General features: G+C 36.5%; 1 protein-coding gene across 1 annotated transcript; it reads left to right on the forward strand.

Moving 5' to 3' along the window:
• Positions 1-28,725: 28,725 nt before the first annotated feature.
• LOC143582231 (plastidial pyruvate kinase 2-like) lies at positions 28,726-35,777 on the forward strand. The gene is made up of 12 exons (XM_077064845.1): positions 28,726-28,951; positions 29,166-29,459; positions 29,525-29,690; positions 29,784-29,918; positions 30,009-30,119; positions 30,208-30,296; positions 33,016-33,078; positions 33,190-33,365; positions 34,379-34,481; positions 34,578-34,726; positions 34,816-34,924; positions 35,623-35,777. The coding sequence occupies exons 1-12, from the start codon at positions 28,754-28,756 to the stop codon at positions 35,728-35,730; spliced, it is 1,701 nt and encodes a 566-aa protein (XP_076920960.1). The 5' UTR covers positions 28,726-28,753; the 3' UTR covers positions 35,731-35,777.
• The last annotated feature ends 36,312 nt before the right edge of the window (positions 35,778-72,089 follow it).

The following is a 72,089-nucleotide window of genomic DNA, read 5'->3' on the forward strand; positions in this document are numbered from 1 at the left end:
TTGAGTTAAGAACCTAACCCAATTGGTCTTGCATTAGTTGGATTTTTCATTTAACGTGAATAACAAATAACATTCTGTTGCGCATGATTTTGACTGCTGTGAGTTTGTTGTAATGTTTTGATCATTGTGAGAAATCTTTGTGGAATAAAAATACAATAAAATATGTTCTGGAAACCTAACTCATGTATGCTTTTGTGACGATTTTTGGTGAATTAATTGAGATGCTATGATCTGTTGAATAGAGTAATCTTTCAAGTAGAATTCTGTCTTGATGAAACTAGCTGCTGAACTTTGTGAAAATACATGAAACGTGCTAATTGCTAGATAATTGTTATGTTTTGACCAAATTGCCCTTGCGGGGAATAATTGCTAGAAATGTACACTATTAATAATTGACACGTAAATAGTTGTTCACACATGTAACGTATCACAAATGTGTTCGTTGAGACACACACAATTCACAAACGAAACACGAAACGTATCTTGTGTATAGGTATTATGTGCCGAGTCTAGAGACTCGATAATAGTTCCAACACTTAGAAAATCTCCTTGTTGTTTTAGAAAGCTAGTGAGGGTTTTCTGTGACGCGCATCACTTGGGTGACTTGTTTTTGGAATTCTTCGCAAACAGTGAGTTTAACTTGTTCACTTTCCCCTTTAAACTTTTTAAACGCTTTTCACTTGGGGGAGATAACATACTCCGAAACGTTTTTAGATTCTGTTATTAAATTATATATTACTTGTAAAGGCTAAGTGGCAAACGATATAATTGAAGTCCTTCACACATCGAACCGTTTAGTATTGGAAAATAGCGAGTCATTGTTGAGTAGTACTACTGGGTTTGACAAACCCCACCCAACGCTAAGCTCGACTGGAGGTCGAGTGGGTGTAATCTTGGCTAAACACATTACCATGGTCGGGATAGACCTGGTGGCAAGGCACATGATAAACAGTCAGCTTCGGTGTCGAACACTTAGTAATACTTGTTTTATAGGCTAGCTACCTATAGATATATAATCGATTTAACACTATCTTGTAACGCAAACCGCTAAACGCAAAACGCTAAACGCTTTATTTTATATAAACTTGTGAACTCACCAACCTCGTGTTGACACTTTTAATATGTTATTCTCAGGTAGCCGAGGCGGGCGCGCGGTATAGGATCATGCATTAATTTGAACGTTACTGTTTATGCAAACTTGTTTTAAACTATTGTTATTGGGTTTTTAAGTCGTCCTGCGTGATGCAACGCTTGGCTTATGGTTTTTACGCTTCCGCACTTATTTACACTTAAATGTTTTTGTGGTTTGAAAACTTTACTTATGGTTTGATTATAACTAATGATTCCGATCCTGTTAGTTCACACCCTCTGGCGGTAAAACTCCGTTAGTGGATTTTGAGGATGTGAAAAGAGGTATTGATTTTTGGAACTTCCTGAGGAACCAAGTTGAAAAGGCTTTCTGAACATGACAACTGCAGAATCATTTGTAAAGAAAGCAAAGGGGGTCAAGGATCCAAGGACAGGAAAAACCATGGTCAACGTGATGTGGCCTGCAACAAACAAGACCACCCATATTCCTGTGCCTAGTGCAATACCATATGGGACCTTGGAAAATATGAGGTTCTGGATGTTCGACAGTGAGACTGCTACCGTTATCATACGTTTACAGAAGGGTGATGGGCAGTACAGGTTTGTTGATCCAAGGGACTTTCTCAAATTTGGAGAATGGGATATCAAGACCCTCAGCACATTCCAAATCATTGTTGATCCAATTTTTGAAGCGGATGCGAAGTAATACACCTGAATGGCAGCTTCTATTATCAGAACAGGTTTTTGGGCAGGTGTTTTAAAGGATGCCGATGTTGATATCATGGAACAAGACTAAAGGATGAAGCTACAAACCAAGGGGGAGATTGTTGGATCTATATTTATGGTTTGTACTTAGTTTATTATTGTAGGTCGTGTTTATGTGTTTGTGTATGTAAGCCGAGATCACATTGTGATCTCGGTGGGTTTGGGCTAAGTTTTGGGCTTGATTGGTGTCCCTATATATATAGAATATGTGTATAGGGTTAGAGTTGGCCGTTCACTTTGATATTGTTGAACGAGTATTGTAAGTACTTAAGCATCGGGCGTTTAATATACGTATGTTTTGAAGCATTTCCTTGTGTGATTTACGTGTTCTTGTCTATCATCTTGAATCATCTCGTGTTAGGATTCCGCACTAACATAGAGATAGTTGATATCATATTGAAAGATCCATCTACGGGACTTACATCATGGGCCTTAGGTCCAAGGGCTTGAGAGAGTATAAATACTCCTTAAACCTCCCTAAAACCCTAAAATCTCTCATTCTTATCCATAAGTTTCCTTACACACTCAAAAACACACACAACCCTCTCAAAACATTCATCTAAGATCCAAGATCCAAGAACCAAGCTTAGATATTAATAGATCTTTAGCTTAGCAAGCAAGAACAAGTCCATAGTTGTACGTTGAACCTAATCGTAGCCTAAAAGACGTCAAAGGTATGTGCTTTATGCACAAATGTTGTGTTTATAAAAATATTTTCTTTAAGACTTGGGACTAGGGCAAATCGGGTATTTTTATACCATAAAAATGTAAACTTGGTGTTAAAGAGGAATTAATGAACTTGTGAGTATGTACGGTTCCCTTAGAAACCCTAGATCTAGTTAAACGATCTTGAGATCAATAAAGGTTTATACTGTATTGCTAAACGAGCTAGATCTTGGTCAAGGATAGAAATGAAATGTTTAAAAGGTGATAGAATATTAAAATATGAGAGTGGATGCTAATATGAGTGGTGATAGTGATAATAAAGGTGTTAATACCCCTACAACGGGTGTATCCGAATAGAAAACAAACGTTCGAATGAAAAGCATTCGAATGAATAAACGTTTGATTGGAAAGGAAAGAAAGAAAGAAAGAAGGAAAAACGTGCAAACATCTTTTGAATCAAATAAGGGGCCATTCGAATAGGGGTTGAATCGAACAAGGGTCTATTCGAATAAAATACTAAAGCGAATAGAAGTTGATTCGAATATAGAGTTCACTAGAATATAGGTTCCATTGGAATGGATAACCCATTCGAATAGAGATTCCATTCAAATGGATAATCCATTCGAATAGAGGTTCGATTGGAATGGATAATCCATTCGAATAGAGTGGAGAGCCCATTTGAATAAATGTTTAAACCAATCTGAAGGCTCATTTGAATCACAACTGGCCGTTCGAATAGAGGTTCGATTCGAATGGATAGTCCATTCGAATAGAGTGGAGATCCCATTCGAATGAAATGTTTAAACCAATCTGAAGGCTCATTCGAATCAAAACTGGCCATTCGAATAAACAGACCATTCGAATAGAATTTGACATTTGATTAATCCAGACTTAGAAATTTCTGATGAACTTTTTAGTAAAGAACAGTTAATAGAATTTGACAGCTCGACCCCAGCCAGGGGCTCTACCCCTTGGACCCTACTAGGGGCTGCTGCCCTTAGACCCCGCTGCCAGGGGAGCTGCCCCCGGACCCCCGTAGCTAGGGGTTACAATAACTTAAAAGTAGGATATAGTTTGAATTAGTAATTGATACTCGTAATTATTATACAAATTATTATACAGCTAGCCATTCATAGCTAAAGAGGGGCATTACTATAAACTCATAAAGAAACAGGATCCAGATGAGTTTCTAGCCCCATTCCTTGTTATGTTTTCGGGGTTGTGTGCATACTCAAGGTGAATGTTAATACACTTACCTTAAGTGGTAAGTGTGTGTTATAATGATAGATGTGATAGTTATATGTATTGATGTTATGAAAGAATTGTTTGTCGGTACGTGAACGATCTTCGGATATTGCACGTATTGTCAAGGAAGGTAATGTGTAGTATGTATGGAATGAGTATGTAAAGAAAGGTATGTATGGAATGCGTATGTATAAAAAAGTATGTAAGATTGTATAGACAGAAGGGACCAGACTCTAACAATATCTGAGACAGAAGGACCAGACCCTAATAATATCTGAGACAGAAGGGACCAGACCCTAACAATGTCTGAGATAGAAGGGACCAGACCCTAATAATATCTGAGACAGAATAGATAGTATGAAAATATGAAAGTGTGAATGTAAGAAAGAAAGGTAACAGGTAAAGTATTTTATATGTATCTTCGGATGCGTATATGAAAGTGTGTGTATGAATGTATGTTGCCTGATTAACTAAAACTCACTAAGCGTAGCTGACTTTTAGTATGCACGCAGGTGAGTAGGATAAAGCAGCTAGCTTGAGGAGGACACATGGCAGCAAAATAAGAAATTGGCATATGAAGACTTATGATGTTATTATGACTTATGTTTATTTTGAAAGACAAAGATGTTTATTTAAGACAAGTTTTTATTATGATATGATATGTATGTTGAAGTTTTATATTTCGCGAAAAATTATAATTAACTCTGATATTTAGAACTGTCTTAATGAGTAAATCCAACGTCCATGTAGGTTAACGGGATCGGGGCCTACATAAACAATAATATTTAAATAATAATAATAATAACTCGATAAATGCGGTTTTTATTGATAAGATTACCCGAACATAGAAACGGATCAGGTAACAGTTAACAAAATAATAAACTAAAAATCCGAATTATTTATTAAGATCAAAGTTCTTAATTAAATATCTGGTTCTATTAAAGTATTTTTTAGGAATTGAAGTTTTAAAAACTGATGATGGATATTGTCTATCTAAGAGAAAATATTGTTTAGAATTGTCAAAAGAATTTGGTCTAACTGCTTGTAGACCATTTTCTGTTCCAATTGAACAAAATTATGTGGTATCTACTTTAAATAAAAAGGATGATAGTTCTTTGAAAAATATTACTAAGTATCAAAAGTTGGTTGGAAAATTGATTATTTATCCCACACTCGCCCGGACATATCCTATTTAGTTCAATATCTTAGTCAGTTTATGTATAGCCCAATAAATGTTCATTTAGGGCTTACTTTAAGACTACTAAGGTATTTGAAGAAATCTTTCGGGATAGGTGTGCTGATAAAGAAATATGACATTTAATTTAACTGCTTATTCTGATTTTAACTGGGTAAAGTGTTTGACTAGTCAAAGATCAGTAACTTATTATTGTGTGATGTTGGGTGAATCTTTGGTGACTTGGAAAAAGTAAAAAACAACATGTGGTGTCAAGGTCTTCAGCTGAAGCTGAATATCGGGCCATGTGTGACGCCGCTTGTGAAATGATGTGGTTGACAAAGTTGTTAAGGGAGTTAAAAGTGTATGTTTCATTACCTTTTAAGTTATACTGTGATAACACTGCAGCAATATCCATTGATGCAAATCCAGTGTTTCATGATAGGACTAAACACTTCGAAGTAGACTTGTTTTATTTGAAAGAAATGGTTGCAGCTGGTATAGTTAAGACTGAACAAACCAAGTCAGTCAATCAGCTTGCTGATATCTTTACCAAAAGGTTTGTTCCCAAATCATTTTTCTGCTATTTGTGAAAGGTTAGGTTTAATAGATTGTTTCAAATATTGAATTGACAGGGGGGGGGGGGTGTTAAAATCTAATAATATAGTATGTTAATGCAATTCAATATTTCTTATTGTTTGGTTAAATAACTCTGATATGTTTTTTTATTGTTTGACAACATGAGAATGCTATTGGGCTTGGATATATTAAAGAGATGGGCTTGTAGATAGCTTGGATATATTTTGGAGTTTTTGGTCTCGCTCAGTTTGGTGATATAAACGATCTGAGAAAGAGTAGTCAGGGAGTGAAGATATTTTTATTCTTGCCTTCGTTGTTCAAGTCTTCTTTCTAGGGTTTCATCTCATTCACCTGTGTTACGCTTTATCGTTGTTTAGAGATTGGATTCTGAATTGTATTAGTATTAGATCATCACAATGATGATCAAGTTAAGTTCATTCTAGTTTTGATCATATATAGATTTTGTTTTTGTTGAAGATTATTGTTGTGTTCTTGGTTAGATCTTATTCAATAAAGAGTACTTAGATTTATAACATGCGTATTCTGTATTTCAAGGAAAAAAATTAGAAAGCATCTAAGACCATCTGTATCGGAGAATTTTTGCAGCGTTTTGAGCCAAAATGCAGAGGGCAACCCCCCCCCCCCCCTCTCCGGCGTTTTTGGCCTAATATTTTGAAATGACATATTCTACCTAACTTTAAGTTGGCACGAATTTTGAAAACTTACTTTTGAACCAACGGTATAATTAAAAAAAACTTATATAATTATATAAACCACCAATTATCATTTTTTTAAACATCTTCACCATCATTTTTTTAAACATCTTAAACCGAAAAAGCTGTCTCATCCTCTTAAAACTTTTTTCAATTTACCCAAAAAATATTAATCCATTCAACACTTCTATGCTCGGATTTGGTCAATACTTCTCCCGACAACCCGACTCAAACAATCTCGACCCGAATTATCCATAACCGAACACCACCCATCCGACCCCTCAATATCCATACCCGGCCGGTGTTATATACGACCCAAACATGAGGGCATACACGCAACTGCTTGGTCTGGTTTTCCATACCCGAACACGATGGTCGATTCCAAAATCCGAGCATGATAGTCGGTTTCCAAAATTCGAGCATGGTGTCTTGTTTTGAAAATCCTAGCATGATGGCTGGTTTCGAACACGAAGAAGAAGAGATAGTGTTGGAGACACAACCTGATCCGACGACTTGTACCGAGCCTAGCCAACGTGAAAAATACGAAGGGGCGCATGAGATAAAACACACAAAGAAAACCGACGACGAACCTTGGGTTAAAAAGGAAACTATAACATGGACAACGGACGAGTGTGAATACCTTGCATGGGTGTGGCTAGCAGTATCAGAAGATCCCGAATGTTGTAAGTGTTTAGAAATTATTCTTATTGTTTTATTTTTTTTTATTTTTTTTGTTGAAAAAAAATATTAAATTTCTAGTAATATTTTTTTAAACTATTTTTTGTAGCCAACTATCAAGCGGCCAACATTTTTTGGGAAATTTTTTTTTGGAAGCCTTTAAAGAAATTGGGGAAGGGGGGGACTCTTGCCGGAGAAAAGATCATAAAGTTAAAATTGACCGACATAAACTCCAGATGTCAACTTTTTCATTTGGTTTACGGTTGGAATAAATAGGCATGGAGTAGTGGTTTCGGTGATGAAAAGATCATTGAAAAGGTGTTGATAGAGTATCAAAGCAGATTAAAGAGCTTCAACTATATGAGTTGTTGGAATCGTATGAAGTTTCACCCTAAGTGGTGGCCCGTAACCGCTGCCGCCTCCGGAAGTCATATGCCATCAATAGGGTCTAAAACCTAGTCTTTGGAGGATCCAGAGACACCGAGGTCCGATGCTCGTACCTTCAACTTAAAAGATAATGATATCGAGCATGTCATTGAGGATGTCTTAGAGATTCCTCGACCGGGGGGTAGAAGAAGCAAGGGAAAGGGGTTAGGTCATCTTCGGCGAGTGCCGGTTTGCCGATATGGCAAGACCGTTCAAAGAAATGAACTGTCGACTCCAAGATATATGCAACATTAATTATGAACGTCTTCAAGTCAATAAAAAGGTCGCCTATGTTTATTTTAGTGATGCAAATTGACACCGACCTCGAGGTTTTAATAAGAGATCTCATCGAATCGGACCCGAGAATCCAGTGTCTAGCCGAAAAAAGAAGAAATGAAATTAAAAAAAAACGAAGAAATGAAATTTAAAAAAACCATAATGAATAGTTTTTATTTGTTTTAAGTATTCTTATGTTGGCTTTTTTTAGTTCCTATTTTTATTTTTAATGTGGTTTTTTTAATTTATCTTTTATTTATTTAATGAATATTATTGTTTAGTTTTAATTAAAAAATGATTCGCTAATGACTGCTGCAGAGTATTGAGGAGACTTATGACTATATCTTTTTTTGTAAAATATTGAAATGCTGACTGGACGTCACATAGCTTGAAATGCCTGAAGGTAGGACATTTTGACTATGCATAGTCTAAGTGTTGTTGCAATAAAGGGAGGATTTTAATAAAATAGGAGTCTATAATTGTTAGTGCACGATTTTAGTGTCCGTAGCTATCGAATAAGTTATAGGCGGTTTAGTCTTTGTATTTAATATATATTTATTGTGAATTGGGCTTTGGCCTATAAATAGGTAGATTATGTCATAATTTAGAGTGAGAGCTAATGTACATAGTCTAAGTTAAATGCTCTCCATAAGTTATTCCACACCATAATGTATTCATATCCATATTTATCAATAAAGTATCATATTTATAGTTTAACGATTTCATGTTTATCGATGTATCGACGCGGCTAGATCCATGGCGGGTTTTCTCAATTGGTATCAGAGAAGACGGCTGCTCTCGGTGCATCGATTAAGGTACAAATCTGAGTTAATTCGTGTTTTCGTGTTCTTCGGGTTTTGGACTGATTTGGTCAGATCTGGAGTAAATTAATGTGTTATTGGTGGATTTGTTGGTGAATTTGTGTTTATTGATGGAAGATGAAGCTTCCTGTGTAATTTGGTGTTAAGTTATGGTGTATTGAGTGATTCACCATGGAAGAGTATGTTACTTTTTGATTCGGTTTATGATGATTTAGTGATTGTTAAGTTAATTGGATGATGGATTTGTGTTTATAATTGAAATCCGCATGTTCCTGTGGATTTTGATGGTTAATAATGGTGAATTGAAGATTTCACCATAGAAGAGCATGGTTACGGGTTGATTTATTTGGTGTTGAATCAATGGTTATTTATTGAAATGGTGGATGGATTCATGTTTAGGATGAAAATCCGAGTATTCGTGTTGATTTTCATCGTTAATTATGGTGATATGACGAATCCGCCATTGATGAAGTTCAAAAAATCCAGATTCCGGCCAGATCTACTTTTTCCGGCCACTGTAACTGAATTTTCTGGCGAAATTCGTTTTTCCGGCGAACAGTTCAGATCCAAAAACCTGATTCGTTAAGTTACTATAGCTGATTCGTTATGCTACTATAGCTGATTCGTTATGAAAGTTTAACGAATCTACTGTAGCAATTCGTTATGGAATTTTAATGAATGGAAAATTTAACGAATTAAGGCAATTCATTAAGTTATTTCGTTAAGTAAAGGCAATGAATTAAGGTAATTCGTTAAGGTAAATGTAACGAATTAAGGTGATTCGTGAAGCTAATTCATTAAGTTAAAGATAACGAATTAAGGCAATTCGTTAAGTTAAAAGATAACGAATTAAGTTAATTCGTTAAGTTAAAGGATAACGAATTAAGTTAATTCGTTAAGTTAAAGGTAACGAGTTAAGGTATTTCGTTAATGTGTATGACAAAGTGAATATCTTAACGAATGGGAGGTCATTCGTGTAACTGTTATAACGAATTGGAGTTGGTAATTATAACGAGCTGATTGGTTGGCGAACTGATTAGTTAACGAATTGGAGTGCACGAACTAAGTTAACGAATTGGAGTTGTTGTTTATAACGAATTGAGAGGTGATTCGTTAAAAAAAAGCTATTTGGCGGGAAAATTTTTCTTGCGCGAATTTTTTCCTGAATACTCCTCGTAAGTGAGATTTCATTCTTGAAAATTTTGGCGAAAATATTTATTTTTCGATAATTTTCGGTGAATGTTTGGCTGGAAAATCGGGAAAATTTTTCTTAGTCGAATTTTTATGGGATGTTTCTAATGTATTGGGTACTCTTCTCTCAAATTTTGGTAATATATTTTTCGGCCGACTTTTTGCGCGTTTCAATTGGCCGAGGGGGAGCCCGTGAGTAATTTAAGGTGGAGTTTGTTTTGTGAACTTTGAAGATTATTCAAGACCTTGCTGAATTTGTCAAGAAAAGGGGGGGATAAAAACTTTCATATGAGTTTATTTGACTTGCATCTTCCTACATTTGCATCTTCCTACATTTGCATGGTTTCTTGAAAAATTACTGCAATTTGGGTGGTAATTCATGCTTCCAAAGCTACGTTTGACTGAGTTCAAGACTGCAGTTGTTTTTTGATTATTGATTGACTTGTTCAAAGATTGAAACCTGACTACGTGGGATACGAGTATCTGTTCGTTTACCTCTTTTTGCGGATTACTTCTGTTGCGGGGGATGATTCTCGAACGGGTTGATCTTATTGAAGAATATACGAGTCTTGTTATTAGATTGATGAATTAGATCATTTGGGGTTTATTAATGGAGGTTGGAACTCTGAATCATATGCCCAAACATTAGTGCATCTTTGTGAATGAGATGTGGAAGAGCTTCAAAGAGTTATTTGGGATAAGCGTTATCAAGAGAGGGAAAACCGAAGTGAAAGATGTTGAATGATCGAGTTGTTCATGAAGATGGGTGACAAGGTTAAACGTAAAGATATGTTTTCTTTACCGGTGCTGACGGATAGCTGATGACTTGTTGCTGATTGTTGAAAGATTGAACCATATCATACGCCAATGGATGATCGGGATGATCTCCAAGAGTTGCTCACTTTGAGGGGGTGATCTGATATGAGAGGCTACAAGTTGTTGGTTTGCTAAAAAGATTTAAAGATTGTCTGTCTGCACAAGCCCGAAAATCATCAGTCAAGGGGGTGTCTGTTAGTGCACGGTTTTATGACTGGTGATTTGCAGTTAAAGTATTCAAGATTAAAGTATTCGATAGCTACGGAAAAGGGGGTGTCTGTTAGTGCACGGTTTTGGTGTCTGTAGCGATCGAATAAGTTATAGGCGGTTTAGTCTTTGTATTTAATATATATTTATTGTGAAATTTGCTTTGGCCTATAAATAGGTAGATTATGTCATAATTTAGAGTAAGAGCTAATGTACATAGTCTAAGTTAAATGCTCTCCATAAGTTATTCCACACCATAATGTATTCATATCCATATTTATCAATAAAGTATCATATTTATAGTTTAACGATTTCGTGTTTATCGATGTATCGACGCGGCTAGATCCATGGCGGGTTTTCTCAATAATTATCCATTTCATTCATTTGTATGTTTCATTCTCTTATTCATTTCATTCACTTGTCTATTCAATTCTCAATTCAAAACACCCAAAATGTTTTCCAACTGGGCTTAAAGCTTATGACTTTATCAATGATCTGCTTCCATGTTAAGTGCTAATTTTTATTTCTATTGTATCAGTTGAACAAGCACTTAACATGGAAGCAGATCATTGATAAAGCATCTCAATATTTTACAAGTGAATGAAATCAATATTTAAAAAAAAAAGAAAAAAAAAGATATAGTCATTTACTTGATACCAAAACACATAAAAAGAGATTTCTAAAGCATCTCAATAATAACTTCAGTAAATGAGCATATATATTTTAGAGATGATTGTAAATTGTTTAAAGTTTAAAATTCTAGTAATTATTGTGTTATTTATTTCATCAAGTTTTTGTTGAGAAAAAAAAAAGACTTTCTGGAGATGGTTGTAAATTGTTTAATGCTTAAAATTCTAAATATTATTGCATTATTAATTTCATCAAATTTTTGTTAATATAAAAAGAATTTTTATTTACACATGTTTGACTTGACTCATCTTATTTATAAAATTTGATTTGTTTTCAATTTCAAAATATCCAATTAACCTAAAATCAAAAATTAATAACTACATAGCTAAATTTCTATAAAAATTTATTTAAAAATAAATTACTAATAAGTCATTTTGACTTCAGGGTCAAGATTAAAATCGTTACAAATCATTTTTAGGTTTCGGGTATCGATGAAATCAAAAGGATTACTATAAGCAAGTGCCAACACCGCCTATATTAAGCGCGGGCATGAGCTCCAAGCTGCGCGGGAGAAGCAGCAGTTGGCGGAGGCCGAAGTTGCCAAGTACGCGCGTAGAGTGCGTGTCTTGGAACAGCAGGCTGAGGCGCGTGACCAAGCTATCGTCCAGAGTATCACTGAAAAATCATCACTGGAGAGCGAGGTTGCGCGCCTGAAGAGGGAGTTGGCGGCCGCGCAGGCCGATAGAGATGAGGCCTTGGCGACGGCGGCGTCCAGCCAGGAAGCACTTGGTGCTGCGCAGGCGGAGAATGAAAAAATCTTGGCGGCAGCAGCGTCTGATAAGGAGGAGCTACAAAAGACTAAGGAAACTGTTGAGTTATTAAACTCCCAGGTTCCTGTCCTCGAGACGTCTGTTGCTGGCCTCGCGCAGGATCGCCAATGGCTGGTGTCACAGGGCATAACTCGCTGCGCTTTGGCGATGAAATATTCCGCCGAGTTTCAGGCCCTTGTGATGGACTGCAATGCCGCCGCGCGCTTGGTGGGCCGAGCTGAAGGGTTTACGGATGGGTATGACTATGGCATGTTGAAGAAGAACCCATCCGAGTACCCTTACAAGAGCGACGCGGCCTGCGCGGACATGGCCGCGGTGGGGGAAAAGTACATGAATACTCCCATCCCCATCCTTATGCAGGTACCTTGACCTTAATGAGTTTTACTTGACTAATTTTTCCAAGTGTTTTGTACTCAATACTTTTCTAATGATTTTGCAGATAGCTGCGCTTGCTGACCAGCCCGACCTCGGCGCGCTAAAGAAGTTGCTCGATGAATGCGAGAGGGCTGGTGGCGATGATGGTGGCGCGGGGGATGTTGCCCCTGCCAGCGGCTCTGGCGCTGCGAATAAATCTGCTCCTGCCACCGTCGTGATAGAAGACTTCAATGAGGAGGAAGAACTTGACTATGGTCAGTTCGGAGATGAGGAGCAGGCCGCGTCAGATGCTGCGGGAGATGATGAAGGTGATGAAGTGGGTGACGTCGACGTGGAGACTTGAGAAGCCCTTCATCAAATTTTACATATTTAATTTTTTGTACTTGTAATTTGTAACTCATCATACTTGTAAATTTCAATCCAATGGAATGAAACTTGTTTTCTCTTTTTCACATCTTGCGCATTTCCATTCATCTCTTCATGTTTGCTTGTATAGATATAAGATATGCTTGCACGTTAAAATAAGAACAAGGTTGTAAGGAAATTATTCACTTAACCTCTGTTCTATTTTGTTTGTGGTTTCGCAGTATCTTGTTTATGCTGACATGCGCGCTAACTTTTCATTATTTCTTTTTTGCGCGTCGTTGTCGCGCGGTATTTATATGGAAGTATGAGTTTAGCCATTACATGTCAGCGTGTGTTACTCAGATATCCACTATGATTCCGCGCGCGACCTCGACCTGAGACCTTATCATGATATGGCATGTACTTTGCCTTAGTTGTGTTTAAGGATTTTTATGATCAGGCTGCGCGGGATGTAAGATGGATGTTTGTGAGTGTTTTGAGCTAAGGCTCTTTGTTTTGGGCTAAGGCCCTGACGTTTTTAGAGTTAAGACTCATTGACGTGTTTGAGCTAAGGCTCGTAAGTTTGGGCTAAGGCCCTGGCGTTTTAGAGTTAAGACTCGTTAACGCGTTTGAGCTAAGGCTCGCGCATGTATGTTTTACTTCGCTTTATTTTGCTTTGAAGTCAATATAGTGTTGTCATATTGTTCCAAATTAATAAAGGAAGTGTGAAACATGTATGCAAAGGTAATAGAACAAATATTGAAAGATAGCGCGACAAATATTGAAAGATAGCGCGAATCATCATTCATGATGGCTTAAAAGCCTTGATTACATATTTGAAGTTTTTACATGAAGCATTTTCTAAGTTGTGCCGCGTTCCACGTGCGCGGTATCTTTTTTCCATTCAAATCTTTTAAAGTGTACGCGCCTTTCCCCAAATCTTCTGAAATTTGATAAGGTCCCTCCCAATTGGGGGACATTTTTCCTGGGGGTATTGCGCGACTAGCTTCATTGTTTCGAAGGACAAAATCATTTTTCTTGAAGTGGCACTCTTTAACGCGCTGATTATAATATTTTTCCAGCTTTTTCTTGTATCTGGCTTCATTGATGATAGCCGCTTCTCTGCGCCCTTCAAGCAAGTTAAGGTCCAATCTTCTTTCGCGCTCGTTATCAGTTTTGCTCATCATGAGTACCCTATGGGATGGGCATCCAATTTCTGCTGGGATCATGGCCTCTGTCCCATAGGTTAGGCTGAACGGGGATTCGCCATTGCTAGTTTTGCTTAATGTCCTGTGCGCCCACAGGACATTAGGTAACTCTTCGACCCAAGAATGGGATTCTCCCTCCAACCTTTTCTTCAGCCCATTTAGCAAACTTTGATTCGCGCGCTCCACTTGGCCATTCCCCTGAGGGTGGTAGACCGACGTGAAGATTTGGTTGATGTGCAATTCTTTGAGCCAGCTTGATATCTTCCTGTCAGTGAATTGTTTGCCATTGTCGCTCACAATTTCCATAGGAAGGCCAAAACGGCAAATGATGTGGCTCCAGATAAATTGCTTCATCGCCTCAGCTGTGATTTTTGCTAGTGGCTTGGCCTCAACCCATTTTGTGAAATAGTCTATCGCCACTACCAAAAATTTCACTCGCCCTTGCGCTTGCGGCAGGGGCCCCACAATATCAATGGCCCATTTGTGGAAAGGCCATGCGGAGGTCACTGGAATCAAGTTGTTCTTTGGACGCATGGTGTTTGGCGCGTAACTCTGACATGCCTTGCATTTTTGGATTTCTTTTAGCGCATCCAAGTACATGCCTGGCCAATAGTAGCCTGAGCTCATTGCCTTGGCAACCACCATGCGCGGACCAGCGTGTATTCCACAGATTCCTTCATGAATCTCCCTAATCACATAGCTTGCTTCTTCAGCATCCAGGCATTTCATGAGCGGTCCAAGATAAGAGCTCCGATATAATGTACCATCAAGTAGTTCATAGTTCTGCGCCTTGTGTCTTATCTTTCTCGCCTGTGCGCGATCATCCGGTAACGTCCCCTCCTTCAGGAATTCCATTATTGGAGTTATCCAGGATGAAGGGGTTGTATGAATTACAAGGACCGATTGCGTTTGCACTGACGGGTTGCTCATCACTTCCACCCTGACATCTTTGCCAAAGTGATCAAAATTAGTTGATGCCATCTTACTCAACGCGTCAGCTGACTTGTTTTCGCTGCGCGAGATGTGTATGATTCTGAAGAAGTCAAACTGCTCAACGAACTTTTTTGCCTGCTCTAGATATAGAAGCATTGTGTTCTCCTTGGCGTCATATAGGCCGTTGACCTGAGCAGCTACCAAGTAAGAATCAACATGGGCCTCTAGCCTTTTAACTCCAAACTTGCGCGCAATGCGCAGACCAGCCAGCAGGGCTTCATACTCAGCCTCATTGTTGGTACTCTTGAAGTCCAACCTAATAGCATAAGTATATTCATGATTATCAGGGTCCACCAGTTTGAGGCCTGCGCCGGACCCTTCGCTGTTGGAGGCTCCATCAGTGAATAGCCTCCAAACATCTTCTTCATCATTTGCTCGCGGAGGGTCTACCTCGCGCTGAGCTTCTTCAATCTTTCCCTCTGGGATTTCCGTGATGAAATCCGCCAAAACTTGACCCTTTATCGCTGGACGGGGCTTATAAGTGATCGTGTGTTCACCTAATTCCAGCGCCCACTTTGTCAGCCTTCCGGAGAGCGCGGGGCGTCGCAAGACTTGCTGGATGTTGTAACCAGTCAGAACTTCAATAGGATGACCATTGAAGTATCTATGGAGCTTGCGCGACGCGTGTGTTAGTGACAAAACTAACTTTTCCATGATGGAATAGCGCGTCTCAGGGTCTGTGAGCACCCGACTCACATAGTATATTGGCGTTTGGATCCCCTTGCGATCCACCAATAATACTGCGCCGATCGCGCGGTCTCCAGCTGACAGGTACAATGTAAGGGTTTCGCCAGGAAGTGGAGCTGTGAGCGCTGGCAACTTTATGAGACATTCTTTTATCTCAGTGAAAGCTTGCTCAGCCTCAGGCGTCCACTTGAATTGGCTCTTCTTCAAACAGTTCCTCAAGGTGTTAACGAATGGAGTAGATTTGCTGGCGTGGTTCGCTAGGAACCTGTTGATTGACACCAATCTACCATTCAGCTTCTGAACCTCTTTCATGGTGGATGGTGAAGGCATGTCAAGGATGGCTTCCACCTTTTCAGGGTTCACCTTGAAACCATCCTTAGTGACCATTACACCAAGAAATTTCCCCTCTTCTGCGCCGAAAGTACATTTGCTCGGGTTGAGCTTCATGTTAACTTCCGTTAGGCGCTGAAGAGTTTCCTCGATGTCTTTGAGCATTTGTCTCTCCTCCCTGCTCTTGATCACCAAATCATCAACGTTGACTTCTAGATTTCTTCCGATTTGTTCACTGAAAACCGAATCCATAAGTCTCTGATAGGTTGCGCCCGCATTCTTTAAACCAAAGGGCATTTTTGTGTAACAAAAAACACCCTTGTCGGTTCTGAAGGCAGTCTTGTCTTCATCCTGTGGTGCCATTTGAATCTGGTGATAGCCTTTGTAGGCATCCAGGAAACATTTGAGCTTGAATGGCGCCACGGAGTCCACCTTTGCGTCGATGTTTGGGAGGGGGTAACAGTCTTTCGGACATGCTTTGTTGAGGTCCTTGAAGTCAATACACATTCTCCATGACCCGTTGCTTTTCTTTACCATCACAGGATTGGCTACCCATGTCTGGTATCGGATCGGGCGGATGATGTTTGCGCGCAACAGGTCCTCCACTTGCTCATTCATGGCCTTCGCCTTTTCATCCCCCATGATTCTCTTTTTCTGAGCAATTGGCTCCACCGACTTGAACGTGTTAAGAGAATGTTGCGCCAAGTCTCGCGGGACCCCCGTCATATCGGAGTGTTGCCACGCGAAAACCGACGTGTATTTTGTGAGCAACTTTTTCATTCTCAATCTCGTTTCGTCTGAAATGGTAGCGCCAATTGTGACCGTTTGCTCTGGGAATTTTGGGTTTAAAATCCACTTCTCTGGCGCATTGTCAGCCATTGGAAGTTTCATTCTCCCTTCCCGCGGCGTGCTTGTCACTGCGCACAAATGATCGCGGTAAACAAATGTTACGCCTGTTGGTGTAGGGAACCCCAATGCGCCGTGCGCTGGCGACGGTACAGCATTAAATTGGGCAATCGTTCCCCTACCCAGGATCATATTGTGGCATGACGTGGTGGGCAAGACCAAGAAGTTGACAACTTCGGCTCGCTTGTGCTCATCATCCCCCATAGTTAGTTCAAACTGAATCTGGCCTAGGGGATGTATGATTTCATTTGAGACACCACAGATTGGTGCGTTCACAATTTCGAGCCGCGCTTGGTCTGCCGGGTCTAACTTTCTGAAACACTGCTCATACATAATGTCAGATTCGCTTCCAGTGTCCACCAGGACCTTTGACACTTCGTAATGAGCAATGTGTGTGGTGATTACGAGAGGACTGCTTATTGAAGGGCCTCCCCTGATTCTTGGGAAGATGACTTGCTGCTCGCGCCAATCTCCGTGGATTTGCGCGCTTCTCTTTTTTGACGTCTGCCCTTGTCGTCCCCCCTCAGCCACACAGATTCTTTTGTATTTCTTGCTGGCAGAGGCTCCTTCCGGTTGCTCATCTTCTATTCTTTGGTTTTTTACCAAGTGAGCCAGCCTGCCTGACTTTACATCCTTCTCGATCGCATCCTTTAAATGATGGCATGCGTCGGTGTTGTGGCCCGGGGACCTGTGAAATTCACAATATTTGCCACTGTTTTGCGGTCCCTTGTAGTGTAGTTGCTTGGGGGGCTTGAATTGGACATTCTCAGTACTTAACACCTGTGAAGGTGTTTTAGTGAGGGGCGTCCATATTCTTGGCAGAGGTCTGCTAGGATCTCTGCCGCCCTCCCTCTTGTCACCCTCCCCGCGATTACGAACTTCTTTTTGGGGCTGGGGTGAGGTTGGTTGCGCTTGTTTTTCCGCGGAAGAAAAACTTGTTGGCTGCAACCTGGACCATACAGAGTTCTGTTTGGCCCTCTTCTCTTTGCTGCGCGGTGATTCTGCCTGATGCGCTCTTTCTCTTGCCCTATCTTGGGCAATCTGTTTCTCATTTCTCGCGAAAACTCGCGATGCCTCCATTAACTTGGCCCACGTGGTGGGCATACCATCTTTGCTTACGAGAGCCCGGCGGAGTTGATCACTGCGCGCGCCTTGTATAAAGGCCACGCGCAGGAGCTGCTCAGTTATACCCCCGATTGCCAGGGATTCCTGATTGAAACGAGTGATGTAATCTTCAATCGTTTCATCATTCCTGCGTATGCAGTGCATGATGTCATCAGGATCGCGCGTGTGCCTGCGCTGCTGTACGAAGTGGGCTTGGAACTTTTCTAATAGTTCCTCGAACCCATCAATTTGCCCTGTCGGCAAGCTCTCGAACCATACCCGCGCTGCGCCCGTGAGGCAGCGAGCAAACATATGACACCATGTTGGCATCGTCCAGCTCTCTAGGTTTCCCGTGTTATAGAAACCTTGCAAAAAGTCATCTGGATCTGTTGTGCCATCATATTTGCCCAGACCACTTGGCATCTTTGTCTTGTGCTGGATGGGAGCCTGCGCGATGCGCGCAGTAAACTTTGAGTGTTTTACCAGGATGGCTGGTCTGTTGGGCGTGGTTACGTCCACTTGCCCTCTGACCGGTGGGCTGTACGGCATGTGCAGATCCAGATCTGCTCTGGCTCCAGGCGCCATGTTCACAGGCGCGCGGAGCTGTGAGCCTCCTGCATGAGTATCCCGTGTCTTCCTCATGCTATGCACTTCTTCATCACTGAACTCAGTGTGTGCAGTGTGAACAGAATGTCCTTCTTCCGGCGCGCGCGGCCTCTTTGTAGTCTGCTTATCAAAAGCTTGCCTTTGTGTTTGGTCGGCTAGCTTCTTCTGCTTGACCATTTCGTTGTACTTTTCAATCAGACGCCGTTGCTCGTTTATGAGCCATTCATTCGGATCATTTGCTTCATCTTCTGGACCCATTGGTCCTTTCAGCTTCGCGCCGGCCATATTTTGTAATGTGAGATCGTCTGGAGGAGTTTCAGTCTGGCCGTGAGGGGTTGTGACGAAGGGACGGTTGCTGGTGGTACGCGTAGAATCACGCGGAACCCTCAGAACCTGCTGTCCGTCGTTAACACCCTCACGTTCAATATCCTCCAGAGCTTGATCAACGTTACGAACTCCAGAAACCATGGTGATTGATTTTTTTTTTTTTATAGATCTGATGAGATCTGATTGCCGTTTGTAACAGTGGATGGCGCCAATGAAGAAACGTGGATCTACTCACCGGTAGCAGATCTACTTTCCTCGGGTGTGATTATACTATTTCACCGATGGTTCTTCTGGATCAGTGTTCTTCCACCTACAAAATGAATAGCGCCGTTACTTACCCCTCAGAAAGGGACAGAGGGGTCCTCTTTGGGGTAACCCTCCGGCGTGAGAATCAGTATATTTGTGGAGAAGATAATAATGTGTGTAGCAGAATCTCCAGAGTATTGCTGAATAGCTGAATACCCTTTTGATTGTGAGACTGTCTGTTTGTATGTAACTGACTGTGAGTGAATGTGATTCAATATGATTGAATGTGTTATCACTGCTTGTAACTGTCAATGATTGAGTATGAATCCGTCATCAAAGTGGAGTTGATGCTGTATTTATAGTGCTAGGGTTACCACCGGTTGGGCTCAACCTCGTTGGCTTCCTCCAATCGCACTGCGCCACGTGTCCTCTGGGACACCTGGCGCTTTCTCGTTGGTTGTAATCGCGTGGTAACACATGTGTCATGCTGAGTTGTCGACCTTTCATTTGGCAGCTATCAACATCAGCATATTCTTTCTCCTTAAAAAGATGCCTTCTGGAAGGTTGTCTGATGTGCACAATCAAGGTTGCCCTAATCCTGATTTGGATAAGGATGAGGTTGATTATGTGCACGTATGATATGCGCTCACCCTGAGGATGCGCGGGGTCTTCTCTTTATTCTCACGCGCAGATATTTCATGCGCAGATGTGATATGCACGAGCATGTGATATGCGCCGCGCGCTGATGCGCTGCGCGCATATGTGATGCGCGAGCATATGTGTGCCTGGGCAGATGCGATACACACGGGCATGTGATATGCGCCGCGCGCTGATGCGCCGCGCGCATATGTGATGCGCGAGCATATGTGTGCCTGGGCATATGATGCCTGAGCATGTTTTGTATGCGCCATGCGCATAGGTTTTGGCTTTGTGCCTTCATAATGTCTTTATCTTGTGGGTTGACCCGCCTTGCTCGATGTTGAGGCGGGTACATACCTCTTCATTGAGAACACGAGCTAATCGATTTGTGTACATGGGTATATATTAGACCATTTAACTTTTGAAAGTCAATGTTCTACAAGAAAGCTTGAATAGGTTTATAATTTAAAGAAGATTAAAGGCTATTTGTACATATATTTTTCTAAATAAATGATTGACTAAAATTGTATATAAAAATGTTTCTAAATAATTTATTTGCTAAGTTTTTATGTTTGCACAGGGAAGACACGGATGATGATATTACTGTGATTTAGATTTACACTAAGTGTTTTGCCCTCATTAATTGATATTTGATAAATTGAATACTGTTAGAGGGTTGATTGTTGGAAACTCAACTTGATGTTTGTTTTAATATGAAAATTAGCAGCAACACATTTTTGCTCTATCATACTAATAGGTTCAGTTGGAATAACAAATTATTTGGGAAAATGGTGCAGAAGTTAATGGTTTTAATGCTTCTTGAGTATTGCCACAATTGTCTGGTGATCTCATTGTTGTTTGACCTAATGGTATGGGTGGTACAACAGAATTTCTTTAATCCCTAAATCACCCCTGGGGTGTAAGTTTTTTTAGTTACTTACATTATAGTCTAACGAATGATTTGTTGGAAATATTGTATAATAAAATCAGAAAATAAGAAAATGAATAATCAAGAAACGGTGAACCAGGCTTGTGTTTGACACAATTCCTTTAAACAGATTCGCGGTCTGTTCCCAGGGTACTCCGGTTCGAAGCAGAAGCGTAGTACTCTTGGACTTGATCACTTGCCCGAAATGAAAACCGTAACAATGTTGTTGTAGAAAAGAAGAAGTGTGTATGTTGGTGTATTTTCCGTGGTGTGTCAACTCAAGAGATGGTCCGTTTATATAACCATAGAATCATAATCAATAATGATAATGACCATTAAATATCAAAATAATGGCCATTAGTGCATTACAAAACCGAAATTAATAATCATTATCATAATGATCATTAATAATAATAATAATGGTCATTAATGCAGAGTTGAAACCGAAAATAATAATCATCATCATAATGATCATTAATAAAATTGACCAACAATTTCAGTTTATGAAATAAATCTCAAATGAATTCGAATCTAAAACGAATTCAAAAATGTCCTCACGCGGGCCCGGGTTTTAATTGAGACTTCATTCACACACTTTACTTAAAACTTCCAACAATCCCCCACATGAATGGAGGTCGAAACAACATTATTCCGTTTAGATTTCAGCAGTTGAATCTTGCATACAATAGGTAGGTGTTATCCTTTGAACCTTTGCTTATGAAGCATACTTAGCCCACTGGCTCTAAGTAGACGGTGATGTCTTTGAACTCGTCTGCCGTTTGTGTAGATGACAATACACTTCACACAAGACTCTCCCAGACAAAGTCAAGTCCTCATAGTTATGTTCATTATGGTCATGAACATGCGCCTGGTTCTGCAAGAGCTATTAAGTATTGTGCCCAACAACACCCTTCGAAGCGACCCCACTTCTCTCTCACATAGGTGATTCACCATGTATGACTACCTTGGTCGAATCATTAAAAGCCATATGCTTAGCCTCACACTAGTCACTTTAGGAATGGACTAGGAAGGTTACCTTGCTACGTGGTAATCTCCCTCTTAAAAATTGTAGGGTTATCCCCCCACGGTGACCGCACTAATTCATACAATTAGGTTTTCCTATTGAACTCAATTCTTGGGATCTCTGGTCTCTTGAGTTAGGTTTCCTTCGCATGAACTTTAATTTTTCAAGGGCTTCAGTCACATTCCCATGGACGACTTCTGAACTAACTCTCTACTTAGGCATTTTGTTAGCGGATCCGCAATATTATCCTTTGACTTCACATAGTCAACAATGATAATTCCAGTAGATATTAGTTGTCGTACCGTATTATGTCTACGTCTAATATGTCTATTCTTACCATTATACATTATGCTATGAGCTCTGCCAATTGCCGATTGGCTATCACAATGTATACAAATGGCCGATGCCGGCTTAGGCCATCTTGGTATATCCTCAACAAATTGACGTAACCATTCTGCCTCTTCGCCCGCTTTATCTAGGGTGATGAATTCTGATTCCATCGTGGATCTAGCTATAACTGTTTGTTTACACGATTTCCACGATATAGCAACACCTCCAAGTGTGAATACATACCCACTTGTTGCTCTGGAATCATTCGTGTCAGATATCCAATTTACATCACAATGTCCTTCGACAACTGCTGGATATTTGTTATAATGTAACCCGTATTCTCTAGTGTATCTTAGGTACCGAAGCAACCGAATCACACAGTTCCAATGACTTGAACTTGGGTTGCTTGTGTATCTACTTAGCTTGCTTGCAGCATATGCTAAGTCGGGTCTAGTGCAACTCATAAGATACATCAAACTGCCAATAATTCTTGAGTATTCCAACTGGTTAATGGGTTCAACTCTATTCTTAGCTAGATGTTGACTTGTGTCAATTGGAGTTCTAACTATATTAGAGTCATCCGCATTAAACTTCTCAAGAATTTTGCTCAAGTAATGGGATTGATTTAGAGTAAGTCCATTTTGGGTTCGTGGATTTTAACTCCCAAAATCACATCCGCAAAACCCATGTCCTTCATGTCAAATCTTGCTTTTAGCATGTTCTTTGTGGACGTTATGATTTTGTCATCACTTCCAGCAATGAGCATATCATCTACGTATAGACACAAAATGACATATCCATCGGATGTGTCCTTCACGTATACACATTTGTCACATTCATTGATTTTGACCCCATCATCAAGCATGACGTGATCAAACTTTTGGTGCCATTGTTTAGAAGCTTGTTTCAATCCATACAAGGATTTCACAAGTTTACATAATTTCTTTTCTTTCCCAACGGCTATGAAGCCTTCGGATTGTTCCATGTAAATCTCTTCCTCTAGATTTCCATTCAAGAAAGCCGTTTTTACATCCATTTGGTGAACTTCCAAGTTTCTAATGGCGGCAATGGCAAGCACCAACCTTATAGATGTTATTCGCGTAACCGGCGAATATGTATCAAAGTAATCTAAACCTTCTCGTTGTTTATATCCTTTGATCACCAACCTTGCCTTATACTTATCGATGGTGCCATCAGGTTTCATCTTCTTCTTGAAGATCCATCGATATCCTAGTGGTTTACACCCTTGAGGAAGATCCACTAGTTCCCACATATGATTTTGTAAGAAAGAATCTATCGCGCATTTGATGGCCTCCCTCCACTGAGGTCCTTCAGCGGAATTCACCGCTTGTTGATACGTTTGAGGTTCCTCTTCTACCATGTAGGTAAGGAAATCAGGGCCGAAGGATTTTTCAGTCCGTTGCCATTTACTTTTTCTGATTTCAACCTCCTCTGTCTCAGATTGTTCCCGAGGTTCATCTCCATTACTCTCGTTTTGAATACTTTCCTCAACCGGTCTAGAATAGCTCGGTTTTCCTTTATCCAAACATGGGAACATATATTCAAACCATGATGCATCCTTCGATTCTATTATGGTGCCATTGTTTATTCCGGGATTCTTGGAATCATGCACAAGATATCGATATGTACCACCGGGAAGGGTATATCCTATAAATACACAATCCACGGTTTTGGGTCCTATTAGTAGGCGTTTTGGTGGAGTCACCACTACCTTGGCTAGGCACCCCCACACTCGCAAGTATTTATATGGTGGTTCAATTCTCGTCCATAACTCATATGGAGTTAGATATTTCTTTTTATTCGGTATCATGTTTAAGACATAATTAGCCGATAAGATTGCTTCCCCCCACATGTCCGGGCTTACCCCAGAACTTATCATCATGACATTCATCATTTCTTTCGAGGTTCTGTTCTTACGTTCCGCTATGCCATTTGATTGAGGGGAGTAAGGAGGCGTGACTTCATGTATGATTCCTTCTTTTTCACAAAAGTTAATAAAAGGTGAAACATATTCACCTCCTCGGTCACTCCTTACTCTTTTGATTTTCCGATTTAGTTGATTCTCAACTTCGGCTTTAAATAAGATAAACTTATCAATAGCCTCGTCCTTACTCTTAAGTAATTAAACATAACAATACCTTGTACTATCATCAATGAACGTGATGAAGTATTTGTTCCAACCACGAGTAGGAATTGCTTTTAGATTACACACATCGATGTGAATCATCTCGAGGGGTTCGGTGAATCTTCAATGAAGAATATCCAAGGATTTAAATATCTCATTACCATATATTAATTCATATGCTACAATTCACACTTAGTGAATTTCCAAGGAGTTAACACGTCATTAACATATATTAATTCATATGTTACAATCCACACTTAGTGAATTTCCAAGGAGTTAATACGTCATTAACATATATTATTTCATATGTTATAATTCACACTTAGTGAATTTCCAAAGAGTTAATACGTCATATATGTTACAATTCACACTTAGTGAATTTGTCATTAACATATATTAAATCGTATGTTACAATTCACACTCAATGAATTTCCAAGGAATTACACATCACTTTTTTTTATTTCATCTTAGTATATTCACCTCGTTATTCTATTACCATCTCATGATGTGATTATATATTTGATGTGTCGTCTTAGACTTTAATCTTCGCAACAACTCACAAGTTGTTTATTATACGAAATTATTTTGATGACATTTAAACATCAAATCTCCAAGTGTTATTATCTTCAACACTTTCTTCATCCGACATGAATCATCTCAGTGATATCGTTTTATATTATGTATACAAGTATTCCCTCAAATAGAAATCCATACACACATATCCTCGTTTCACTTTTGAAACCATACTCTTGAACAAATATGTTCAAATAACATCAACTTGTTACAATTACTACACTTAAGTAGCAAAGCTTGAATTTTCTAACACATCTATTAGAAAATTAAAGTTTACACAAAACGTTATAAATAAATCGTATCTTACATGCATGTTAGATATTTAACGTTTACAAGAAACGAATGGTTTACTCAAAACCATTTCTAACACAATTGTTAGACACAAACGATTGCAAAAATCGTCAAACAAAACTAATAAAATCCCAACGGTTTTACAAGATCAGTTCTAACACTATAGTTAGAAGACAAACGATTACATAAAACGTTTTCTAACACCAAACGGTTGATCAAATATTACATTTTGTAACATTGTATATGATTTAAGATTGCATCATGATCTCTAGAATCCAAACCCACCAAGTTGTACTGCGCACATAATTTCCCAAAAGAAAATATTTATAAGATTATAATATCTAAATACTTTTATTTCAAACCATTTCGTGAACCCAAAATCTTTCTAAATAAGTTTTTAAGATTGTAGCAACAATCTCACGAACTTTGTTTATACAAGAATAATAATAAGTAATCTGTTTAAGTTTGTTGGAAATCTTGTATAATAAAATCAAAAAATAAGAAAAGGAATAATCAAGAAACGGTGAACCAGGCTTGTGTTTGACACAATTCCTTTAAACAGATTCGCGGTCTGTTCCCAGGGTACTCCGGTTCGAAGCAGAAGCGTAGTACTCTTGGACTTGATCACTTGCCCGAAATGAAAACCGTAACAATGTTGTTGTAGAAAAGAAGAAGTGTGTATGTTGGTGTATTTTCCGTGGTGTGTCAACTCAAGAGATGGTCCGTTTATATAACCATAGAATCATAATCAATAATGATAATGACCATTAAATATCAAAATAATGGCCATTAGTGCATTACAAAACCGAAATTAATAATCATTATTATAATGATCATTAATAATAATAATAATAATGGTCATTAATGCAAAGTTGAAACCGAAAATAATAATCAGCATCATAATGATCATTAATAAAATTGACCAACAATTTCAGTTTATGAAATAAATCTCAAATGAATTCGAATCTAAAACGAATTCAAAAATGTCCTCATGCGGGCCCGGGTTTTAATTGAGACTTCATTCACACACTTTACTTAAAACTTCCAACATGATTCACTTTCATTAAGCTTTCACTTTTGAACCAATACCTAAATGGTTTGTATGCCTTTATGCTTCATATTAAAGTTTTACCCGTTCATTAATTTATACGAGCAAGACTCTAGGACTAAAAACAACAAGCGTGAGGCCAAAAAAAGTGGTTTGGAACCCTTGGGTCTTGATCTAAGAAGTCGTGATCTAGTTAAAAACAATATTAAACAAGTGTTCTAATCACCTTAAACTAGTTAGGGCAATAAGGGTGTCGAACCACGAGGAGTATGTGGTTAATGCAATGTGTAATTAATTCATAACATTATGAAGTAGGCAAATTTGAGTGTTGATCATACTAGCAATGATTTGGTTTTAATATTAAGCAAACAACTAACTCAAAGTTCAAAAAATTAACAAAATCAACTACACCCGTGGTTCAACTATGTAACAAACAAGAATCTCATGTCATTTAACAAATTAATTATCAACAATCGAATATGGTTAATCAACTAGTTAACCTTAGGCATCAACAATAGCTAACACACGCCATTGGTTATCAAACGATCCCTGCCGGTGTGACCCAACTAAGGGAAATTGTATGTTTTATCACATTCAAACTAATCAATACAACCCTATGAACACGTATCACAACAACTGACAAACTAATCGTTCTGATCGAAATGCACAAAAATCGACTGAATGCACAATAATACCAAACATCAATGCTCATAGATCGATAATAAACAATTACAGTTATTCAGTTCTTAAAACATGAGAAAAACTATAAAGATTACAATACTCTACATCCCGGGTATGACTCGAGAAGATTAGCCTCTCATCGTCTTCATTAGATATTCAATTATGACGAAGAAAGCCATTAAGATTGATCAAGAGATGATTGGTAATCCTGAAATTCGCCCAAAATCTCCTAACAGTGGCCGGAAGTCGTTATATTGGTTTAGGGTTCGTAAAATAAAAGATGTAGGTCAAAACCCGTTTTTCCCGTTTTTTATGTCCATCGCATGTTGCGATGGGCATAGCCTCATGTGATCGCAATACGCAACTAAAAATAACATCATTTTTGGATTCCTCTCATCGAGAAACCCAAAATTTATATATTATGGGTCTCGTAACTCGTTTTCTATCCCAAGATATGCTCGTTTTACTTCTTGACGCTTAGATGTCCACCCATCTTGTTTATTTTTAGCATCGGCATATGGTTTCTCATCAAAACTCTTCCTGAATCCATCTAACACTCCCAAGACTTCAAATCATGCTCTGTTCTTCCCGAGATATCATTCCATGCTCGTACAAGTCTCCAATTTAGCATATTTAACAATCAATTACCTGAAATACAATTACACGTATGAAGTACCAAAGTTTCGAACAATAAACTCAATAAAATTATACAATTAACAAAATAATACATGAACATAATGCCCAACCATCAGGTTCGTACATATTCACATCTATTTCAGTAAAGCAAGTTAATGATGTGCATAAATTAATGTTGTGCTATGTAGTCTAACACCTTCAAATAAGAAACATCCGTTTAAGTTGAAGAGAAGACAATTTCTAGTTGCAGTTTGTTTTTTAATAACCATCAACAAAAGTCAAGTTGCCATATGCTTGAAAGACCCGGTTTTTTAAGCATTGTCAAGTTTATGTAACTTTATTAAGAATGAATAGTAGAGAAATACTTATTTTAGATAAGCAAGGTAAAGTTACAAACAAAACAACAATTGTTGTTTATAAGGAAATATTTGGTAGTTTATAAAGATTACGTTATAAAGTTTTAAATTTTTTTTGTAAACATTCTACTATGTAATGTAATATTTGTAAGTTTATGTCTTTTAATTTTATGTTTTTGTTTAAATTTGAACCTGCATTTATAAATCATGTTGCTATCTCAAAAAACAAAGAGAAAATATACTATCGTTTGAAATTATATATGTTTTTAATTGACGGTTTATATATATATATATATGCATATTTGTTTAATACATGAATGAATAACCAAAATTTTCATTTACATTATATTTCCACCAAAACACACTCAATAAATACACACGTGACTTTTTAAAATAAACAAATAGTTATAAATATCATTTTCATAGTGTTAGGTTACAACTATAACCATGTTTTTTAATCATTCTTAGTTCTTACCACACCATAAAAATCTATTTTCCAACCAGGGATGCCCCTATAACAATTTTAAATAATTTAGTATTCATGTCACAACAAAATAAACTAACTTATTATTATTGTTATTATTATTATTATTATTAAAATAATAAATTTGAAATAAAATATTAAGCGGATCCCTCCATCAACAACTACTACTACTTGGTCACTGAAGTCGTGCTACCTCCTTTTCGATACAACCGAAGTTGCAGCCTCCTCCAATATCAGCATCGCCTTCAAACTATAATAAATAACTGTATTATTATTATTATTATTATCTCAACCTCCAATTATTACATAATAATAACAATAATAATCACCTCACCTTGTTATTGTTTTTAATTTCAGGTTGATTTTGTATTTTCAAAACTATCAATGGCGCAAGTGGCTGCTTCAAGGTTGACGCACAGTTCTTTTTCTTCCGGATCGTTAAAAATCCAGACTGAGAAGATCAAACCTAGTAGCTTCGGTTCTAAAGTTGTGACTAGTGATAATGAACGCAACAGTTTTCGTGTAACCGCACGGAGACAGGAGCTCGAAGTCATTCCCGTTACACCGGAAGACGTCCCCAAGGTTTTAAATCTCTATTTCTTGTTGTTACTAGTTTATGATAGCCATTGTTATTCGGTTAGGCTTATTCCGTTTTCAATTGTTTTTTCCCCTACCAAATAAATCTGCCTCTAACCCAATCAAATTCAACCAATTATTTACTTCTAATATCGCTCGGTTGGTTTATTCGCTTTTGAATTGTTTCTTAACCAATTGCTGATTTTGGGTGATTGACCAGATTCAGATTGCGGTACCCAATTATGAATCACCGGAAGTGTTGCAGCATAGTGACAGGTCGGTAGGCATGTGGTTGAGGCCGTTGGTGAAGCGTAAGACAAAGGTTGTTTGCACTATAGGTCCGTCCACAAACTCTAAGGAAATGATATGGAAACTGGCTGAAGCTGGGATGAATGTAGCAAGGCTAAACATGTCACATGGAGATCACGCCTCTCATCAGAAAGTGATTGACCTTGTTAAGGAATACAATGATCAATCTAAAGATAATGTTATTGCAATTATGCTCGACACAAAGGTAGAAAATATTTTTTATGTTAATTTTTTGTTCAAAAGAAATTGTTAATCTGTGTTGTTTGACAGGGGCCTGAAGTCAGGAGTGGGGACTTGCCTCAGCCCGTTAACTTAGTAAGTGGCCAGGAATTCACTTTCACCATTAAAAGAGGGGTTGGTACATCAGACTTTGTAAGTGTTAACTATGATGATTTTGTGAATGATGTGGAAGCCGGTGACATGCTTCTAGTTGATGGTATGTTATAACTTAACAACTTACAATAACCTTTTACTTCATACCAGTAATAAAAGAAATTGTAACGTCTTGCAAACTATTGTGTTCCTTTAGGTGGTATGATGTCATTGTTGGTGAAATCCAAGACTGAGGATTCAGTGAAATGTGAAGTTGTAGATGGTGGTGAGCTCAAATCGAGACGTCACTTGAATGTTAGAGGAAAAAGTGCAACTTTGCCATCTATCACTGGTTCGACTCAGCAATCATAATCTTTATTATCACTAAAGTTTGGATTTTAAATGGGCATAATGATTAATCATGAATATTATTCTGCAACAGAAAAGGATTGGGATGATATCAAATTTGGAGTAGACAATGAAGTTGATTTTTATGCAGTCTCCTTTGTTAAAGATGCAGAAGTCATCCATGAGTTAAAGAATTACCTCAAAAGTAAGAATATTAATTCCAAGATTTAGGAGTCACGTATATATGTCTTATCAATTTGAACTTCATTGCAATCTTGTTACTCTTTTTGCAGGCTGTGGTGCAAATATCCAAGTCATTCCAAAAATTGAAAGTGCGGACTCTATACCGAACTTACATTCAATTATCACAGCATCTGATGGGGTAAATTTGTTTCTGTACCATTTTTGCTACATTTCATATTTTGCTGACTCATATCACCTTAGGTTTGTGCTGATAGTGAAAAGTTTATATATTTGGTTGCAATTGATACCAATGCCTGAAGTTTTAAGTTTTTGAAGACTATGACATGGATGATGTGTGAAGTTTTGTATTTCAAAATTTCAAGGCAATTCAAATCCTTCAATTATTGCCTATTTAATTTGCATTCTATTGTGGAAGTGATTTTTGAGTTAAAGTTTCTGCAATTAGACGTGTAAACAAACCCAACATTCAGTGAACCATTCTGCGGGAAACCATTTTTATCCATCTAATTTAACGAAAAAGAGTGATTGAGTGATTGAGGTTAGACTTAGACGGGAAACTCAGGTTACAGTGAACCAATTTGGCTTCATGCTGGGGCGTTCCGCCACAGAGGCAATACACCTTATAAGAAGATTAATGGAAAAGTATAGGGAGAAGAAGCGTGACATGCATATGGTCTTTATTGACCTAGAAAAGGCCTACGACAGTGTGCCACGACAAGTGCTTTGGGAGTGCTTGGAGGGTAGAGGAATACCGAGGAAATTTATAGAGATAATTATGGATATGTATACCAGGAGTGCAACAACTGTCCGTGCGCCCGTGGGGGATACTGATTTCTTCCCCGTAGAGGTAGGTCTCCATCAGGGGTCAGCGTTGAGTCCGTTTCTTTTTGCAGTAGTCTTGGATGAGTTGTCAAAGTCGATTCAGGTCTTTATTGACCTAGAAAAGGCCTACGACAGTGTGCCACGACAAGTGCTTTGGGAGTACTTGGAGGGTAGAGGAATACCGAGGAAATATATAGAGATAATTATGGATATGTATACCAGGAGTGTAACAACTGTCCGTGCGCCCGTGGGGGATACTGATTTCTTCCCCGTAGAGGTAGGTCTCCATCAGGGGTCAGCGTTGAGTCCGTTTCTTTTTGCAGTAGTCTTGAATGAGTTGTCAAAGTCGATTCAGGGGGCGCTTCTGTGGTGCATGATGTTCGCAGACGATATTGTCTTAATTGATGAGAGAAAACGAGATCTAAACATGAGGCTAGAGGAGTGGCGAACAACCTTAGAGACAAAAGGTTTAAGAATTAGTCGCTCTAAGACGGAGTACCTACACTGTGATTTTGGTGGGGTAAATGACAATGAAGACGCACAGATCACCATTGAAGGGCAATTGGTTCCGCAGGTAACGAAGTTCAAGTATCTAGGATCATTTGTTCAGAGCAACGGGGAATTAGACAGTGATGTGACCCATCGAGTTCAGGTAGGATGGTGTAGATGGAAAGCAGCCACAGGTATATTGTGCGACAAGAATTTCCCAACTAAACTAAAGGGAAAATTTTATAGGGTCGCAGTTAGACCTGCAATGCTATATGGAACAGATTGCTTGGCCATCAAGAAGGCAAAGGTGCGGAAAATGGAGGTAGCAGAAATGAGAATGCTACGCTGGATGTGTGGGCACACAAGGTTAAACCAAATAAGAAACATTGTGTTTCGGGAGAGATTAGGGGTAGCGAACATATCGGACAAGATAAGAGAGTGGAGATTGAGATGGTTTGGACATGTGAAGAGAAGACATACGACGAATCCTGTTAGATCCGTAGAAAACATTACTATAGAGGGGAGGAGGGGTAGAGGACGGCCTAAATCGACTTGGGATGAGAAGATTAGATATGATCTCAGAGGACATGGTTGAGGATAGGAATTTTTGGAGAAGTAGAATTAAAGTTAACGATTTTTAGGGAGTAATGAACACTTTAGGGCGTCTATTTACCTTACTCTGGTCACACACAATAATGGTGTTTTCTTCCCATATACATATTATTATTATTATTATTATTATTTACTGTTGGACTTTGATTTCCATATATTGCCCCATACATATGTATTCTAGAGATGAGGGTCTCTCTGGAAGCCACCTCTTTATCCATATGGATAGAGGTACGGTGTGCCTACATCCCACCCTCCCCAGACCCTACTTATAGCTTTGCTGTTGGTGGGATTTCACTGGGTATGATTGATTGATTGATAATTTAACGAAAAAACAAAGATGAACACATGTCCTGCTTGTTCATTTACATTCATGAACGTTCGTTTAAGTTCATTCGTTTATGTATGTTCATTCATATGCTTTCATTTATACCCGTTTACTTATGTACGTTCTTCTAAATATTCATTTAAGTTTATTTATCACTAAAGTTAATTTAAAATCAATTGGAATTTCATATTTAAGACCTTTATTATATATCTTTGTTTACTCTTAAATGTAGATTTAACGATCATGGTATTTTATACTTTAAATTTGGAAATACATTTACTTTTAGTAGGAATCCGTTCATTTATCGTTTGTGTTTGTACATGTTCATTTGTGCTTGTTTGTGTTCGTGAAACGTCCATTTAGAATATTACCAAACAGACATGAGCACATTCGTTTTCTTAACAAATGGACATGAACAAGAAAATCCATCCGTTTAAGTGTTCATTCGTTTGTTCGGTTAAAATTAAACGAACGAACACGAACAAGCCATGTTTGTGTTTGTTCAGTTCATTTACATACCTACCTGCAATCAAGTCTTTGGTCAACCTTGGTTATTACTGCATTCAAGACGGTTGATCAATTTAGTTAACTAAACGAATGCACACGAATGGGCCCCACTAATGTTGCTGACTCACTTCACTTTTATCAGGCGATGGTTGCAAGAGGAGATCTTGGTGCAGAGCTGCCTATTGAAGAGGTTCCACTGTTGCAGGTATTTTTTTTTTGGTGATTGATATATTTTTCAAAGAAGAATATTATTAAATATCAAGTCTTTCATTAACTAATATTGGTCAACTATTCTGAATGTAATTTGTTTGACCAGGAAGAGATAATTAGAACATGCAGAAGTATGGGAAAAGCAGTTATAGTTGCAACAAACATGCTTGAAAGCATGATAGTTCATCCAACACCAACCCGAGCCGAAGTATCTGACATTGCTATTGCTGTTAGAGAGGGCGCTGATGCAGTCATGCTCTCTGGAGAAACAGCTCATGGAAAGTAAGACTTTGACTTTTCTCTCAATGTTGACTTTGACTTTTCTCAACATTTCTTATCGCCTAAATTTATCAAGATAAAATGTACACAAGTTAGTTTTGGTTGGGTCATATTTAATTATTAATCTATAATGGGTCAAATGGGGTGATACATAAAAATAATTAGGGAAATGAGTCCAATACATCTAAATACGTGTAAGCCTGTAAACGAACCGAATGTTTAGTGTGAACAGTTTGTGAAGCGTTCGACAAGATGTTCATTTATTTAATTAACGAACAGACATGAACCCAGTGTTTTTTTCTTCATTTAGTTAAAACGAACGAACGTGAACACATGTCTCGTTCGTTACATTTATGTTCAGGAATGTTTTTTTATATTCATTTATTTAATAAGTGAACATGCATGAACATTTATTTTGTTCATGTTGTTAAACGAACGAACAGGAACAGATGTCTCGTTCGTTCATTATGTTCGAGAATGCTCGTTTACGTTCATTCATTTATGTTTGTTTATCTTCGCTCATTTAGTCGTTTACGCCAATTATTTACATCATAATCTAAATTTTTAGGTCCATTACAATTTGGTCTAGTTTTATCTAGGCTCAACATATTTATGTTCATGTTTACTTTTTTATTTCTACTCTATTAGTTATGTTTGTTTCTCCACATTCAGCTATGTTCATCTACGCTTGTGAACTGTTTGTTTATATTATTAACGAGTGGACATAAACAAACACAAACATACTCATTTTTTAAAGAACAGAAACGAACAAGAAACCCTTGTTTGTTTAATTGTTCGTGTTTGCTCGTTTGTTCTGTTAATGTTAAATGAATGACATGCTCGGCGCGAAAAGTGTGTTTTTAGTAATAAAACCTCTCAAATCACTTTATTCAAAAAAGTGAACTACTGTTTACAAAATATAATGTTCTTATCCTAGTTTGACACACACTAATACGCAAAAGTACCCGTTTTGAACGGTTACAAAAAGGTCCTGACTTAATCTCTTACGGATGTAGGTTTCCTTTAAAAGCTGTTAAAGTAATGCACACGGTGTCATTGCGAACCGAAGCAAGCATAACGGGTAGTGTCACACCCGCTAATCTTGGTCAAGCCTTTAAGGTGGGTGTATAGCTGTATATCCTATTTTCAGATATTATTTAATCTTTATTAAATTTTTAACTTTCTAACATGTGTTTTTAATCATGTTTTCTGCAGAACCATATGAGTGAAATGTTTGCATATCATGCCACATCAATGTCCAACACTCTTGGAACCTCACTCGTTGTGTTTACTAGGAGCGGTTTCATGGCTATTTTATTGAGTCATTATCGACCCACTGGCACCATATTTGCCTTCACAAATTCGTAAGCCCGTGAATCTGTTTGAAATAAATTTATTATTTTTCTTGGATATAGTGTTATTTTAATAACATTTGATCATACTTACGATGCAGGAAACGTGTTCAACAGAAGTTAGCTTTGTATCAAGGAGTTTGTCCCATTTATATGGAGTTCTCTGATGATGCTGATGAAACCTTTGAAAAGGCTCTTGGTACCTTGAAGGTGAGATCTTTAATATTGTATACTATTTATTTGCATTATTGTAGAATTAGTTTGTTGTATGCATAAAAGATACACTTTGGTGACTTTCTATTCATTAGAGATAAAAACACAAACGAAATTGACCCGTTGATATTAAAGTTTAAAATGGCATCAGATTCTTTTAAAAAAAAAGAAAGTGAGTAAATTTAATGGAACACGCAAGCAACTTGGTTATTATTGGGTGATAACATAGTTGTCAATAGCGGTGATAGCGGGCGCTATAGCGCGCTATGTAGCGATGCGGCTATTGTCCGCTATATACAAAATATCGGTCATTTAGCGTGATTATAGCGGTATTTAGGGTTTTTTTTTTATTTTTATTTTATTTTTTAATATAAAAAATTGTAGAAACCTATTTTTAAGGCTTGTTTATCGACCAAACAGCTGCACCTTCCACAAGTTCCACCGTAAAAGCTTATTTTGTGAAAATAAAGCCTAATTATTTGCTTAAAAATTTTCTACTCCTTTATCGCTAAATATGAAATAGCGGTCGCTATTTACCGCTATTCGCTATGTAGCATATAGGTGACCCGTCGCTATTTACCGCTATTCGCTATTGACAACTATGGGTGATAATAATTAGAAAAGAACAGCACAGTAACCATCATACAATATCTTCCTTTTTAATTTTATTGTAAAATTTTTTTTGGCATCTGCAGACACAAGGGATGGTGAAAGAAGGTGAAGAGGTAGCTCTTGTTCAAAGCGGCAGGCAGCCGATCTGGCGGTTCCAATCGACACATAATATTCAGGTCAGGAAGGTGTAAACCCTAAAGCTGAGTGAACAAGACTTATGGTTGAACATGATATTTTTTATTAATTTTTTTGTCCTGTATTATGCCAAGAACCCGAATTATGTTGAATGATTGATTATGTAGGCAATATGTACCAAATAACGAATTCTGATGTTTAACTAGGGCGTGTTCACAAGACTTGTATTACCTCTGTCCCAAAATAAGTTTTCACCAGATAAAAGAGACTGCACGGTTTTAAGATCGTGCAATTAGTACAGATTAATGATAAAATGCGTTCAGTGTAAAACATGAATGTCAGATTTTATGGTAAGTCTGTGTTCACCATTAACATCAAACCAGTACAAAGACCCTACAAATAACTTTATTTTTTTAAGGTACGTTTGTTTATTACAAGGACGGTTTTTATTAGTAATGACTAACCAAATTAACTAACCTGTAGAGGTGGTTGATCAGTAACCCCCTTTCATTGTACTTAAGCTGGTAAATCATATCGTTGCTGTCTACATTTTGATCATAACATGGTCACTGGTTTGGATTAATTTATTCCCTAAACCTCTAACCCCATGGAACTGGATCATAAAGACTCTTAGAAAAATCACTCTACTAAATATTGTGTAAACGAGTTGAACGTTGTACTACCTTCAAGAAATATATGTGCGAATATATCAACAATACAGAAGACACCAATAGGATAGGGCTGTTTGTATGTCGAAAGTCCACGCCAACATAAAACTGTTGTGTAATCATAAGAAGAGGTACAAGCCAGCGATTTTAACGTGACAAACGGGTAGCGTTGTACATAATTATACGATAATCAATAGTTATTTTAACGTTTGGCACTTTGGGTTCTGCTTTCCTGGTTGATCAAATCTTGTCCGTTGGTTTTTTTTGGAGGAAAAAAAAACATTCGCAGAAGACACTTTTGATATCAAAGCCAGGTTTCGATCCTGGGACCTGTAGGTTATGGGCCGACCACGCTTCCGCTGCGCCACTTTGATTTGTTGGTTTAAGTTACAAACCAGTTTTTAATAATTTGATACGGTATGCAACTATAAAACAGAAAAGATATTGTGATCACATATTTTAAGAGATTTAACAATAAAGGCTGGTGTATATCGTTTAAAACTGTCTATTCAAGAATAAAGCTAGTTTAGACGGGCTCGATTTTATTAATAATAAAGGCTACAAAGAAGCTTCTTGTTTTGCTTCTCATCTTTCTAAGGTTGTTAGGTTATAGTTTTTATGCCATGTCTAAACGATGTTTATAAACTAGTTGTATCTTGGAAAGGAGATATGAGCTTAATTTCATCGATTGGATTGGGTTAGTACTCTTTTTGTTTGTGATAAAAATTCCTACTCATCATTTGAACCATCTTAAACCTATGCCACTTAGATGTTCAAACCTAGAAGTTGACTATTTTCAGTGTGCCAAATATTTTTAGTCGAGCTAGTTCGGGTCATCGTATTGGATGTCGTGGACTAGTTTTTGGTCGTCGATAGATTTTACAAAATACTTCGTTTCCACATAACCTGGTTGTTGTATTTGAGCTACCCGATTTTAAGTGTTTTGTTGTGAACATGATAGTTCACAACCAAACAACTTTACCAATAAGAATAGAATGTCATTGGTTTCCATTGATTTTGTGAATGATTACCATTAAGGAATTGAAAGTAATACGGGATGATATTAGAAAAGGGATGGAAAATCAAAAATTCAGAGTACATATGGTATGGTAAGAACTAAGAAGATCACACACAATCGTCATACTTGTCTTAAATGCGTGCTTATATCATCATTCACATATAACAAATTAACAATTCAATTTGTTAGGCACTTAGGCCATTGGAACGGTCCAAAAGGTTGGGCCCCCGATGGTCTAGCCCAGTTTAAAACGTGTTTCTTGGTTAGATAGATGTTAATAAAAAACGATTCAGGTACATCAGTTTAATTCGATAACTCAACATGATTTACAACTGTGTGGGTCATGATCAAGCTAATAACTTATGTTGGTTTTAACTAGTTTGCAGTGAAATAACTAATTAATCAATATCCTAAGTATCAATGTTTTATCATCAGTCAACTCACAATTTGAACAAACACAATAAACAATGTTAGAATAATTGACGCATAAATCAAAGTAGGTTCTTGTAAAACTTGAAAATTAGGTAATAGGAACCACTAAAGAATAACATCATAAATGTTGTTAAAACTCTTAAAAGATGCCACCAGCTACAAAAGCGTAAGGACGAACACAAGACGGAGTACAACTACAAATCTTACTATTAAAGCAATACATCTTTTTCACATGTCATTTAAATATATTATCCATATAGAATGTCAAGTATAAAATAATATAAAAAATGATTTAAAAAAAACAGTTTTGATCGTAAAATAACAAACGGAAGAATTTGTTTTACTTTTTCTATCTAGAAGCATTATCAATCATTTTGTAGTCTAATTTAAAGAAAAGGCTCAAAATAATAATAATAATAATAATAAAACCATGAAAAAACCAAAAAAAAAAAAATCCAAGCACAAGACTTCTATTTTAAATAAGTTTTAGTTTTAATATATAAATAAATAAGTAAATAGTAATATTATTGATAAACGAGATGAAGAAAAATAAAAATGTTTTGTTATTTTTAATTCATTTTTTCATTTATTAAACTTCTAATAGAAATTAATTTGTTCAACAAATTAGGAGTGAGAAAATATTTAAGTTTAAAGAAAGAAAAAATAGAGTTTTTGGTGGAGAAAATAATTACCAAATTAGTGTTCATGAAATAATATTTACTATAGTGGTGTTATTGAAAACTTTTTTGATTTCTCTCTTCAAAACTTATTGGATAACCTTAAGATGGACCAAGACATGTCTTTTTAACAATTATACATTTTGTTCCTCTCCTCTTTTTAATTAATATATAATCGCCTCTTTAAATAAATACTAAAATGTTATACAAAATTGATGGTCAACATTTTTTTGTGATTAAACTCATTTTTGTATTGAAAAAAAAGTGATCGTCTTCGTCTACACTAAGCTGATTACTCTAAATTGATTTATGTTATATGTGATAAACTTCGTCAAATTTGTTTTTGGGTGTACTAAAAAGTAATATTATTTTTGGGTATATGTCAACAAAAATTAATTTTAGTTTTGTACGTTTTGAAAGTGTAAAATAAATCTTTTAAGTTTTAGGTGTACTAAATCGTACCCATTAACTTCATAATTACATAATTTAAATTAGTTTCATTTTAATAATGCATTCTTTAATTTTAATAGATTAAGATAAATACATGAAGCGTAGATCAAAATATGTAAAAGACCGGTACCATACCGAGTCGTATCGTACTAGTACTTTACCGATCTTGAAACCTCAAAAAAGGTTGGTACCAAATCAGCACTAGTGGCACCCAGTTTGATACCGGTTCAATACCGATACCTAGTTCTATTTACTCATCCATAGATCGAAACTAAAAAAAAAAGATAAGTGTAAATGATAGATTTTGTCTTAATAACTACATAACAGAAGAAAATCATTAAAATTTAATTTCTATTGATATTAGAGTGTATAAAATAAGATAGAGATACTGACTATTATTATATTTGCATCCCATTTTAGAATTTATTTAAAGAGGCAACTGTCAATTGAAAAAACTAAAGAAAATTAATTTTAGTTTTGTACGTTTTGAAAGTGTAAAATAAATCTTTTAAGTTTTAGGTGTACTAAATCGTACCCATTAACTTCATAATTACATAATTTAAATTAGTTTCATTTTAATAATGCATTCTTTAATTTTAATAGATTAATATAAATACATGAAGCGTAGATCAAAATATGTAAAAGACCGGTACCATACCGAGTCGTATCGTACTAGTACTTTACCGATTTTGAAACCTCAAAAAGGTTGGTACCAAATCAGCACTAGTGGCACCCAGTTTGATACCGGTTCAATACCGATACCTAGTTCTATTTACTCATCCATAGATCGAAACTAAAAAAAAAAGATAAGTGTAAATGATAGATTTTGTCTTAATAACTACATAACAGAAGAAAATCATTAAAATTTAATTTCTATTTATATTAGAGTGTATAAAATAAGATAGAGATACTGACTATTATTATATTTGCATCCCATTTTAGAATTTATTTAAAGAGGCAACTGTCAATTGAAAAAACTAAAGAAAATTAATTTTAGTTTTGTACGTTTTGAAAGTGTAAAATAAATCTTTTAAGTTTTAGGTGTACTAAATCGTACCCATTAACTTCATAATTACATAATTTAAATTAGTTTCATTTTAATAATGCATTCTTTAATTTTAATAGATTAAGATAAATACATGAAGCGTAGATCAAAATATGTAAAAGACCGGTACCATACCGAGTCGTATCGTACTAGTACTTTACCGATCTTGAAACCTCAAAAAAGGTTGGTACCAAATCAGCACTAGTGGCATCCAGTTTGATACCGGTTCAATACCGATACCTAGTTCTATTTACTCATCCATAGATCGAAACTAAAAAAAAAAGATAAGTGTAAATGATAGATTTTGTCTTAATAACTACATAACAGAAGAAAATCATTAAAATTTAATTTCTATTTATATTAGAGTGTATAAAATAAGATAGAGATACTGACTATTATTATATTTGCATCCCATTTTAGAATTTATTTAAAGAGGCAACTGTCAATTGAAAAAACTAAAGAAAGTAACAATTGTAAAGAAAATTATTTACTTTAGAGATTAATTAACAATGTTATTTTAAAATTAAAGGAAAAATATGTATTGATCCCATCTTAGGTTTACCCAATAAATTTTAGAGAGAGAAACTAAAAATTTTTCAATAACACTACTATGGTAAATATTATTTCATGAGCGCTATTTTGGTAATTATTTTTCCCACCAACACCCTTTTGGTAAAAAATTCAGAAAAAATACATATTTTGGTAAATACTTCTCAAATCACCCATTTTGATAAATATTTTTTCCTCATTCCCAATTTTAGTAAAAAAACTCTAATTTCTATAAATAAGTTATCCACTTAATAAAAAATTTAATTTTGAACATTAACTTCTAAATTGAAGAATGTTTCAAAATAAATTATTATAATTACCATTTATTGAGTAATAAAGGTAATTAACTGCCTTCATTATTATTTTTTAAAATTTTGAGACTTTGTTATTATATTTTATTTTTTATTTTGAAAAATTATTTATGATTGTTTGGACGGGATATATGGATGTTTGAATTGAAATGATGGTTTAAGTCACAAAGTTTGGATTTTATTGTTGCTTTATTAAACGTTTAATTTTTTTTTGTACTATCATATCAAACTTTTTCATTATATAGAAACATAGATATTACATCAACGTAGCAGGTAGGCGAGCAACAAGCTGCGCCGCCACCCCTTTCTGAATTGTAAACCCTAACCTGCTAAAGACATACCCCTGCCCCTTTGGAGTCGACACATTGCTATGCACAACTCGTTGGACCCTGGTTAGGAAATGGATAGCTTCTGGTGCCAAGGAGCCAAATGTATCAAAAGCCAGAGGGACAAAAACATGTTGGTTCTCTTCGCAGGCTTTAGCATGTTTCCCCACCTTCTTCGTTTCAGCCCTTTTCATTGCTTGCCCAGCTACAAACCCATTATCCCTCAAACCAGTTAAGGGAGATACCCCTGTGAGGTCAACACAAGCGTATTTTCCCCCGGCCCAACCAAAGACGAGCAAATCTGTCGTTCGTAGAGTGGATCTCCCTTCCGTGGGGACTGTAAGGAAGTTTACGGGGGCTTCTTTTTTAGATGATATCCCAGCTCGCCTTAAGATGTCACAAAGAACGTCCCGCACCCAATCATGTCAGTATTTGAACCCAGGCATCTCCTTGCAATGAACCGCATGCTCTCCGAATTTATCCAGGCAAGCCTTATGGCAGATCGGACATGTTTCGTCTTCTGGGTACATTGGGACCATAAAACGGTACTTAAGAATGACCCTATACTCGACCGCATACATGCTTTGGCCCAAGCCATCAATCGGGATAACGGTCAGAAAATATTGGGCATGAGGACCTTGTAATCATTCAATAACTGCCTTTTGTCGGGGGGACAATCCAAAAACTTCTCCCAGGCTCTGAGCGATTTTGCCAAAAAAGGCATTCGCCAAAGTTTTTTGAGGCTTTGGTGGGGCGGTGTCCTTATTAGAGAAACCGCCAATTTCAAAGTCTGGGAGAGCGCCATTTAGGCGTTCCAGGGCCTGCACGTAGTCTGAGTCCAGGTCGACAACTCCGCTATTCCTTAAGATGTGATTCTGTAGCTTCCAAGACTGAGCCCTCGACGCTACAAAAGCGTAAACCCCAACATCATGAGCCGAAAGAAGGCCTAAACCCCCCAAGCGCATCGGTAAGGATGCAAGTCGCTACTGAAGATCACCAAAGAACGGGCCTCCACATACAACTATGTCTTCGATGGCTTCTCGAAGCCCCTTATCAAAACAAGATACCACATCATCCATCATATGGGGATGGCATGTTCGTAACCCAAAAAGCAACTTAGCAACCCCCATGCAAGACCTAAGCAGGAGGAGTTCGATCTGGGGATCTCTAAGGCAAGGTAAGAGTTTCACAAGATCAACCGCACGAGATGCTCTCTGCCTCGCCAACTCCTTAATAAAGTAGGGATCTCGACTAACAGCCCCTCCAAGGAGCTTTACCCCTCTCTCTGGTATACCAATCCCACTAGGGAAAAGCCCATCTTTGACTTTCACCCCATTACGCGCTAGCCAAAAAACCTCAGTTTTCTTAATATTAAGTTGCAACCCCAATGATGGCCCTTCCGAGCTGATAATATCTAGGGCTTTAGCGACTTCGTTGGCACCACCAATAATAGTCCCATCATCCAAATACCAAGCATGAAATGGGAGGTTACAGTCATTTTGTACCTGGAGAACAAGAGGGTGTAATGCTAAGGCAAAGAGGAGAGGCCCAAGGGGGTCTCCCTGCTGAACCCCAGTAGTAGCCCCTATACAGTCATCACCAACGTACAACCTAGCCGGCTGTGCATAAAGGAACTGGACCCATAGATAGATAGACGGGCAATGATGATGAACCTCCCGGAGAAGGGCTGTGCGGTCGACCATATTGAAGGCGTTGGAGAAGTCCACGGTAAGCATAGCTAAAGAACCGTCCGCGTGAAAGGAGTTAAGAAACCGGTTCAAAATTATAATTGTTATACCTCATTGTTGTATCATATTGACAGGATTACAGAAACTGTCCTTTATGTTTACACCAAATTTCAATGGTTGTCCTTTATCTTTAAAATTAACATAATTTGTACTTTATGTTTTCAAATGTTACACCGTTTGTCCTTTTACCCTAACCCAGTTAATTTTTTCTATTAACTTTGGTCATGTGTCTTGCACATGAGGGTATATTGGTCATTATACCCATCTAATTAAAAAATATTTAATAAATAAACAAAAGCTAATTAATTAAAAAACTTAATATATATAAATCTCTCTCTCCCACCTCACACCACAACCACCACCAGAACTCGACCACCGTCACCACCACCACCACCACCGTGAAATGACCACCATAATCACCTAAGTTGAACCCATTGAGATCGTTGACGCCCTCCACCGCCTCATAACCACCCCTCTGTTACCATCCACTACACACAAATTCACTTTCAAGATATTACAATCAGTGACACTTAACAACAAAAATCAATCAAATCCACAATTAATTTGGGGATCTAACAATTAATTGAATCAATCAGGTTTATGTCTGGTTTACAGATTTTATAGAGTACCGAATGACGTCACCGGTATATTCGCCGGAGCTGTTGAGATTAGGCTTACATGCTTTACAATTATGTCGTTTTTCCAGCGTGTTTCCGGCGACATGAGTTTTAGATCTTACCACATTCACAAGTCCTTAATCTCGTTCGTGTTTCTGGCAATACATGAGTATCGGATCTTGTTACTAACGACGTGATTTAGATCTTGTTATTGAAGTTGAGTTTTAGGTTTTTTTAGGCGATGTTGTTCAGGTGGATGATTGTCACAATAATGGTTGTTCTTGGTGTGCCTGTTGTTGATTAATCTCACTGATGAATATGGAAGATCAAGGAGGTGAAAGTCTACATATGTAAGAATTGAGGCCCAAATGAGTTGTTTAGTGTGTTTAACTATTAAAGGTTTTTTAAAAATAAATAGATAAAGTGACCAATATATCCTCATGTGCAAGGCACATGACCAAAGTTAACGAAAAAAGTTAACTGCGTTTGGGTCAAAGGAAAAACGGTGTAACTTTTGAAAACATAAAGTACAAATTATGTTAATGTTAAAGATAAAGGGCAACAATTGAAATTTGGTGTAAACATAAAGGACAGTTTCTGTAATTATGTCTATCATATTTGTAGTATTCTTTATGATATTTATTTATATGTTTTATAATTTCAATAAAAATAGTTTTATCACACAGAACTTATGTTACATCTACATATTTACGCTTCATAGTTTACAACATATGATTTCAGTAAATGATGAAGTTTTAATTAATATGTCTTTTTTTATTTCATGGTATAAGTTAGAAATATGTTTTGCATTGTTATTTTTCTTTGTTTGTCTTTGTATGTTGGATTCTTTTAATTAAAACAACAATGTGATACCTTATATTAATAATGCTAGGTTATATGACGTTTACAATTTATTAAAATGTAACACACATATAAGGGAGTGATATTTTGAGAACATTGATGAGTTATAAGAACTTTACTAACTTAATATAGACCACACATATAATTAAGTGAGTATGGAATATGTGGCTGGGAATAAATCTGATTAAAAATGAATCAAGAGATAGATTAAAGATTTTTGATGATTACACAGGTTTAAATGTTAGTTACATATGTGTAATAAGTAGATTCGGTGAGTAAAAAAATACTGTAATTTTTTTTACGTTACTTACACTTACGTATTACATACGTGTAAAAAAATTTGTTATGTTGAGTTATTTCGAGTTCTTAAAACTCAAAGTGGTTCTCAAAATAAATCAATCATATATATATATATATATATAGGGTTTTAATTATAAATTATATATATCTTTTTTTTTAATAAATCATATATTAATTTTTAGTATATTCCTACTTTATAGAAGTTTTATATCAAATATTTGGTGAGATTATTTTTTAATTTAATGAGATGTTATAACCCGTTTAAGAAATATTTGGGTTTGATAAGACCCATACCCGTGAATTCGGGTAAAATGCATGAGAAGACTCCGTTTAAAAATTCAGCAAATTTATGACTCAAAAAAAGGGGAACGACCGCATCGCGACACATAGGATTTTTATGTTTTCGTTTATATATATTATATACTAGTTTTTATCCCCCGTATTACGAGGGCTGTTTTACATTACTCGTTTTTAACATTTATATACTTTTTGGGTTTAATTTTATTTATTATAATGAAATTTATAGTATACTTACTGCATTCTTGAGTTTTTTATTTAAGAGATAGGAAAAGAAAAAAATAAGATTTTTTTTTTTCATTCTTGAGTTTTTTCATTAATAGAAAAGAAAGAGAAAAGAAAGAAAACTTATGTCTTTTTTCCTTCAAAACTTTCCTGCCAAATATGACATGATTGTGAAGGAAAGTTTATAACTCATTACAATATTACTAATTTATCCTAACTCAATTCTCTTTTCCATGTTGCTACGAGAACATAATTATAAAGTTACAACTTTTTTCCCTATCATTTCATTTCGATCTAACTCAAGAATGTACTTAACAATTTCTTTTCTTTTATTTTATTTTAACTCGAAAATTCCTTTTAAGTATATAATTTCTTTTCCTTTCTTCCCCTACCCAATCTTATCATTTATTTTTCTTGTATTTTAAACCCGAGAATGCAGTGTTAGAGTTTGATGATAAAAATGTTTCACAAATAACTAAGATGTTATAACCCGGTTTAAAAGTTATCTGGGGTTTGGTAAGACCCAAGACCCGCTTATTTTTTTTACTATAAAATTGTTTCTTAATTATAAATAATATTTTTTTAAAAAAATCATATAATAATATTTTGTATATCCTATTTTATAGGATTTTCACATCAATAATTTGGTGAGAATAATCTTTAATTTAATGAGATGTTATAACCCGTTTAAGGAATATTTGGGTTTGGTAAGACCCATGCCCGTGAATTCGGCTCAAATGCATGAGAAGCCTCAATTTAAAAATCAAGCAAATCTAGTGACTCCAAAAAAATGGGGAGTGACCACATCGCGATACGTAGGATTTTTATGTTTTCGTTTACATATATTACTAGTTTTTATCTCCCGTATTACGGGGGTTGTTTTATATTATTTGTTTCTAATATTTATTTGGTTTTTTGAATTCTTATTTTATTTATTGTATGAAAGTTAATAATGTATACTTATGGTTTAATGATAAATTGTTTCACAAATAAATAAGATATTATAACCCGGTTTAAAAGCTATATGGGTTTGATGAGACCCAAGACCTGTTTATTTTTTTACTATAAAATTGGTTTTTTAATTATAAATTATATATATCTTTTTTTTTAAATAAATCATATATTAATTTTTGGCATATCCCTTCTTTATAGGATTAAATATTTGGTGAGATTAGTTTTTAATTTAACGAGATGTTATAACCGGTTTAAGAAATATATGGGTTTGATAAGACCCATGCCCGTGAATTCGGGTCAAATGCATGAGAAACCTCCATTTAAAACTAAGCAAATCTGGTGACTCCAAAAAAAAATGGAGTGACCACATCGCGATACGTATGATTTTTATGTTTTCGTATATATATATATATATATATATATATATATATATATATATATATATATATATATATATATATATATATATATATATATATGGTAAGGATCCTAAGAGAACCATTTGAAAATTAAAAACTTTGAGAAACATTTTGGACCACTTAAAAAATATTTAAAAAAATCATAAAACAAAAAAAACAAATATTTTAAAAAAGTAAAAAAACCAAAATTCTTATATTTTATTCCGGTTTCATAATTTAAAAAAAAACTTTCGTATTATACAATTGTGTATAATTTCATTTAATCTCTACTTACGTAATGTACACATATTTACATTATCATATACCTTAAGTTGTACATATATGTATAAAAAACATGTATAAAATTAAAAAAATAAGTATTATACATATGTGTATAATTTTGTTAAACCGATATTTTTTTTTCAATTTTTTTTATTTTTTTATAAAACAGGGATGAAAAATAATTTTTTTTTTGGTTTTTTTACTTTTTTATTTTCGATTTTTTTTTATAAATTTTTTATATTTTTTGTTAAGAAGAGTTTTTTTTTGTGGTCTAAAATGGTTCTCAAAATTCTCAATTTAAAAATAGTTCTCACATAATCCTAATCACAGGGGCGCACGCGCAACTTTATATTAAACGAATAGTCCATGTCAGTACATACGTCACCTGATGACAATGCGCACGTAGCATGAAATTGGGCGCGATAACTCGTGCAAAGCCAGTTGCGTGTGATCGAAGATTGAACACGCGTAACCAGACGGGAATGCACGTTATCAACATTAAAACATGCTTAACCAACACCACGCGTGTAACTCATGGCGATTAACGTTGTAGGGTACTGGGTTGATCGTTTACCAAGATTGGGTTATGTGCGTTACGTGGTGCTGGACTTCATTGGCCCCGGTACATGTAAACAACGGTATCTGCGTAACTTGTAACGGAAATAACAAGGAAAACCTGAAATATACAGTAATTTGGAATAAATCATTTTTTTAAACAAACCCGTTTTGGCCCAAACTGTAACATCCTTGGCAAACACAACATCGTCCCACTCTTAGGCTATCCCACATCGGCCGTGGACAAGAGAGATCCTTGGTTCATAAGTAATGTCATGCCTCTTAACATCACCAACGCGTTTTGGGCAACCAAAAAAAAATCCGTGAGTTCTTCGTGGGCAGAGCGGACAATATTGGTGGTGCGAGGGGCCGGGGTGTTACAGGTGGTATCAGAGCCAGGTTGTTCCGTTCGGGATGATGAGACATGCCTCATCGAGGACGATGAGTCCAAAGGGGGGTTGTTTGTAACACCCTTGGCAAACACAACATCGTCCCACTCTTAGGCTATCCCACATCGGCCGTGGACAAGAGAGATCATTGGTTTATAAGTAATGTCCTGCCTCTTAACATCACCAATGCGTTTTGGGCAAACAAAAAACAAATCCGTGAGCTCTTTGTGGGCAGAGCGGACAATATTGGTGGTGCGAGGGGCCGGGGTGTTACACTGCAAGGGTGATTTATGCACTTAACTCAAATGAAAGGTAGTTCTGACGGTCTTTTTGGTTATTCTTTAGGTGGTGTGGAAATATACGAATTAGTTGATCTTTAACAACAAACGATCATGGGTGTTTGTTTTTTTGAGCAGATAAAAGAAGATGTTATGCTTTGGTTAAAACTAGATTTACGGATTCCGTTTTGTTGTAATTTCTTTGTTTTGTTTCTTGTTTTTTATGTGAGTTTGGTTTGGGTTCCGTTGGGTTTGAAATATTTTTTTAGCTTTCTTGTGGGCCTCGTTTGTAATAGATAGCCGTTAAAAGTAAACCATGTGCAAAAAATAAAGTTAACGGGAAGAGAAAAAATGTTACCGGAGTAGCAGTATAAATTTTAGTTTAAAATAACGTTTTGGAGCATCTCTAAAAAATGCTCGTGTCTTTTCAATTGCTATTGTGTCACAAACAACTAACATACAAACTAAATTAAATATTGTCCGTGCGCGCCTTCATATCTTTTCATATTAAAATTAAATATCACTCACTAGTGTTGTTACCTGTAAATGTTAAAATTGTGGAACCGACGGATCTAGGCACGAGTTGGTTCATGTAAAAATTTGTGCCTCGTCGGTTTCAAGATTTTCAAACTGTACTGAACTATTTGCTTTGAAGTATACACCAAAAACTGGATACGTAAGAGAGAATTTTTTTAATGAATGTAAGACCACAAAATATAAGCTGAAGTATCTTATCGTAAAAGTTACCAAAATTTTTTTTGACACGTTTATTTAACCTCAAAACACAAACAAAGTAAGTCTTTTGATGTATATAAAAATATACATCTTTTTAGCATAAAATAATCTCTAAAAACAATAACTTCTATCGTATAATATAGTAAAAATAACTACTTATCATGTTAAAATGTATTTACAGGTGAATCCAATCCTCAAACGAAGAAACGAATGAAAAGACGAAGAAAAATCAAAGAAAACAGCAAAACACGCCCCCATGTTTCGGAGAACATGGGGTTGTGCTTCAGAGAACATGGGGTCGTGCTTCAGAAAACATGGGGCCGTGCTTTAGAAGAACATGGGGCTATGCTTTAGAGAATATGGGGTCGTGCTTCAAAGAACATGGGGCCGTGCTTCAGAGAACACGGGGCCGTGCTTACTTTTCAGAAAAGACAAAAATCTGTAAGAAAAGACAAAATATTGGACAGCTGGACACGGGGTCGTGCTTCGGAGAACACGGGGCCGTGGTCACCTTTCAGAAAAGGCAAAAGAAAATATAACAAGACACCATAAACACGGAGCCGTGCCTCATGAAGCACGCCCCTGTGGTGAGTCATCATGTACGATCTGACAGAGCATTTGATACGACTGGACACCTGGTCACGGGAGCGTAATTCCCTTTACACGGGGTCGTGCCTGATCACCCAGACAGCCTATAAATAGAGGAGCATGTTTCACTCATTTGGTGTACTTGAAGAAGAATTCCATACGGGTTTCACTTATAAAAACACCCACTTTACACTCATATTGAAGATCTTGTGGAGAGTTTAGAGGTTTGGAGGCTATCATCCTCGTCATCCATTATCATTAAAGAAGGAAGATTCATCCACATTTGGTTAGATTGTTCTAGTTTGATCATGTGTTTGTTATCTTCATCTCTTTTGATGTCCATAACCATGCTCATTATGAGCTAAACTCCATTTACCATCTAATTTCTATGAAGAAGCTTTGTTTTACTTGATGATTATATTAAATACGTGATTTAGTTTAGTAAAGTACATGGTTATTTTGCAATTAATCTTTGATGAAAAATGTTTTATCACTTTAACTCAACAAAACAAAGTTGATGATTAACAATCATTCATGATTCACTCATGTTCTTGGAGACTAGAAATGGTAAAATGAATACCTTGATAAATTATTCAAGATAGAACATGTATCCTTATATTGTACTTAGAAATGATGAGATATAAGCTATGATCTATTTCTCTAGTTTTGATAATTCTGAAATAACATTGTTAACATGATTGCTTAGGTTATCATGCTGGTTAAAGAAATCATATGTTAGAAGGATGTGTAATTATAACCTAACTAAATCAACCAAGGGGAGTTTGTGTGACTAAATTATAACCACCCGAAGTTGTTAGAATTGATATTTGAGAAATCAAAGTCAATCCCAATCTTTCTACTTTACTAAACTATTGTTGGTGCATAATGTCAGTAGTTCAGTATCTTGTGTTTTGTCTGTGTCTGTAATCGTTTAGTTTGTTTGTAATGTTTTGAATATTGTTTATTGTATGTTCGCTAGTGTTAGGCGAACTTGGAGGATAAGAGAAGTTATGACAACTTCGCCTAGTATGTTAGGCGAAGTTGTCGAGGTCTATTTAAACCTCCACTTCGGCTTATAGGGTTAAGGTTTTTTTCCGAAGGTGTTGTTTTGTGATCTTTAGTGTCACGTGTTGGTATTTGGTATTATATCGAGTTTAAAGTGTTACCCTGTGTGTTTGTTCTACCGATTCAACGTGTTATCTATCTTATACTCGCATCGTATTACGTGGGGATTCCGCACCCTCGTGTTACGAGATACTCCTGTGTATATCCGGTTGGGAACCTACAATTGGTATCAAAGCATTTGCTCGTGATTGTGTGGTTCGGGATTATCACACGGGTGTTAAGATCGTTCCGTTCGACTATTCGCGGAACGAGTTTACGTTGAAATACCGAGTTTTTGTGTCTTGCGCATCTTCCACCATCAAATATACCCCAAAACACCTTCGCATACCTTGCAATACACCCAGCTAAAACCTCGTGTTCATCAAGCGAAGTTGCCGTCAACTTACGTAGGGTTTAAGCGAACTTATAGGGTTTAAGCAAAGTTACTGTGAAGCGAAGTTAATAAAAGGCGAAGTTAGGAAGCAGCGAGGTTGAGTGTTCAGCGAAGTTAATCTTCAAGCGAAGTTGTAACAACTTCGCTATCTGCTCACTGTTCACAGAAAGAATAATTTTTTTTTTTGTAATTTTGAGTCTTGTTTCTTTCAACTATGACTTCAATAAACATCACAGAATTGGTAAAGATGGAGGTTGAAGCCGGTTCAGCAACTAAAGCTCCAAAATTGCTTAAGGGTACCGATTTCGTTGCATGGAAAGATCGGTTTGAACAATATGTGAAGTATCAAGATGCTAAGATGTGGGTTTGCATTCAAGACGGGTACATTCCACTAACATCCTTGTTTGAAGGTCGTGAACAGATTAAAAAGTACAGTAAAATGGAAGAGGATGAAAAGAAAATGTATGAGGCAGAGAGTAAAGCGCATGCAGCTATAACAATGGCACTTCCACAATTCTCCATACTTTCAAAAAAATACAAAACTGCTAGAGAACTATGGGAAGCGCTAGAAAATAGATATGAAGGTAATGTTGGGATACGTACTTCCAAGACAAAGCTGCTAAAGACTCAATTCTCCGTATTCAAGTATCTGAAAAACGAATCACTTGATGATATTATCACACGATATTATCATTTGGTGACCGAACTAAATAATTACTCCATTGAATACAAGGAAGAAGAGGTAGTAGAGAAACTTGTTGATGCTCTCACACCGAAATGGGAAATGTACACTGTTCTGATGAGAGAAGATAAAGACTTTGCCAAGATTGATTTGGAAATAGTGGTCAATAAGTTACGAAATTTTGAACATAACATGGTTTGGAAGGAGACACCAACTGATCAGGTTCAGGATCCGGCAATGTATGGTGCAAAAGTCACTCCAAGCTCAAGTTCAAAATCAGAATCCTCTGCCTACTACTCAAAGGGAGAATCAAACTCAACTCATGATGGTCATGTGATTCTCAATATGGATGGTGACGTATGTTTCGTAGCTGAAGGTAGTAATCCTTCAAAACCTCAAGCCACAACTGGAAATTTCTCATCAAATGTTCCAAGCTATAACTACTCACAGATGCCTATGAGTGTTAAATCAGCTGAACAGCAGTTTGCTCTCTATGCATCCTTCATTGCATCTTATGAGAACTACATCAAAGGTAAAATAGTCGACCCTGCAACTTTGGATGAAGACTATGATCAGATTGATGCTGATGATTTGGAAGAGATGGACCTGCAGTGGCAGATGGCTATGATAGTAAGAAGGGTAAAGAGATTCATGAAGAAAACGGGTAGAAAGTTCGTTGGAGAAAGACCAGGGTTTGATAAATCAAAGGTTCGATGTTACAACTGTCAACAAAATGGTCACTTTGCTAAGGAATGTACAAATGAGAGAGTCGAACGAAGTCAGACCAGGCCTGCACAACAGAATGGGGGTGGTAGTGAAAATAAGGCTATGGTATCTCAACAGAACAGTCGATACAACTGGAATATAAAAGTTGAGGAGATGTTCGAACAGGAAAATCTGGTAAACATTGAAACTGGAGGAAGTGAGAGGGAAACGGGAGAAAATCAAGCATATATGGCAGAAGTGAACGATCAGCTCTCTGAGGTAAGTTCTGAACTTCATTGTGAACAATGTGAAAACCTGTCTGAACAATTGAAAACATTAACTGATCAGTTTGTTAGTTTGGACACACAATTTAAAACCTTAAAAGAAGATCATCACTATACTAAAACTAAAGAAAACAGTTACTCGGTAAAAATAAAAGCTATTGAAAAGGATATCAGAAGTCTTAAAGCCACTCTAGCTGAAAAAATACAAGTAATTGATCTCAGTTATGAAGTTTTAGAAGAAAAAATCAAACTAATTGCTGAAAGAGATAAACAGATAGCTGATTACCAGGTAAAAGTGGTGGAACTGAATAGAAAAAGTTGAACAATTTAGAAATTCTTCTAATATGTTAGATCACATAATCAGTGTTCAACGTTCCCCAGTTAACAAATGGGGAATTGGATTCTCTGAAGTTCCACCACCATACAACAATAACTATACTTATGATCCTAGTGATCAGCAATCTGCGAATGTTGAGATTAGTCAGACAGTTCCAATCAAAGTTTCTACTAAAGAAACTAAAGTTAATAAGAGCAAAACGAGTAAGTCAAGTTCTAATGTTGCGATTTCTGTCCCTAGCTCTGTCTCATCAAATTCGGACAAGTCATCCGAATTGGGTGAGATAAAAGAAGAGGTTGTGTTACTAAAACGTGGGGAGGAATATAAGCCCGATGAAAAGAAATCTTCCCTAAATCCGTTCGTCCCACCATATGTTAGACAAACGGGTAGTAACGCAACCTCGACGTCTGCAACAACTGTTGAGACGAAAGTTCAAAGCAGAAGTTGTTTCAGATACAATAAAGTAGGACACCTTGTTGCTGATTGTCCTTTAAAACAGAGAAAATTTAGAGGTATGACGCCTCTAAAAACTGAGAATAAAACGAATACTAATTATGATGCTGATAAGAATGTGAACACACCAAGTTTCAGTCATTGCACTAATCCAAGACTTCAAAGAAATCAGTCTCATATTTCCCAGTAAATTACCAAACCTACAATTATAATTCAGTTAATTCACGAAGGTTTGGATGGCCTCATAGCCAGTCCTCTAGAAGGTTTCCTTTCAGAACTTACAGAAAACACCCTCAAACTGACTTTGGGCAACCAAAGTACTGGATGCCGGACAACAGATTTAACGACCCAAGACCAGTAGGTCTTGGGTCCCCATATTTTAATCTATTTCTTTAATTGTGCAGGAACAGTCAAACAGGGCTGTAAACAATATGTGGGTTGTTGACAGTGGCTGTTCCCGGCACATGACTGGTAACAAGAAATTGTTACGTGACTGGAAATCTGTTCAAGGAGGAAGGGTTAGTTTCGATGGAGAGAGTGGAGGAAGAATCAGTGGTATTGGAACTGTGACGAATGAAAGAATGAAGTTAGAGAAGGTGAATTTTGTGGAAGAGTTGAAGCATAACTTGTTGAGTGTATCTCAGATTTGTGACAAAGAATACACGGTGCATTTTACTAAAAATGAGGCAATCGTTCTTTATCCTGGTTTCAAGATACCAGAGGCCTGGGTTGTTATGAAAGCTCCAAGAGAAAAGAACACGTATGTAATGGATATGAGGTCAACTGAGATGACAACAGAAGAGTCATGTCTTCTGTCTAAGGCAACTGAGTCTGAGTCAGAGTTATGGCATCGAAGAATGGGACATATACATCTTCGTAAAATGAATTACATTGTCAAGAATGGGCTGGTACTTGGGGTTCCGTTGAAGTATTTTAACTTTGAAGATCAATGCTTGTCTTGCAAGAAAGGAAAGCAACACAAAAAGCCTCATCACTCCAAGAAGGTTAACTCAATTTTCAGCACCCTAGACCTACTACACATGGATCTCTTTGGTCCTGTAAATGTAAAGAGTCTAGGTGGAACGTCATACTGCTTGGTTGTAACCGATGATTACTCTCGATACTCTTGGGTATACTTTCTGAAGGAAAAAGATGAGCCAGTTCAGTTGGTAATTAACTTGATTACCAAGGTTGAAAATATTGTTGGGAGAAAGGTTAAGTACATCAGGAGTGATAATGGTACAGAGTTCAAGAACTATCAGATGGAGATGTTCTGCTTACAGAAAGGGATAGAACATCAGTACAGCGCCCCGTATACTCCGCAACAAAATGGAGTAGCTGAGAGGAAGAATAGAACGCTAATCGAAGGAGCCAGAACCATGCTGACAGATGCTAAACTTCCCGTGGTGTTCTGGGCTGAGGCTGTTGCTACAGCCTACGATATCCTTAATCGTGCTTTAACTGTTAAAAGATTAAATAAAACATGTTATGAACTTATGCATGGTAGAAAGCCAAACTTGAAGGGTCTTGAACCTTTCGGATCCCCATGTTCGATATTAAAGACTAACTCTAAATTTGGTGAGAAAGCCGACGAAGGCATCTTAGTTGGCTATGTTGTTGGGACACCCAACAGAAGAGTCTTTAATTTATCGAATAGCAAGGTTGAGGTGGTCTGTAACACTGACATTACTAGTTACAACAAGGCATAGCATGGGACCGGCGGAGGCTTTCGACTATGATAAGCTTTTCAAATCTTTTAATGTGCCCTACTTGGATTTTGCAGACATTGATGAGAAAATTGCTTCACAGATTCTGTATGACGACGAGGAGAACATTGTGCAACGTCCGCAATATGATGAAAATCAACCAGCCTCGTCAAGTGCAGTTGATACTCCTGCTGTATCGGATGAAGATGAATTCTACAATCCATTTCACTCTCAGCCTCAATCTCACACTGATGAACTTTCTTCAAATCTTGAGAATGATCTGGAAGTCGGTCCGGTTCAGACTACTAAAATTCACAAGAATCATCCTTTGGAGAATGTGATAGGTAATCATTTTGACGGTGTTCGTACAAGAAGAAGTTTGGATGAACACACATGTGTTTACGCAAGCATTAAAGACACGGGTATCATAAATGATTGCTTATACACCTGCTTCATCAGCCAGATTGAACCAAAGAATTATCAAATGTCTCTAAAGGATAGCTCGTGGGTTGAAGCCATGCAAGAAGAATTAGCACAGTTTGAGAAGATGGAAGTATGGAAATTAGTTGAAAAACCACAAAACTTAAACGCTATCGGTACAAAGTGGGTTTTTAAATGTAAGAGAGACGAGAAAGGGATAATCATACGGAACAAGGCAAGATTGGCAGTAAAAGGGTTTAATCAGCAAGAAAGAATCGATTACAACGAAGTGTTTGCTCCTGTGGCAAGATTGGAGGCAATTCGACTATTTCTGGCATTTGCTGCACACAAAGAGATGAAAGTGTTCCAGTTAGATGTGAAAAGTGTCTTTCTTAATGGTAAAGTCGATGAAGTGGTGTATGTTGAACAACCTCCGGGTTTCCCTGACCCAGATTTTCCTGATCATGTGTACAAACTGAGTAAAGCTTTATATGAGTTACATCAGGCTCCTCGTACCTGGTACGCAACATTGTCAGACTACTTTCTAGAAAATGGGTTTGAAAGAGGAAAGATTGATAGTACGCTGTTTGTCAGGAGAAAAGGGAGAGAGTTTCTTCTCATTCAGGTTTATGTGGACGACATCATTTTTGCTGCATCAAAAGTCACTATGTGTCAGGAATTTGAAGCGGTCATGAAGAAAAGGTTTGAGATGAGCTCCATGGGCGAATTAACTTTCTTTTTGGGATTGCAGGTAGATCAGAAGAAAGATGGCATGTTTATTCATCAAACGAAATATGTCCATGATGTGCTCAAACGCTTCAAAATGGATGATAGTTCCCCATTTGACACTCCAATCTGCATCAACCACAAACTGGGTGCTGATTCCGACAGTGATGAAGATGTGGATCCCACTCAATATCGAGCAATTTTAGGTTCCTTAATGTATCTAACCGCATCTAGACCTGACATTATGTTTGCAGTTTGTCTTTATGCTCGTTTTCAGGCAAGCCTGAAGGAATCTCACATGAAGGGAGTGAAGAGAATCTTGCGGTATTTCAAAGGCAAGCCTAAGTTGGGATTGTGGTACACGAAAGGGGGAGAACTGGATTTGGTAGCTTACACAGATTCTGACTATGGAGGTTGCAATCAGAACAGGAAGTCAACAACCGGTGGATGTTAGTTTCTCGGAAGAAGATTGGTGTCGAGGCATTGCAAGAAGCAGACCTCAGTAGCCATTTCCACCTGCGAAGCAGAGTACATGGCAGCATCAAACTGCTGCTCCCAGGTTTTATGGATACAACAGCAATTGGGCGATTATGGTCTGAATTTCACTCAAACTCCTATTTGCATTGATAACACTGCTGCAATCTCAGTAACTAACAATCCCGTTAAACACAACAAAACTAAACATATTGACATTCGTTATCATTTTATACGGGATTGTGCTGAGAAGAAATTAATTGTGCTTGAAAAGGTTGATTCTTTGGATAATTTTGCCGATCTTTTTACTAAAGCATTTGACTGATCCCGTTTTCAAAATCTTGTTGAGCTTAATGGGATGATCAATCCCGAGTAACCTTGTTTTCTTTAAAAAAAAAGAAACAAAAAAAAAACCATCACTATCGCTTAAAATTATGTCGGTTGCATAAGTTTGAAGGACATATCTTCGGATATGTTTGGTCCTTACTTCTACTTGTAGATTATGAGGATAGCCATTAACCAGATGACTGAAAGTGACTAGGGCGGTTTATGACGGGTTTTTATTCTTTCGCTGAAAAATAGTCGTTCATACTTAGTTAGACGGACACATACTCATATGTGGTCGGTCCAGCTGATCCATTGGATCTTCGGATAGCCGTTCACCTGAAGACTTTGACTTGATCGGGGCGATAGGATTTAATTTTTTTTAGGGAGATGATATAATTTTTCAAGTCTATAACTTCGTAAGAAGTTTCAATACAATGTTTAAAAGAAAATTGATCCAACCTTGGAAAGTGATAGAAAACTATTTTTGTGTGCTTAACTGGTGAAGTTATTAGGCCTAAAAGACTCAAGAACAGTCATTGTATGTTATGGTAGCTTTCTATAGTACGTAAAAGTAGAAGTGATAAAAACTAAATCCTCTCGATTTAATGTGGAGAATCATTCTGAGCTGAGCATGTCTCCATATACATCTTTCTGAATGATAGGCAGAAAAGTGATTACCCAGTCATACACGAGCCCGTGAGTGTTCTGATTCCCGAGAAGATAGTGTTAAGTACCTGCAGTGATCCAGATTCGGGACTTGCAATTTGTCTTCACGTTGAAGTCGTATTAATGTCATTATTTGTATCAGTATAAAAAATGTATAGTTTAGGCCTCCTGAAGCTTAAAGTGTTTCAAATATCTAGAAAGAGACAAGAAAGAATATTTCAAGCAGAAGAAAGAATGGGAAGAAGACTCTAAAGATAGATGTGTGCTCATTGATTAATCAGACACTACGGGTCGAGGTCAACTCGGGGTGACTTGGGGAAAGCCAAATACGCTTTGAGAATAGATAGGAGGCATCACAATCTCTCATGTGATATCCATCTAAATTTTGAGCTTAATTGAACCTAATCCGTATCATAGAAGCGATGAAAACCATACTAAGTTTTATACCTGCCTACAACCTGCTTCTTTATGTCATAATAACGCTGAACATGAATCTGAGTGACAGCCACTTAATCAGTATGATTCCTGTTTGGATCTTTTCTAAAACATGCAGGTTCTCGTCATGACTGAAATTTGATCCCATTTATTTAATTATCTTTACTTTGTTTTATATTTTATACCTTGATACGTTTTAATAAACACTTGGTTACTTGTTTTGATCCCTTTTTCTTTAATTCTAGTCAACTTCACTTAAGGCGAAGTTGTTTTTAAGCGTAGTTGGATTTGGCGAAGTTATCAATATAGCGAGGTTGACCAGCTGTTTGACCTTAGGCGAAGTTGTCAAAGGGGCGAAGTTAACCATAACTTCGCACCTGTATTTTCAAAACTATATAAAGATGAAACGGTGGTCAACTTGGTCAAATAATTTCCAAACTTATAACCCTCGGCGAAGTTATACCCACGAATTAACCCTCATTATAATCTGATTTTTGTCCGAGTTAAAGGTTTGCAAGATCATTGTGACCCGTAATTCGTAAGACTTGGTAATAATCGGCGTCTTGATTATCCAATGTGTGGCTTCGGTTAAACGGACCTTAAACCCCTGTTCAACATCTTGTGTTAACTGTGTTTTAGTCTTCATATGGTCATCTGAGCCTATATCGTCTACCGATTTCATGTTTTCATTCGCAAAATCGATCTAACACAGCCCCAATTGGGTCATTATGATGCGCCAATTAGAGAAGCGAAGTTAAGGTTTAGGCGAAGTTGCTCATAACTTCGCCGACTGATTAACTTCGCCTTATCAGAAACTTCAACCATAAGTTATCTGGTTTATTTCGTTTTACTCAGGCGAAGTTGAGCCACAGCGAAGTTAAACATAAAAGATGTCATAACTTCGCCACTGGTAACAGGCGAAGTTATGATCTGATAAGAAACTATTCTAATTTAGACTGTTTGTTGTGCAGTTATGGCTGCTGTGGCAGGGGCTGGTGGTGCTGTTGGTGACGAAGGTTGTTGCAAGATTTGTTGAGTCAACGTTGGTTGCTACTGCGGGGATGCTTGTTTCAATACCACCCGCGGTTACTTTTCAGACTACTTCTGATATTCCATTTAGTTTGGGCATTCCTGCACCGTATGCTCAAGACATTTCTCACATAAGGTTTGATTTTGATGCTACTTTATCTGATTCCGAGAGGATAGCAGCTCTTGAACGGGTGGTTGCTGAACAGTCAAGAATTAATCTCATCCAAACTCATGCCATCCAGAGACTTGTGGCAGAGAATCAGCTACAGTCGTCCCTCCTTGTTGAACACGGTAAATTATTTGATGCCCTTAAAGAGTTCTTAGCATCTCAGGGGGAGACGAGCTGCTAGGGCGACGAGTGAGAACCAAGAAGAGACAAGATAGAGACGGTGATCCCAATGCATCGAAAGGTGCAGGTGGTGAGTTGCCAAGAACTGAACAAACTCTTGGGACTTCCACATCTCAGGGGGAGTCAACTGGTACATCAAGTGGATCAGGTGGAGAGAATGTCGTTGTTGTTGATGATGAGGAAATGTTGGGTAATGATGATGATCTAACAGATGATGTGTTAACTATTGATGAGATTGAAAAGATAGGAGAACAGATTGTGATTGATAGTGAGATAGAAGAAGGTGAGATTGTGGATGATAGTGTAGAACATGATATTCCAGATGTTGACAAGGTGAATGTGAGTCAAGATATGGATGTGTCAGATGAGTCTGAGTGGGAAGAACAGCCGAGATGGAAAGAAGGCTGTGCTCAGTGGTTTGTCAAGACAAAGAAGCCAGCGGTTCCAACAATGTTTAAGAAGAGTTACAACATCAAGGGATACACTGAGTCAAAGAAAGGTATTATTTGCTGGCTGTATGATGAGCAGTTAAAGTTGTTTGTGATTAAGCGTTATGATGGAATTCAATATTTTAAGAAGTCATTGAGATCGCTAAACACCTTGCCTGAATGTGAGGTGAAAGATTTGGCTCGTTTGAGATTGATTAATAGGAGTGATGATGATGTTGCAAGAATAATTGGAAAGATAGTATGGAAGGAAGCTATTAAGGAGAAAAAGTTTGAGCTTCTAAAGCCTTAGAAAGGAAGATTGGTTGAAGATAATGATCGGGGAATGAGGGCTGATGGCAAGCCCTGGATGGTGATGAAGTATAAGCCGATTCGGTGTTTGAAAGAAGTGCCGATGAAGATGATGCCCAAGGATGTTTTAAAGAGTCTCAAGTGGTGGTACGTTGATAGTTAGACAGCTGAAGCTGTTATGGAAGATGAGGACGAACAGGAGATTCTGAGAGTGTATGATCCCATGCACTTGGTAAATTTGTCTCAAGCTGATTTGCAGGTACTAAATGATAAGAAGATATTCTACATTCCTGCGTGGAAAGATGAAGCCAAGAAGTACCAAAGGGTGGTCTCTGTCTGTGTAAGACAGGGTGCTCATTCTTGAAGATGGGTGGCACGAGATTTTTGGGATTACTAGACACGAGAAAGAAGATGGAGATATGAAGCTATTGCCAAGGGGGAGTCTGTTGGTGCATAATGTCAGTAGTTCAGTATCTTGTGTTTTGTCTGTGTTTGTAATCGTTTAGTTTGTTTGTAATGTTTTGAATATTGTTTAATGTATCTTCGCTAGTGTTAGGCGAACTTGGAGGATAAGCGAAGTTATGACAACTTCACCTAGTATGTTAGGAGAAGTTGTCGAGGTCTATTTAAACCTCCACTTCGGCTTATAGGGTTAAGGTTTTTTTCCGAAGGTGTTGTTTTGTGATCTTGAGTGTCACGTGTTGGTGTTTGCTATTATATCGAGTTTAAAGTGTTACCCTGTGTGGTTGTTCTACCGATTCAACGTGTTATCTATCTTACACTCGCATCGTATTACGTGGGGATTCCGCACCCTCGTGTTACGAGATACTCCTGTGTAGATCCGGTTGGGAACCTACAACTATTTTCCTACTTATGTTGGCATTCTCGTGGTAGTATGAAATTAAGCAACGATGGACTTGAAAATATGCATTCTACTTTCTTTTATGTCATAGAATATGTTCACTTAGAAATGAGGGGCTATTGTGTCATATATTTATTAGGGAAAGTTTTTCACATATTTACTTAATAATCATAAAGGAAGAATGGAGTGGATTCTTGATCTTAGATGGTAACATTCATATAATTGATTTACTCATTTAGAATTTCTCTTCTTGTCACGTATATATTATATATAAGTATTTTTATTAAAGTTTAAAAATCAACCCCAAAAATGATTAAACTCTCTGATTAAAGTAAAACAAAGATTTATTATTAGAAACATGTGTCTACGGATCGATAATTTCTTCTTACCAATACTATTCTACATATACGATAGGTACACTTCCCTATTTTGTGTGTATTTAGTCTTAGTATAAATCACTTTTATAAATTTAAAACACGATCTTGTACGAAAGATAAAACCTCCATACAATTTTACCACACTGCACACATCACATCAAGTTTTGGCGCCATTGCCGGGGACACGGTATATTTCTAAGAACGATCCAAGTTTTAATTTAATCATTGTTTATAAATTGTACAAATTTCTAACTTTTATATTTTTACTAACTATTAGATTAGATTTTCTTATTTTAAGGCTAGCCTAACCTTTACTCTTATTTAACTAACCATTACTTTAATTTTAACTTTTATTTTAGTTTAAATTTAAATTGGATTTAATTCCATGTATGTCCTCTACATTCAGACCTGAGCTTGTTTCTTCAATTTCTGAAACTGAACGACTTTTTTGCCGAAGAATACGCAAAGAGCAAAAGAAGCCGCTGAAACTATCAAAGACGAATCAGTAGACTCCACGACATCGGAAGAAAATCAAACCAAAGAAATGATGGCAACACAAAACAATGAACCAAACATGAGCCAATATGCCAAGCCAACCCTTGAAGGCTACGACAATGGAGTACTCCACCCGAAATCACCGAAAATTTCGAAATTAAATCAAGCACCATTCATATGGTGGAAAATTCAGTTCAATTTCATGGTCTCGTCGACGACGAACCTCTTTTTCATATATCTCGATTCTTACGAATCTGCAGAACCTTTAAAATTCAAAACTGTTCAGAAGCTCAGATCAAACTCAAACTCAAACTCTTTCCTTTCTCTCTAAGGGGACAAGCCTTAGAATGGATAGAATCTCTTCCTTCTGGTTCCATCACCAACTGGGACCAGATGGTTGAACAGTTTTTCCTCAAATACTTTTCGTCTGATAAAACAGCAAAATATATAGCTAGCATTACCAAATTCCGGACTGATGATGATGAATCGCTACACGCAGCATGGGAGAGATACAAAAGTCTTATGAGAATATGCCCACATCATGGACTGAGCGTAGGGTTACAAGTACACACTTTCTTTGACGCACAATCCATTGAAAACAAACAGGCCATCGACCAAGTCGCATGTGGAGACCTGGGATCCAAATCACCTAACGAAGCATTTGAAATCATGGAGAAGGAAACAAAGAAGAGTTTCGCTTATAACCCACCAAGATCTACAACAATACATAAAGGAATGCACCACGTCGATTCCAACACTCTTGTCACCGCACGACTTGAAGCACTCTCTAAAAAATTCAAACAACTTCAAGCCGAACTATCAAAAACCAAGATCACATGTGACACTAGTGGAGGAACACATAAGACGAGTTACTGCAATCAAGTTCTTATGGCCAAAAAAGAAGTTGACTTCATCGCCCGTCAAAACAACGCTTTTAGTAACAACTACAATCCAGGATGGAGAAACCACCCGAATTTCAGTTGGAAGGACGGAGGTAACACTCAAACCCTACTCGGATTTGAAAAGGGGCCGATGAATCAATATTTCCAACCTAATCCTCTATTTCAAGAACAAGGTTCGAGTATCCATCAAAACACGAGCTACTAAAAATTGAAGAAATGTTGATCCAAATTATGACTAAGACAAATGAAGTAGAAAAGAGGGTCGACTTAAGAGCCGTTGACATCAGCGGAGTATTGTTAAAGCATGAAGATGACCTAAAAAGCCAACAAGCATTATGTTCCACTTATTCCGTACCCTGGATGGCTGAAACAGGAGAGATTGGAAGTTCAGTATGGGAAGTTTTTAGAACTTTTCAAACAACTCCACATCAACATCCCTTTCGTCGAAGAAGTGTTGAAATATGCAAAGTTTTTTAAAGAAGTGTTGACCAAAAAAAAGGAAGCTGGAGGAACTCTCGCATGTCACCTTGAATGAAAAATGCTCAAATGTCCTCCAAACCAAGCTGCCGCCAAAAATCATCGATCTAGGGAGCTTTACTATCCCTTGTCTCATAGGAAATTTGTCTGTTAGCAATGCCCTGGCCAACCTAGGAGCTAGTATTAATTTAATGCCTTATGCGGTTTTTGCAAAACTAGGGATAGGAGAACCAAAGCCCACCCGCATGAGCATTCAGTTAGCTGACCGACCCGTTAAATATCCTAGGGGCATTGTTGAAAACATGTTTGTTAAAATTTACAAGTTTGTTTTCCCAGTAGATTTTGTAATTCTAGATATGGAGGAAGACAAAAGTGTACATCTGATTTTAGGAAGACCCTTTTTAGCCATTGCAAAGGCTGTTATTGATGTTTGCACCGGAAAACTCACTCTCAGAGTCAATGACGAGGCAATCGCTTTTGACATAGGAAAATCTATGCAAAACCCGCAACATCACGATGACACATTATACAGTGTTGACATCATAGTAACTATCGTGAGTTGCTATGTGCGAGATTTCTCGATCACCAACACAATAGAAACAAAAATCTTAACCAAAAGTATCACCAAACCCACCCATTTTAGAAAACGAAAAATTTCAATGATAACAACAATAATCAAGAAGCATCAGAAGTAGTATGTGAGATCACCAAATGTAATGAAAATCAAAACCATCAATCGAAGAACCTCCAACCTTAGAATTAAAAGAACTCCCAAACCATCTCGAGTATGCCTTTCTAGAAAAATACTCTCAACTCCTAGTAATAATTTCATCTCACCTTTCTAAAGGAGAGAAAGACGAGCTTCTTTAGGTTCTTAAAAACCATAAGAAAGTTATCGCATGGAAGATCATGGATATCAAAGGCATCAGTCCTTCCTTTTGTACTCACAAAGTCCTCATGGAGGAAGAATACAAACCCGTGGTCCAACATCAAAGACGTCTTGATCCCAACACGCAGGACGTGGTGAAGAAAGAAGTAATCAAACTCCTTGATGTCGGATTAGTCTACCCAATCTCATATTCACCTTGGGTTAGTCCAGTTCAAGTAGTGCCCAAAAAGGGTGGAATGACAGTATTAATGAATGGGAAGGACGAGTTAATATCAATGAGGGCCATCACAGGCTGGAGAGTTTGTATTGACTACCGGAAGCTTAATGACGCCACAAGAAAAGATCATTTTCCACTTCATTTTATCGACAAAATGCTTGAACGTTTATCTGGAAAAATGTTCTACTATTTTCTTACTGGATTCTCCGGATACTTTCAGATTCTTTTTGCTCTTAAAGATCTGGAGAAACCCATCTTTACATGTCCATATGGCACCACTAGTAAAAAATCGACTTTTAGTGACATACACCCCGTCAGGTCTATGTGACAGTTTCAAAGAAAAGTGTCACTGTATGTATGCTTGAAAATTCCTGGAATGTTTTGGTGACGATTTCAGCGGGCTTGTGTGACTATTGCGTAGAGAATCACCTTTTTAGTCACACTAAACATAACATATGTCACAAATATTAGTGACGTTTAATCGAATGTGACCAAATGTCACTATTTGGTCATGTTTTTGTTTGTCACAAATGTAATTTTTTTTTGTGATACCATAGATAAAGATATGGTTACATATGGCAATTGTTTGTATCACTATATAATGGCGCACATTCAGTGACATAACGTAACTGTGAGTAAATGTAATTTACAATGACAGTAAACATTTGTTTGTGTGACGTTAAGTTTATGTTTATTAGTCACACTAATTAATTGTTTTACCATATGTTAAAGTTTATGGTGACAATGAAAATTACAGTGTGTCACTAACGATAACTAATAGTCATGAAAAATGTAAAAACATGTGACTAGAAGTAACAAATGGTCAGCTTCCATTTTGTTATGTGCGACTAAAAATTTTAACTAATGAAATAGTTATTATTGTATTAGAAGTTTATGGTCACAGCTCGAATATGGATGTGTGACAAATTATATATTTTGGTCATGGTTAATGGAAAAAAAACATGTGACTAGAATTACAATTTGGTGATTGATCACTTTATAAGGTGTGACTAACGGTTAATACTAATAAAACGTTAGTGAAGTCTAAGTAGTTTATAGTCACAGTTCAGTTTAGTAGGTGCGACTACAACTTTTAATATTAAGGCAACGTTATTGATGTATAAGTATTTATTTGTCACATCTCTAATTCAGATGTGTGATAAAATATATATTATGGTGATGGTAAATGTATACAATTTGTGTCTAGAAGTAAAATATGTTAATTGTTCACTTTGTTATGCGTGACTAAATGTTCAATAGACAATCATCGTTATTTATGTATAATTACTTTTTGGTCACATCTCCAATTTGGATGTGTGACAAAATATATATTATGGTGATGGTAAATGCATACAATTTGTGTCTAGAAGTAACATATGTTAATTGTTCACTTTGTTAGGCGTGACTAAATGTTCAATAGACAATCATCGGTATTGATGTATAATTACTTTTTGGTCACATCTTCAATTTGGATGTGTGACAAAATATATATTCTGGTGATGGTAAATGCATACAATTTGTGTCTAGAAGTAAAATATGCTAATTGTTCACTTTGTTAGGTGTGACTAAATGTTTATTACTAAGGAAATGTTAGTGAAGTTGACGTGTGTCTAATGATGCTCTTTCTAAATAACTCACAACTAAGCTTAAATTTATAAAATGAAAATCCTAACGAATCCACACACAACCGGCAAGTGTACCGATCACTAATAGTATAGACCTAAGGATGTCCGAGTATCGAACACAAGGACACATGAAAACATACTTAATACTTAACCCTAACCAAGACTCACCTAAGAATAATATTTTTAAAATGATTTTTAATTATTAACTACTTAACCTAACTTACTTTAATTAACTTAAAAGACTTAACTTAAGAAAACTAGACGAAACTTTGAGAATAAGATTTATCAATGGAGAAAATGTATACCTAGGTAAGAATCCTATTGAAGGTATAATAAGCTAATGGATTGTAGAATCTCACGACACCGGTATCTAAGGATGACACAACTAAGGTTCACTCAAGAAAGCTAGATTACTTCTCGGTCTCACTAACAACCCTAACTACACTTAGTTGATTTTAAGAACTAACCGGGTAACGAATTGTTAAAGTGCTCTAATGTCGATTCTCCTCTCGGTCTCACTGACACACTACCCTAATGGACACGAATACTACGCAACCAAGGATATAGGAACAATTTAGTTTAACTTAAACGATGTCAACTAGTCACTCACAAACCCAAACCCGAGAAGAACCGAACCCGCTCTCGGGCGATCCTAATCCTAACAAGTAAAAGCTATGAGACGACCCTACTTCCTATCACCTCTCGGTCTCTAAGAAGGTGCCTACCCGCTGAATCTAATTAATTAACTTACCCACTTAAACCCTACGGTTGTACACCCGCAAACAATCTCTACATACAAAGTAAAGAGTTCAAACAAGCTAAAATCAACCAAAACTAATTCAATCAATCAAAACAAGAGGTATATGAGTATAATTAATAAAAACACAGCCACTAAACACAACCTAATTCAATATTAAACCAAACTTTTCATTAACGAATCAAGTCATGATGATCAACAATCCATATTACTCACTAAAACCTAACAATAAACATCTAACCTAGGTAGAACTAATGAGTTTAGCCTAACATGATTTTTGGACAGCAGCAAACAATTGATTTAAACATCATAAAACTCAACATAAACATAAGTAAACTCATTCAAGAATCAAACTCAATCAAACACAAGTCAATCTTCAAGTTACTTGCAAAACAATCCAACATAAAAGATCAAATCAACTAGTTAGGGTTCTTTGACAAAAACACAAAGTTTATGGATGTATAACTCAACATTATGGCTGAGATTATGAGTGTATATGGTCCCTAGCTGCTGTCCACAACCGTCCTTAGCCTCCTTCTTCTTCCCTTCGCTCAAGAATTGCAAAAAACGAATTTTTCCTCTTGAATGGGGGCTTTTAGGGTTATTTTTTTCCTAGTTGGCTGCTGATTTAGGGATTGATGGATGTTAGGGTTCTTATTTTCTTCAATTAACTTAATATATTATGCATAAAAGGCTTGGATCTTGTGGGCTTGGGTAGGGCCTTGAGTTGTAGTCTTCAAAATTGATCAAAAAGGCCCCTAGAGTCTTCAAACTTTACTCTTTTCTCCATCAAAACAAATAACCTACAATTAAAATTCAATCTTTGTAAAATCAAGCAAAAACCATCCATAACTCTTATTAATTTAACAATTTAAGCACTTAAACATGATAAAACGATATGAAAAGTAAGTGTGTTTTACAACACATTAGAAGTGTAAGTACTTTTTAGTCAACATGTGACCATTACATTCTTTACATTCTTTTAAGGAAACGTTAGTGTTGTCTTAGTAGTTTATAGTCACAGTTACATTCTTTACAAAAGAGTGTGACTAAAGGTGTGTTAGGGTCATGTATTTATGTAACAATGTGACTAAAGGTTAAACAGTAGTGACTCTAAAAATAATTCTTGTCTTTATAGATCGGTATTATCCAGATTATAATTTTTCTTTTTATTATATGTGTAAAAATATTACTCATTAATTAGGTGTGATTATAGTGACAGTTTTAATTTTAATGTGTGACTAAAGACTATATTATGGTTTTCAATTGGCCATTTTGCTTAAAAGATGATTAATTGGGCCTTTTTTTCAAAACACGATAATTTGGGCCCATTTTTGTTCTAAACACGATTATAAGCAGTTTGATTTATAAATAATCAGTGTATGCAACCACGATTTTGTCATCCTTTCTATTCGCTTTTTGCGTAATGAATGTAGTTAATAAATGAAGGGTTATAAATTATACAATCTATTATACGAATCTAATTTTGATTTTTTAAAGTTCGATCAAACTATTTGATATGTACGCATGTACTTTTGGATTTACCGAAACGTTTATATTTACTATTCGATATGGTATAGCTGAATTATAACAAAAAGTAGTCACAACACATTTAGTATATTGATTATAACAATTAGAGTACAAACTGAATAACAGTCACGGCTGTTACAAAAGTCAACATGAAAAGCTCTATATATAGATTAATAGTGACAACGTATAAGGTCAGGCTCCGTCTAAGCTTATACGCTCTAAGACTTATACGTTTCACTTTACATACTTTCATCTATTGACAGTTTAGCCCTTTACAAAATACAAATGACACATTAAGCTCACTAGACCTAGCATTAGACAAAAATGCTCTAACAAACTACCCCTTGGATAATGCTAGACCTAAATTACAAACTCATTTCCTAAACTTGATTTAGCCTAACTAATGATATAGTAGACCTCGGTCGTATTAACTTGAAAATTTGGATCTATCAAATTACCCATGGATGTCTTGGCAGCACCCCAGGCATCCGAAGATCCGGTTTGTCGACCTTGGTCGAATCTATAATAATGATGGTGAATAAATATTTTACAGAAACACCATCATAGATTCAGATCATCTATCCGATATTCGGACAGATGATATTATGAGAAATAATCCACCAACTCGCGGATATTAGACTTGAACCGAAATCTTGTTATCTTTCTTTCGTCCTTTACTTGAAAATCCATGACCAAATCAGCACTTTATCATCTTTCATGCCATCTTCCTCTACATCAGTAATCTTCATCTGTTACAACAAAATCAACAAAGTTAACACACACAACAATGGATACACACTGATGCCTCAAACTGTTTATAATCTAAACAGTCCAACTTACAAACACTCAGTTCCAGACTATCATATACATGCATGTAATATAAAAACCAGCAGACTTACCTTGATAGTTAACACCCTGAGAGAAAATCTGAACTAACAACTATGAACAAAATAATGTGCAGGTGCCATTTTGAGTACAAAAAGATATAAAGGCAATGTTATTAATACCGAACAACCAGTTTGTCGGTCAGCATTGGAATACGTGACAACAGTAACTCCACTAGTATAAGACTAATTTAGGTGTGACTAATGTTCATTACTAATCTTTTGTCACAAACCAACTCAGCCCAATGTTCATTATAAAATTAATTTCTCTCTCTTACACCAACCCAATCCAACCAAACCAAACTACCCACTCTCATTTGCAAACAAACTTCATAACTTTTTATTAAATAAATATAATTTATAATTGTTTTTATTAATAATTGTTTTTTATTAAAAGTGTTTAGAAATATAAAAAATAATTTCTTTATATAAAAATAAACAATATATATTAATATAAAAATATTTTAAAAAATATTTTCATTCACCAAACACACTTAATGATTAATATTTATTTTATTATAAAAATATGTTTATTACGATCTAATTTTTTTTATAAAATTTAAACCAGTGTGTTCACAAAAAAAAAATTAAATAAGACTGTGTTTTTAGATTTTTTTTAAAAACTTATTAATTAAAAGTTATTAAAGAAAAATATTTTTAGTGTTAAAATTAATTAGTATGAAAAGAAAAGGAAAAATAAATTAAAATGGGAGCCAATAACATAGTGACATGTGGCCTGCAAGTGGGTGGGCAAACTAACTTGATTTCCCGAGTGGTTAAAATTAAAAAACTGGGTTGAGTTAGGTTGTGAATATAGTTAGTCTAATGGGAGTAGTAACCATTAGCAAACCACACTTGGTTTGTCTTACTATTTGAAATAAAAATAAAAAATAAAAAACCAAATAAATGAGTCAAACCGGTTCACCACAACAAACTAATTTACAAACCCACTCACTGTCACCTGTCACTATTTTATTGGACTTCTATTTTGTTTTCCTTTTCTTTACACATTAATTAGTTTAAACTATAACATTGATTGTTTATAATAACTTTTAATAATTAAGTTTATAAAAAAATCTAAAAACACAGTCTTGTCCAGTTTATTTTTGTGAACACGCCGATAAATTTAACTAAAACAAAGTTTATAAAAAATCATATATTTTTTATAAAAAGTAAATATTGACCGGGAACAAGAAGCTAAAGTGAAGATGATGAAAAAACTTTTCAATATTCTACGCAACGAATTGGAAGTTTACCCGGTTATATGGCCAATAGAGAAGCTCACATCGCTTTAAAAACGATTTGGTTGAGCATATATATTTTTAATTTTTATATATATTTTAAATTAAATATATTGTATATTTATTAAAAATTTATTTTTATATTTCTAGTCACTTTCAATAAAAAACAGAAACTATAAATTGTATTTATTTAATAAACAAATAATTAAGGTTGGGTTGCTAATGAGTGTGACAAGTTGGGTTGGGTTTGGTTTGCTTGGGTCGGTTGAAGAGAGAAAAATTAGTTTTATAATAAAGATTGATTTGAGTTAGTTGGTGAATGGGGATGGTAGAAAATGTTAGTGAAGTGTAAGTACTTTATAGTCACATCCCCAATTACTTTTGTGTAACAAAATATATGTTATGGTGATGGTAAATGCGTACAGTTTGTGACTAGAAGTAACATATGCTAATTTTTCACTTTGTTAGGTTTGGCTAAATGTTCAATAGACAATCATCGTTATTGATGTATAATTACTTTTTGGTCACATCTCCAATTTGGATGTGTGACAAAATATATATTATGGTGATGTTAAATGCATACAATATGTGACTAGAAGTAACATATGTTAATTGTTCACTTTGTTAGGTGTGACTAAATGTTCATTACTAAGGATTTGTTAGTGAAGTGTAATTACTTTTTAGTCAACATGTGACCATTACATTCGTTAAGGAAACGTTAGTGTTGTCTTAGTAGTTTATAGTGACAGTTTTAATTTTAATGTTGACTAAAGACTATATTATGTTTTTCAATTATCCATTTTGCTTAAAAGATGATTATTTGGTCCTTTTTATTTAAAACACGATATATAAGCAGTTGTGCGTATGCAAACGCCTTTTCGTCATCCCTGTCCCTGGTCAGTTTTCAAAGGAATTCAAAATCATGGCGATATCCATCACGCTGCTATACCATAACGAAGGTATTTCATGCTTTACACGTTTGATTTATGAATAACCAGTGTACGCAACCATGCACGATTTCGTCATCCTTTCTATTCGCGTTTTGCGTATAATGAATGTAGTTAATACATGAATTAGAGTTATTAATTATAGAATCTATTATATGAATCCAATTTTGATTTTTTAAAGTTTAATCAAACTATTTGATATGTATGCATGTACTTTTGGATATACTCTAGAATACTACACGAACGTTCAAGGGATGGAATACGATTACACCTTCAAGAGGGTGCTTAAGGGTTCTCTGGTAAGTTATAACTATTTTCTTATTTACTATAATTTCAATAAAACATTATTGTATAATAAGTTAATTTATACTTGAAAATTTTGTTTAAATATTGCAGAAACTACCGGTTGCATTCCGGTTGCATTTGTGAACCGGTACGACATCCAGTCGAAGAACTTCAGATTGAAGTTCAGACTTGGTGATAATAGGGATGTTTTTAAAATAATTGATCGCCGGAATGATAGGTATTATCGGTCGCGTCATTACAAGGTTCGTAAGTGGGGCGATTTTCTGGACGAGAACTTGTTGGATGTCGGGTTGACGGTAAGTTTCAATTGGAGTCAAGACCAATCACTGTTCACGATCTATATTGTTTAGATATTTTTATGTTTATATAAGATTA

The sequence above is a fragment of the Bidens hawaiensis genome, unplaced genomic scaffold (assembly GCF_021521415.1).
Source record: "Bidens hawaiensis isolate Kalapana, Puna unplaced genomic scaffold, B.hawaiensis_p1.1 tig00031504_1, whole genome shotgun sequence".
Taxonomy (NCBI): Eukaryota; Viridiplantae; Streptophyta; class Magnoliopsida; order Asterales; family Asteraceae; genus Bidens; species Bidens hawaiensis.

Coding starts and splice junctions, on each gene's coding strand:
- LOC143582231 (XM_077064845.1), top strand. CDS start 28,754: ATGGCGCAAGTGGCTGCTTCAAGGTTGACGCACAGTTCTTTTTCTTCC. Junction 29,919..30,008: donor AACTTTGCCATCTATCACTG/GTTCGACTCAGC, acceptor ATTCTGCAACAG/AAAAGGATTGGGATGATATC. Junction 30,297..33,015: donor TTATCACAGCATCTGATGGG/GTAAATTTGTTT, acceptor CACTTTTATCAG/GCGATGGTTGCAAGAGGAGA.